General features: G+C 45.2%; 3 protein-coding genes across 3 annotated transcripts; all 3 read right to left on the reverse strand.

The window, feature by feature from the left end:
• Positions 1-4,822: 4,822 nt before the first annotated feature.
• On the reverse strand, positions 4,823-26,105 carry LOC146960747 (uncharacterized). The gene is made up of 14 exons (XM_085772091.1): positions 26,014-26,105; positions 24,866-25,207; positions 24,659-24,766; positions 24,062-24,196; positions 23,286-23,444; positions 23,058-23,186; positions 17,429-17,764; positions 17,219-17,344; positions 16,242-16,559; positions 13,868-14,209; positions 11,841-12,176; positions 7,516-7,827; positions 6,283-6,600; positions 4,823-6,199 (listed from the first exon to the last, which is right to left on the reverse strand). The coding sequence occupies exons 1-14, from the start codon at positions 26,048-26,050 to the stop codon at positions 6,108-6,110; spliced, it is 3,090 nt and encodes a 1,029-aa protein (XP_085628217.1). The 5' UTR covers positions 26,051-26,105; the 3' UTR covers positions 4,823-6,107.
• Positions 26,106-45,025: 18,920 nt separating this feature from the next.
• On the reverse strand, positions 45,026-53,808 carry LOC146960748 (uncharacterized). The gene is made up of 5 exons (XM_085772093.1): positions 53,743-53,808; positions 50,195-50,536; positions 49,989-50,096; positions 46,611-46,972; positions 45,026-45,223 (listed from the first exon to the last, which is right to left on the reverse strand). The coding sequence occupies exons 1-5, from the start codon at positions 53,777-53,779 to the stop codon at positions 45,026-45,028; spliced, it is 1,047 nt and encodes a 348-aa protein (XP_085628219.1). The 5' UTR covers positions 53,780-53,808.
• A 6,094-nt stretch (positions 53,809-59,902) lies between these two features.
• Positions 59,903-66,016, reverse strand: LOC146960749 (butyrophilin-like protein 2). Its single transcript, XM_085772094.1, has 5 exons — positions 65,926-66,016; positions 62,043-62,378; positions 60,967-61,302; positions 59,970-60,287; positions 59,903-59,922 (listed from the first exon to the last, which is right to left on the reverse strand). Exons 1-5 carry the CDS (start codon positions 66,014-66,016, stop codon positions 59,903-59,905), a joined length of 1,101 nt encoding a protein of 366 aa, XP_085628220.1.
• Positions 66,017-72,089: the final 6,073 nt, after the last annotated feature.

Below are 72,089 nucleotides of genomic sequence, written 5' to 3' on the forward strand. Positions count from 1 at the left end.
ATGACACTGAACTGTATATTTTATGTCACAGTGGCTCTTTCGGAGCAGAACAGCAGGTCCGCTCTGACCAATCAGAGGCGATCTGGCGATAGTAAGTCCCGCCTTCCTGTTGCCATGCCACCGCGGAGCGTGTGTGAGCCTCTTCCGGTCCGTGAGGAGAGACATCAGGAGAAAACTTCAACAGAGACGGTAAACAGTTGAAAAGTCACCAAAACCTGACAAGATATGGTCTAAACAATAGTTTGTTGAATTCTGCTCGGAGTTTATCCAGATAGCAGTAAAATGCTGTGCAGAAAAGGTTTGTTAGCAACCGCTATCCTGCTGCTAATAGCTTCAGCTAGTAACTGTTAGCTTCCACGTGGTCTTTGGTGTGTGTGTGTTTCTCTGCTGTGCTGCCAGGGAGAAGTTAATTCATTTATTTAAACACTGTGTTTATGTTTTAGATAATGTTGGGCTATATATTGGGCTCTTCAGGCTATATGTTGAAAAAATCTTTACTTCTCATATGGTGGAAACTGAGTTAATGAGTATTAAGTAGTCATTGTGTGGAAACATTTATTACAATTTATTACAATTTGAACAGGTAGATTTGTGATGCTATTCTTCTGACACAGATATGTTTTTTTGTTCCCTTCTTGTAGTTATTTTCTTGTCCTGGCTTCTGGGATTTGAATGTTCAGTGATGCTGATGGCGAGCCTTCCCATCTGGAGCTAAAAGGAAAGACTGAATCACGAGAAGATGCCGTGGCCATCGAACACATTCCTCTCCCACTGTACTGGTTGGTGTGGTAGGCCAGACAACAAACACTCACATAAACACACACACAATCCCCATTCCCCCAATCCCCATATATAGTACATACTTTTTATATTCAAAATACACATAAATGCCTATGCCTGCTACATACATTACCAAAGTAAGATAAGTAATACAAGTGAAACGAAAATACAAAATACAAGTGAAACGAAATAAACACAAATACGAGGCAAAGTTTCCAGTTCAATTATACTTTATTCAGTGTTTCCCACAGGATTTCAGGAGACCATGGCGCGACCAGGGGGGGGGGTGATGGGTCGTTGGTCCGACGGGGGGGGGTATAGCGCCGCAGCTGAGCAATTAGCGCGATATAGCGCATTTAGCGTGCGCCCGTGTCTGTGTATCTATGTGCAGGCAGAGATCAGAGATGGTGTTTTAAATAACCATGCTAGAGTTTCACCAGCTCTCATCTCTGCCAGTCAGCCTCTCAAACTGCCGCCTCTCTCGCGTGCGGGCGCACCGCACGTAGACACACGTGAGAAAAAAAAATAAAAAATTTGAAAAAAAAAATAATAAAATCTTTTTTTTTTTTTCAATTTTCTTTTTTTTTTCTGTGAGAGACTGTGGCGGGCCCTAACGAGACTGTGGCGGGCCGCCACAGTCTCTTTAATTAATGGGAAACACTGCTTTATTGGTTAGTCAATTTACTATTTTAAAATAAAGATATAAAGTTATGCACCATTTACTAAATGTAGAGAGATGTTCACTTACTAGATAGAGATGTTATTGTAGTAAAGTAAATTAAAATGCTTAAAAGGTGGAAACCCGAACGCAGCAACTGTCTGGTGGTGGTTCTGTGCCATGGGGTAAAAAGAAAAAGAGATGGTATTATTAATATACAAAACAGTTATGACAAGCAGCAGGCTGTAGCTACATGGAGGGCTAGTGTCCACTAATCCTCAGAGACATTCACACAAGCACAGCAAGCTAACACCTCAGCAGCAATATTCTAAAAAAAAAAAAGCATAAGGCACTCTAATGTTACAAAGACAGTTGTTTGTCTTACAAGTACACACTGTTTACATAAGATAAAAAAGGTAAAACATTAATTTATGTGCTTTATTATACACAACACTCAGCACTATATATGCTCTTGGAGGCAACAACAAATTTACTCTAAAAGGCAAAACAGCAGCAAACTATCCTGAAAGAAAAAAATAAACACAGGTTAGAAACAATAACCAACCTCCTGAGGGGGGCTCAAATTGGATTAATGTATATACAATCTCACAGCACATAAACACACGCCACTCAAAATGTCTTAAAATGTGGTACCCACAATGATCACATCCCCCTACCCCGTAAACAACAACGGGCGATTTGCAATGACATGGGCTCCATGTTATTCCCATGATCCAATCGAACTTTAACCTGTATGAAGCACTTAAGTTAAGGTAAGCTGAAGGAAAATGAGGAGGAGCAACTGTCTGGGAGCGCGAAGAAAAGAAAAGAAAAGAAAGAGGCTGAAGAAAAAAGAAAGCAAAGCAGTGGTAAGTGTAGCAGATAATGATGATTAAGTATAACATGAACAGTAAATAACTGCTGTTATTGAACAAATACTGTTAGTCTAACTAATGGGGAGACATTTGAATGGCGGCTAACATTAGTTCAGATTAGTGGTGACCACTGTGTTAGACTAACAAATGATAACGTTAAGTTAATTACTTCACGTTTTTGGTTAGTTACAGTAGCTAGCAAGTCGGACCGACTGACCTGATCTGATCGATTGTCTAACTGACCAACTCGGTGTGTGTGGCTCTGGTAGGGCCACTGGACTCGGTTACGGTTGTTAAGTTACAAAAAAATGCAAGGTTATCTTAACGTTTATTGCTGGCTTCTTTGGCAGCAGGTAGCAACACTATTTACTTGCTAACTAGCAGGGTGAAGTAAATAAGCTGGTTTAGTATGTTGCAGTATTGAAATGAGTATTCAGTATCATAATAATATGAAAGTGTAAGCGTTAACGAGCTATGGGTGCTATGAAATCAATGAATGATTAAAGCTATGCCCAAAGAGAACATTTTAAAAATCACTCTCTTATCTCTCCTCAGGATCATTGTTTAAGTTTCTGACACCAGCAAAACAGAAGGATAAAGTGCCCCCTCCAAATGCTGACGATGAAATAAGTTCAATATTCCGCGTCATCATCAGCACATATTCATTATTGTAGAGGTGGGAAACATCAGTCATCTAGTTTTACAGATGTTGGCTCCACACATCTGCGACCGCCAGTGACCACGATGATCAACAACACACATCACCACTATCACCATGCATGCACCGAAGGTTTCTATGAACTTTTGGGGGCCGCAGTAGCCCATCGTGTCATTTCCCAACAAGCTACAGCTATGATTCATTACTCAGCAAACAACCGTACAGTACAGTGCTGATCATAAACAACATCACAACACGGACTCCTCATAGGCTACTCCTCCTGGAATCATCTAGAAGCTTTTGGAGACGTGAACATGAGGATCTTAATGCGCCAGAAACGCTTCACATCTGTGTCCGGGATGATTCAAACATGGCCTCTTATTATTCCTGCTCTGTCTGTGCGGATTGCAGCGGATTGCGTTTTCCACGCTGCCATGCTGTGTGGATGATGGTGGTGATGATGTAGTAACGTGATCGGATTTGGCCGTAAACAGGTTTCACATTAAATAACAAGGGAGGAAGAGAAGGAGGAGGAGGTGGAGGAGGAATCAGCATCCACTCCATATGTGGCCTATGATTTCTTCCTGTTTTCCTGTAAATAAACACCAGTGTCTGCAGGATGGGGTTGTAGCTACACAACACGCAGTCAACACATACACTGGAGGTATCACGGCGCGCACACACCCTCTTTACGCACAAACACACAGCAGTGACATGGAGGTAAACAATAAAAAAAAAAAAAAAAAGAGGGGGTAAGCGCAGAATCAGTGCACATCACTTACCAACCGGTTCACATCATGAATTCAGTGGATAACAAAGCAACACAATACATCCACTCATCATTAAAAAGTGACTTTCACCTCCTCCTCCTCCTCCTCCTCCTCCCTACAGGACCAGCCCAGCAGACAGCAGGGCCTGCCGGCTGCTCCCTGTAGGACGGAGCCGCTACCCACGGATCATTCACATAAACAGGCCCCGTACCCACTGATGTTTGCCAATGGAGGTCCGGGACCGGCTCGGGTCTGCGTGTAATTCCTCCCCGCTCTCTCTCTTTCTCTTTCTGTCTTTCTTTCTCTGTCTCTGTCTCTCCCCCCGTCGCCCCCCGATGTGGATGTGAGCGTGTCAGTCCCCGTAAGGCCTAGGAAGCGCAAAGACGGAGCTCAGGAGAGTGGAAGAAGAAGATGATGAAGGAGAGGATGATGGAGGAGAGGAAGAGGGAGCGCAGGACATCTGGAGCAGGAGCATCGCCTCTCCTCCGTTCACGTTTCACCGGAGACTGAGACACGTTCATTCCTCCCGACTTTAAGAGCAGACAGCCCGATGTCACGCCTCTCTCTCTCTCTCTCTCTCTCTCTCTCTCTCTCTCTCTCTCTCTCTCTCTCTCTCTCTCTCTCCTCCCAGATTCAAATGTTCACTATGTTTATTGTCTGGAGAACGACAGTGAATCCAGTAGCCTATGATACAATCCGATAAGAATAGAAAAATATAATTCATTAATTCAAATGACAAATTAAAATAGGCCTAGAAAAATAGGGTGACACCACAGGAAGAGTGCCATGTAAAATAAAAGAGAAAAAAAAACCTTTAGTTCTTATGTGCAGCAGGTTATTATGACCCATAGCTGAGCTTTGTTGACAGGCGCCATCTAGTGGTCGTAGTGATTATGACAGGAGAAAAGAGAAAACACAGAAATGACAGTGGTATCTGACTCCCATATGAAACCCACAGGTCCAGCATTAATTAGTCGGGGTTAAGAGGTTTTAAATGAAGTGTTGGCATGTTTTCACTTTGACATTAAAGGCTTTTATTTTGAAAATTTGTTGCAAAGAGCATAATTACATTGACCATGATTTGGTTTCTGGAAACAATACAAGGAGGAAACATCCACCTGTGACTGTGAGGTCAAGGTCCACCCTCTCGTCTCTGCAGCACCGCAACACAAACAAGCTCCACAACTCTCTATGACTGATAAGACACAAATATACACATTGTAACAGTAAGATAAGTAACGTTATCCACCGCTCCATGCATTGATTTCCCACCGGCTTCGTTGAAAACAAATGCATATGGCCAGGAGGAGGGTTAGCAAAACAGTGGAAAAGCGACTGCACTGACATAGTCAGGGGTGCACATAACTTTTTAGTGAGCTACTCAGATGAAAACCAGGAGATAGAGTTTGGTACTCACACCATAAGTCTGTAGCCTGTAAGTTTTAGAATTGATTTTAAGATTTTACTGCTGGTTTTTAAGGCCTAAAGCTCCTGCTTACATCTGTGACATGCTAAAGTCTTATGAGCTTGATGTCCTCCAGCTTTTAGACCTGAAACTCACCTGGTCACTGAAGGGGACGGGGCCTTTGCTGCCCGGGCCCCTCAGCTGTGAAATGCTCTGCCTGGAGATCTCAGACAGGCAAACTAAGTATCCTCTTTTATATCACTTCTTAAAACTCACTTTTATCATCTGGCCTTTAAAAAAAGAAAAAAGAAACTTTTTCTTATTATGTGACTCTTGTTTTTTTATTCATGAATGAATGAATGAAAAAAAAAAAGGTCTGTGACTAGGCTTGTGCTGAATGGCAACCCAATCCTGTTTTAGCGACTGAGAGAATGATATATATATTTTTTACATTATAAAACACACGTGAGCTGCTACAGCTGTGCAGCGCCACTCTGGCGCCACTCTGGATTGACTGATTGGTGCTCAGATTGCAGTTAGATCTTTGCATCTTTAACTCTTTTTATACAAAGTGCAGCCAAACACCAGACTGGACAGACAGAAACAGCAGAGCTCCTCTGACTGCTCGGCTCAGCTGCAGGTGAGACGGCTGGAGAGTGCAGTTTTTATTTTCATGTTTTTAGCGGCATCAGGTGACACACATGTTGATACGCATCATTCCCTCATTTTGTAGCACATGTGTATCTGCGTACCAGTTATGTGCTGCACCCCTGGACATAGTTCCCTTTAACATTATCAAGTCTGATCAATACTCATCAATACTGAGTCAACAGACTGTGAGCAGTAGGACTCAGTAGGGTCCTCTTGTCTTCATCCATCGTCCATCAGCTCCTTCACCTTCATCTTCTCTCTTGTCCAAAGTCAGATCCTTTCAATAATCACAAACTGATCAACAGACCAATCAGACTGATTGATCAGCCATCAGAGGAGTTGGATCAGTGCATCTGCTTCTGTCCTTTAGGTCGACTGTTTCAGCTCTGACCTGAGTTCTCTCTGTAGACGAGACAGAAGACAGTGAGACAGAGACAAACAACCAGAGACAAACAAACAACCGGAGACAAACAAACAACTCTGACCTTTGACCTTGAGTTTCACTGCTGTCCCTCTCATTGAGTCTCCGTCCTTGTTGTAGACTGTGCAGTAATAGTATCTATCATCTCTCCTTGTGAGGTGTTTCAGGGTCAGACTGAGGTCTCCAGTCCTCAGCAGGTCTTCATTCATCTCTGTTCGTCCTCTGTAAACCTGGTCCTGTTCTTTAGGACCGTTCTCATACACATGGACCTTCCTGTCGTCTATGTCGGTCCACTCCACTCTGACGTCTTCAGACAGACCAGCTGTGGTCTTGAAGGGCAGCTGGACAGACTCCGCCCCCTCCTCCACCTCCACCTGTTGGACTGAGAGACAACAAACCACATGATGATGTCATCAGACAGCAGCAGCAGGTAATCTGTAAAGTTATTTCCAAAATGTAATATAATTACTTGCATTTGAAAGTAATCTGTTTCTCATAGATCCATGATATTACTTTATGATTTTAGTGATAAGTTACTGATTCATTTTTTGTTACTTCCACCAAAATAATCACTGAGGACAAGGGATCACAAAATGGACTTGTGCTATAATCTGTCATAGTGAATTAATTCTCAGTCAAACTGTTGAAGACGTTTAGTCTTGACCTTTGAGCACGAGTCCCTCTGAGAAGTCTCTCGACTGCAGGATACACTGGATGGTGTTGCAGTGTTAACCTGGAGTGTTACTTTTATTTTTAACTCTCTGAAAGCGGTGCAGGCTTTCCATCACAGAGGCAGATTTAAGATAATCTATTATCTCTGTTTCCATGGACACGGGTGCATTTATTTTCATTGAGCTGTGCACAAAAATACAAAAGTCATGCTCATTGGAGGCAGCAGCTGGATGAGGATCTGACATCTGGGCTGCAGGCTCCTCTGACCAGGAGCTGCAGGAACTTGATGTCGTCTTCTAGTTTTCTTACTCATCCAGTGAAGCTTCAACTTGGGCAGAGAGACAGCAGCCAGCAATGCATCCTGGGAGTCAAGAGCTGCTGCAAACTGGCTTCTCTAATAATCTCTAGTAATTTAACCTGTTTCTGATTGTAATGCATTACTGGACGGAGTAACTGTAATAATATATATATATATATTTTTTTTAAATTAAGTATCACCTTGTATTACTCCATTACTGCCCAAGTTATATATTACTATAACTACTTAATTTTGTAACGAGTTACCAGCAACACTGGACATGAATTCTCTGCAGAGGAGACAAAACCAGAGACAAACAACTCTGACCTTTGACCTTGAGTTTCACTTTTGTCCCTCTCAGTAAGTCTCCGTCCTTGTTGTAGACTCTGCAGGTGTATCCTCCTCCATCTCTCCATGTGGGGTGTTTCAGGGTCAGACTGAGGTCTCCAGTACTCAGCAGGTCTTCATTCATCTCTGTTCGTCCTCTGTAAACCTGGTCCTGTCCTTTAGGACCGTTCTCATACACATGGACCTTCCTGTTGTATCTGTCCATCCACTCCACTTTGACGTCTTCAGACAGGTCAGCTGTGGTCTTGAAGGGCAGCTGGACAGACTTCACCCCCTCCTTCACCTGTTGGACTGAGAGACAACAAACCACATGATGATGTCATCAGACAGCAGGTTTTAATCTCTTTACTGAAGCATCACAGAGCTGCAGAGGAACATGAAGGACAGAACCAGACCAGAGGGACAGTGGACACATGGAGGAAGTCAAACCAGGAGTTGAATGTGTTGGAAATGATTTGAAAAAATAGATCCATGGGGTGGCAGTAATGAACACTGCCACTGGTTGATTGTTTACTGTAACACCAAAGAAGAAGAGAATGAATGATAGGGGCCAGTAAATATTCAATCAGACTTTAGCAGTGGCAACAAGCAAACACGTTACAGTAGAAATATATAATAATATAATAAATTATTTGTCAAAAAATAAAACTTTATCTGATGTTTCATATTCAGATCTACTCAGTTGTGCCTGTGTTTATGTGCAGTACTGTATAGTAACCTACCCCTGTAGCCACAGCTGAGCTTCCCTGGGGCGCTGCCATTGTGTTGCAAACGGCCCCTCTGACCACCCAACATTCAAAAACATTCATACACATTATGAGAGGACGTATTCACCATGGACCAGTTGTTCTGGCACTATGACCCTGACTGCTACACCTCTGATTTGTGATCGATCCATGATTGTCTGGGCCGTTAATGAATGAGGGAAAATGTGTCTTTCACTCCTCCCAGCCCACCTCCCTCTGCTCTCCAAGTGGCCTCCATGTGATGTATTAAGGGCTGAGGGTGAGTGAACGAGGGAAACTCAACCTGCCGTTGGAATGCAGCAACACTGTTGGACACCATTTTACCCAGAATTCAATTCCACAGGAAACAGGAAGTTAAAATATACAGATGTATAAATAGGCTCGTTCGAGATGAGTCAGGCCTGCAGAGAATTGATCACCAGTGACCAGCGCACAATGCATGCTGGTTAGATTCGTGTCTGACTTGATCCCGACTCGCTCTGACGTCATGCAGGCACCTGCAACGATAACCTCACGAGATGAAGGCGGCCTGGGGTGGCGTTTAGTTCACTTGGTAGAGCAGCTGCCCCATGTTGAGGCTACAGTCCTGCAGGTGGCCTCGGTTCGAATCCCGCATCGGGCAGCCCTTTCCTGCATGTCATTCCCTCGCTCTCTGCCTCACATTTCCTGTCTGTCTAAACTGTGCCATCCATTAAAAAAGGTAAACCGACTGGGAATGGGAAACGCCTGGCTGTTGCCTGATCAAAGAGCTGATTGGCTTTAGTTGGGACTACAAACACTACGTGCTGTCAAAAATCCTAATTTCATTAATTTAATTTCATCATTTAATGCTAGATTAAATGAATGTTGTGTAATGAAGGTTTAATCTGTTAACAAACTTTTGTGTGGTTGATGATAATAATAATAATAAAGGTTACTTATATAACACTTGAGCAATGCACTTGTGTGCTTTACAAGCCACACAAAAAGAACAAAGGGTAGAGAACACACTTTCTTCAGCCACAGCTATCCAACGTGTTCTGCAAACTACAGGTAGCCTACAGATGGATCTAACAGGATGTTCTGTGACTTCCTAGTCTTTGACGGCGGCTGGAAACTGTCCGATTTGACTGCAGCTTTCCGTCACCACCCCCTGCTGCTGCCGCCTGGTGTCGCCCACCTTCCAGGCGAGGCGCAGTTCATCCTGAACGAGCTTTATGTGTTGGCAGCTGTTCTCTGGCTGTGACATCTCAGATAAATACATTAATGGAAAACATGAATACAAAAGCAACAACACAACAACAAAAAACACACAATGGAAACGAATGACAATGGATGTTGACATTAACACGAATGACGATGAAAGTGAAATTTGCGCCAGCTAATGTTAAAGCTGTCGTGCCAGATGAGAAAACACAGCACTGACAAAACAAATCAGCTCCACAAATCTCTTAGGGTGTTTTTCACTATTGCTTTGAATTTTGTGTGGACCTGTGACATTCCTGTAGCCTGATGCATCAGCCGCTTATTTCATTACATTTCATATAGCGTCTGAACACCAGCCATAGGGATTCGTTTGCTTCCGGGAGGCGGTTGCTTACATTTGCTTCAACTAATCGCTGCTGCTTGGTGGTCAAGTGTGCTATACACCGGTTAAGCTCATAGGTTAATCTTGAGCGCTTGAGTTCAACGTCATCGCCTTCACTTACCCGTCTGTTCGCTGATTGGTCCGTCCGAGCAAACCGAAACGCATTGCTAGTGTCCTGACTACATGTTTGAGGCAAATGAAATTAGCCGGAACCAGTAGGCGGCACTAGCCTGGCTAACATTCCTGTGCTGCCCAAAGGAAATGTGGCCTCTGCTTTCATCAAGAGCAGCTGCTGACAGGTGGTAATTATATAGACAATTAACAATATTTCTCATTTGTGGGACGGTGCGTGGCGCAGTGGTTAAAATGGTCGCCCCATGTAGAGGCTACAGTCCTCACCGCAGACGGCCCCGGTTCGAATCCCGCATCGGGCAGTCCTTTCCTGCATGTCATTCCCCCTCTCTCTCTCTGCCTCCCCCTTTCCTGTCTGTCTCTACTGTGTGCTATCAAATAAAGGCCAAAACAATATTTCTCATTTGTGGCAGTCATGTAGTAATCACAGTTAAAGGACAATTCCAGGCGAATTCAACTCAGGGGTGTATTTTCATATCATTTTAGGTCTAAAAGAATGAATCTGAAGATTTTCAGTTTAATCGCTCCTGTTTTGCGGTAGTTGCGTATGTCCGCGCATCGCCACGGCAGCAATGAATGGGAGTGGATGTAAGTTCCGCTGTTTAGGCTGTTTCCAGCCCTCAAAGCCGCATTTTTTTTCCACAGACAGCATCAGATGGCTACTCAAACATGCACCGAGAAGTTTATTTACTTCAAGCAAGCCGACATGTTTGTAAAAGTCGATCTAATTCAAAGTCTCCCGGAGTCTCGCGCGAGACCCAGTTGCCGTGCTCGGTGTGTTCAGGAGCAGGTGGAAAAGCTACCGTTTGTGTCATAAACACAGGAATATCAACTCTTTACTTGCTTCAAGTAAAAAAAACTTCTCGGCGCATCTTTGAGTAGCCATCTGACGCTGTCTGTGGAAAAAATGTACACTTGAAGCAAGTAAAGAGTTGATATTCCTGTGTTTATGACACAAGCGGTAGCTCCTACTGCGCCTGAATACACCAGCACTGCAACTTCGGGCTCGCGCGAGACTCCGGGAGACTTTGAATTAGATCGACTTTTACAAACATGTCGGCTTGCTTGAAGTAAATAAACTTCTCGGTGCATGTTTGAGTAGCCATCTGATGCTGTCTGTAATTTAATTTCCTTCAAACATTTCTGAGTAACGTTGCCTCCAGTGGTTTGTCAACATCCATTTTCATTGATTTCCTTTGGACGTCTCGTTCACCAGACAGTGGTTCCTGGTCTCTCCTCTCAACAAAAAATTGAAGATTTTTACAACAATAAAGTTTTATAGAGTCTGGTGTTCTCTAAGACTGATGGTCAACACACACACACACACACACACACAAAAACATCATACCTTTTTTAGTGATCAGCCTTTCATGAAAGTTAAGGCACCAGGCGACACCAAGAGGAACAACCACTAGAACCAGGAGACCACACAGAACGAGGACTTCAGCATTGGTAGAGAACTTTTCTGTGGATGAGATGAAGCAGATCTGACCTCAGACCAGTATCCACAGCTGACCTTTGACCTCTGACCTGTATCCTGTACAGGGTTTCTGCAGGTTTCACCAACTCAAATTTAAAACTTTTTAAGACCATTATGAATGAAATTTAAGACCTATAGCACGACATTTGTAGTTGTCAATACATCCAATAAAGCACGATGAAGGAGGATCATTTTATTGAGCACTTGAGGTTATTAATTAAGACCTGTTTAAAATGATTTAAGACTTGAACACAATACTTAAATGAATTTACAGTGAGACTTTTTAAGGCCTAAAATTTTGATTCTCAATTTTTAGACTTTTTAAGACCCAGCAGAAACCCTGCCTGTAATTGTAGGTGTTGGTGTGTGTGTTGCTGACCTTTGACCTTCAGCTGTATGTTTCTCACTGTTCGTTTATTTCCAAACGCTGTGATGATGCAGGTGTAGTTTCCGCTGTCAGAGAGGTGGAGGTTCCTCAGAGTGAGACTGAGGTCTCCAGTGGTCAGAGCGTCAGTCTTCATGGACGTTCTGCTGCTGTAAACCTGGTTCTGGTCTCTGAGGTCGTCACCCAGCTGGTTTCTCTGGTGGACGGTTGGAGGACGGAGGTCGTGGCGTCTCCACGTCACTGTGGGGTTGAAGGGTAAAGGAGAGTCCTCACAGGGCAGCAGGACAGACCTCCTATTGTAGACCTCCACAGTGTCTCCATGCCAGGACACTGAGGACAGAGACAGGAACATGGATCAGTGACGTCCTCATGTCCACAGTGAAGAGAGAGACTGACACACACACACTACACACCCTCTGTGTTAATCCCTTTATAAATAATGACACTGGAAAGAACAACAGCAGCAGCAGACAGGAGAACCAGGAGAACCAGGAGAACCAGGAGAACCAGGAGAACGCGGAGAACCTTGACCCGGACTCGACGGCGTCCTGTAGTCGACACAAACAACAACATGAGATTGAAACATTAATAAACAATAAAACATTAAAACAACATTTTTGATCAATTCACTACAGATTCCAATTCTACTCTTACACACACACACACACACACACACACACACACACACACATACCCCCTGTGTCGTCCATTTCAACGATTATTTTGATAAAGACAAAGCACCCATAACCCAGGAGAATCAGGAGAATGGGGATAAACAGCAGACCCATTAGACCAGTGAACCACTCTGGAGGAGGATCTGTAATTGATACAAACAACATGAGATTAGATGTTAGTGTTGTTGTCAGTCAACGGTGAAATGACTTCATCCATCAGCATGAATGATCCAGATGACACACACGAACATACAAAACATACCCATTGGGTCCTTAATCATTTTGATAAGGATGAAACTGCTAACACCAGCAGCAGGACCAGTAGGTAACAAAACCAGGAAAACCAGGAAAAACAGGAGAGCCACGTCTCCCACGCCAAACGGAGAATCATCTGTCGACACAAAAAACGAAATGAGATTCAAAAATGAATAAACGATAAAATGTTAATACAACATTTCTGCATGTAGATTGTACAGAATGACGCTGGAAATGTAAAAGTGGAAAGTGAACTTTCTTCCATTGTATTGAAAAAAGTTCACTTTCACTGTCCAGAGCTCTGCTTATTGGGGGATGAAACTTCTGTCAAATGTCTGTAAATGTGATTTATCTGTAATCCCTGTGGGCACAATAACAGGCAGGCAAATTATTTTAAGACACTGGAAGACACCAAATGTCCCACAAGTGAAAGAATGTGCTGTGGTCGCATCTTATGAAAGTGTGTGTGTGTGTGTCTGGGGCGGGGGAAGGTTCTGAGATCACATAAAGGTGTACAATCTACCCAATTAAGAATTTTCACATGCTGCCTTCACCTCACTGGGATTCTGTGACATCATAATATTATGTGATATCATCATTACTACTCTTATATGTTTACTTTTGTCTCTCTCTCTCACTTAGTTTATGTTTCCTGTGATCTGAATCCATGTAACATACATGTATGTATTCATGTTCTAGATGTATCATGTACCAAGACTGTCGAAAACAATACACATTTGAATAAAACAAAAACATTTCTGATCAATTCACAACAGAGTTCACTTCTAATTGACCTCTGACCTCAGTCTACAGCTCTGACATCACATTAACTGGAATTAATTTCTTGCAAACATTCATGACACACACACAAAACACAACCTACTATTCTTAGTCATGGCTTTATAGCTTTTGTAAATCAGCAGAACAGCAGCAGCCAGTGAGAGCAGGAGACCAACGACACCACTGACAATGTAGATCCAGTTTGCAGGACGTTCTGTAGTCGACAAAAACAACAACATGAGATTAAAATATCACTATAAACAATAATGTGAAACATTAAAACACATTTCTGATGAGTCCATGTCCTCTGACCTTTGACCTGCAGTGTAACTTGACTCTGCCTCTCCTCTCCCCCCCTCCCTCTGAGGATGCAGGTGTAGCTGCCACTGTCTCTGGTGGTGGGTCTCCTCAGAGTGAGGCTGAGGTCTCCGGTCCTCAGAGCGTCAGTCCTCATGGACGTCCGTCCTCTGTAGTCCTGGTTCTGGTCTCTGAGTTCGTCTCCGTACGGCTGACGCTGGTGGACGGTTGAAGGATGGAGGTAGGAGCGGCTCCACACCACTGAAGGCTCGTCCAGGTCAAACGTAGGAAAGTCACAGGGCAGCAGGACAGACTCCACCCCCTCATATGTCTCCACAGCTGAGGCATGCTGGGAAACTGAGGACACAGACAGAGGTGAGCCAGAACCACAGGTTTGTTTCTTATAAACGCAGAAGCTGGAAAAGTGCAAGATTAATATAACGAAACAAAAATATAATGATTTCATAGTTGTAAATGTTTGATTTCAATGTAAACAATTTATAACCTCTTTTTAGAAGCCGTACAAACTTATAACAAAACCATGTAATCTATGTATTTAGATAACAACACTCTAGGTACACTGCAAAAACTCAAACTCTTACCAAGAATATTTGTCTTATTTCTAGTCAAAACAATCTCATTCTACTTAAAATAAGACTCATCACATTAAAAAGTAGCTTATTTTTAGACACTTTTTACTTATTTCAAGCAAATTTTCGCTTGAAATAAGTAGAAAAATCTGATAGTGGAGCAAGTTTTACTTTCTTATTACAAGCACAAAAAAACCTGCTTTCATTGGCAGATTTTTCTACTTATTTCAAGTGAAAATCAGTTTGAAACAAGTGAAAATGATCTAAAAACAAGTTGATTTTTAGGTGATGAGTCTTATTTTAAGTGGAAAGAGATTAGTTTTGACTAGAAATGAGACATTTTGACAAGAAATAAGACAAATATTCTTGGAAAGATTTTGAGTTTTTGCAGTGTAGTTTTTACGCAGTGTAGGAAAATGTCGAGGGACAAAAACTGAACAGTACTTTGTACATGGCTGAGTTTAATGTGAAACAGTTTGGAGAGAAATAAAGTTAAGAGTCCATGTCTAGTTAGTTAGTTAAAATATTTCTCACCGTACAGCAGCGTCACAAACACCACAAACATCTTCGTCTTCTCTAAAACAACCAAACAAAAAACAGTCCCATTAAAGCCGCTTCTCTCTGGACTGAGTAACGGTTATAATTGCACTGAACCAGGAATGTTACTGTAGATTTCAGCAGGAAGTGGAGACAGACCAACACCCATATCGAGTGTCAGATAACAGAGAAGACTGAGGCTGCACAGAAGCTAAGAATGTCCTGCTGGGTCAACAAAATAATATCATCAGGTCCCTGTCATGAAGTCTAATCTCCTCCTAAATAAAAATTGATTCATGTAGCCTACCTGTTGTATGTATTTTTGCATAATGTACAGTTAAAGACCTGGGGCCTCATTTATCAAAGAGGGTGTAAAACTGCTACTTAATTTTTGCGTACAGCAAAAAGACGAAAATGGTGTACACCCAAAATATTTACACCAAATTCACCGCAAGGATCGGCATTTATCAATCTGAGCGTGAGCGTACGGTACGCACAAATCTCACGCCAGCTCTGACCAGGTGTATGCACATTTGGAACCAGCGTAGAACATGCAGGAAGGAGTGCTGCTGTGTCAGAACGATTATTAAACCATAGTCTAATAACGCAGCCATGTGGACCACATGTTGTTGTCTGTGTTAAAGACCTGATTGTCTCTGTTACAGTAATGAAGCAGTTCAGTTCCACGTGAGCTTTAGGCGCCATCTAGTGGTCGTAGTAATTATGACAGGACTAATATAAAGGGAAAATAGTGGTGACATGGTGAAGGAGGCTGAGGTTGAAGCAGGTCAACACCACACAGGAAGGAGAGTAGCATGTGACTCCTTTATGAAAGCAGCAGTCAGAACCTGGAAATCATTTATTTTACATTATATTGGTTATTTTAACACCCACTGGCCCGTCCAGGACCCGAGAGGCCCAGCATTCATTAGTGGAAGTGACATCACTTTGCAGGACTGTTTTCATCTTGACATTAAAGACTTTTATTTTGAAAATTCGTCATAAAAAAAGCAAAATTGTATTGACTATAATTCAATGTATGTAAACAATAAAAGGGAGAATCATCCTCTTCTCTCTCTCTCTCAGCTTCACCTGTGCAGACAGGTGTGATCCATGAGCAGGAGCTGGAGACTGAGAACGGATGAAGAAGTATTTTTTCTACGATATTTCACCATGTCCCTGTAGACGAGACAGAAGACAGTGAGACAGAGACAAACAACCAGGAACAAACAAACAACCAGGGACAAACAAACAACTCTGACCTTTGACCCAGAGAAACACTGCTGTCTCTCTCAGTAAGTCTCCATCCTTGTTGTAGACTCTGCATCTGTATCCTCCTGTGTCTTTCACTTTGGGACGTTCCAGGGTCAGACTGAGGTCTCCAGTCCTCAGCAGGTCTTCATTCATCTCTGTTCGGCCTATGTAATCCCAGCCCTTTGTTTTAAAAACTTTCCCAAACACATGGACATTTGTGTTGTGTCTGTCTGTCCACTCCACTCTGACTCCTTCAGACAGGTCAGCTGTGGTCTTGAAGGGCAGCTGGACAGACTCCGCCCCCTTCTCCACCTCCACCTGTTGGACTGAGAGACAACAAACCACATGATGATGTCATCAGACAGCAGCAGCAGGTTTTAATCTCTTTACTGAAGGATCACAGAGATGTAGAGGAACCTGAAGGACAGAACCAGACCAGAGGGGCAGTGGACACATGGAGGAAGTCAAACCAGGTGTTGAAGGTGTTGGACATGATCAGAGTTTAGTTTTGTCTCCTCTCAGTCTTTTCTCTGTCACGTTGACATGTGGATGAAAACTGTCCACTGAAGAGAAGAAGACTTCTCTTGTGTCCGTTCTCAGAGTCTCACACTCATGTCCAACCTCAGAACAAAACACTGACACACAAACGTCCATCACATCAAAGTGTCTCAGTCTGTGAATCTGTCAACGCTGCTTTGGATCAATAAAGTTGATCCTGTCAAAGTTAAAGTCTGGGACGGTGCTGCTGATGAAATGTTAAAGCATCAGTTGGTGTTTTCACTCTGACTATTGATCAGTATTGATCAGGAGCAGTGGTTGGTTTGATCAGAGGGACAGATGGACACAGAGAACAGAGGACATCGGAACAGAGACAGTTGGACAGGAAGTCCTCACTGAGAACAGGAGACACAGCAGACAGACAATGAACAACATTGCTCATTCCTGTCAGTCAGTCACAGTTAATGTAAATTAAGCAAATTCTTACCTCCTTTTAAGATCAGCCTTTTATGAAATTTAAGGCACCAGGCGACACCAAGAGGAACAACCAGTAGAACCAGCAAAACCAGGAAACCACACAAAACGAAGCCTTCAACATTTGTAGAGTACTTCTCTGTGGATGAGATGAACATAAACAACCTGTATCTACAACTCTGACCTGTATCCTGTAATGTAGATGTTGGGGTGCGTTTCTGACCTTTGACCTTCAGCTGTATGTTTCTCAGTGTCCGTTCATTTCCAGACGCTGAGATGATGCAGGTGTAGTTTCCGCTGTCAGAGAGGTGCAGGTTCCTCAGAGTGAGACTGAGGTCTCCAGTGGTCAGAGCTTCAGTCTTCATGGACGTTCTGCCCCTGTAAGCCTGGTTCTGGTCTCTGAGGTCGTCACCCAGCTCGTGTCTCTGGTGGACGGTTGGAGGACGGAGGTCGTGGTGTCTCCACATCACTGTGGGGTTTATGGGTAAAGGAGAGTCCTCACAGGGGAGCAGGACAGACCACCTATCGTAGACCTCCACAGTGTCTTCATGCCAGGACACTGAGGACAGAGACAGGATAAAATGACGTACGGGCTGTTATGATTAGATGTTATTACATGTTTGACCGCTAGGCGGCAGTACTGGTTAGTAGTCAGCTTACCGTACCATATAACAGGGTAGAGCAAGACTGCATGGAGCCACATGTATGTTGTTAAGAACGTGAGACATTAAACTAAGTTACTTGCTATCAACACGGCCTCATCCTTGGAACACGAACATGACATGGTACCAGGAGTAAACTCGAATGAACGACATGGATTTAAAACCACCGGAAAGTTTGAAACTAACGGGGAACGTCGACGAGAACTGGCGCACCTTCAAACAGCGGTTTCACCTTTATGTTGCTGCTACAGGACTCGAGGCAAAGCCGGAGGCGAGAAAGGTAGCGCTGCTGCTAACAATAGCAGGGCCACAGGCCATAGAAGTATTTAACACGTTCGTGTTTGACAGTCCTGAAGATAATGAAAAGTTGGATGTAGTGCTTAGCAAGTTTGATACTCACTGTTCTCCGAAGAAGAACGAGACGTACGAGCGGTACGTGTTTCGGTCTCGTACACAGCGGCAACATGAGCCTTTTGATAGCTTCCTGACGGACTTGCGGCTAAAGGCGCAGTCCTGCAACTTCGCGGCGCTGTTGGACTCCATGGTCCGGGACCAGATTGTCTACGGCGTGGCGGATAAAAAGGTCAGAGAGAGGCTACTACGGGAGATGGAGCTGACGCTGGCAGGAGCCATTAAGATCTGCCAGGCCAGTGAGCTGTCCCAAAGGCACGTGAGGACGTTCAGCGAGATGTCTGCAGTCGCCTCGGCGCAGAGCGACAGCGCGGCAGCGGTTGGAGCAGTGTCGTATCAGCGGAGACGGCGCACACAGACCCGGCCTGCACAGCAGGAGGACGTGATGATAAACTGCACGCGCTGCGGCTCACAGCACAAGCCTAGACAGTGTCCAGCGTTTGGTAAGCAATGCTCCAGTTGCCAAGGCAAGAATCATTTTGCTAAACAATGCTTCTCCAAATGGAAAGAGGGGAAGAAAGAAAAAACTGTAAACTTAATAGACGAGCCTGATCTAAGTGACACGTTCTTTGTTGGAATGGTGAATTGTGAAAGTGAACAAATAAATAAGCCAGACAATGTAAATGATGTCACTACAGAAGATAAGTGGATAGCTCCTCTAATGATAAATGGGACTGTAGTCACCATGAGATTGGACACTGGTGCGAAAGCAAATCTCATAAGCATGTGTGATGTGAAGGCAATGAAAAATAAGCCACAAATAAAAAGAAAAGAATCTGGACTGAAAGACTACAATGGGCGGCCAATCAAATGTTTGGGCACATGCAGGTTGAGTGTCACAGTTAAAGGAAAAGTGCACCACCTATTCTTCTTTGTTGTGAATGAGGGACGTGAATCACTTCTTGGTGACAGAGCCTGTGAAGAACTGGGGCTTGTGAAAAGAGTGCATCGCATCGTTCCAACCATAAACCCAACAACTGACTGTATGGACACAATTGTTCAGAACTTTTCAGATGTTTTCAAGGGTTTTGGTGTTTTGCCCTTCACATATAAAATACAGTTGAAAGAAGGAGCCCAACCAGTTGTGCATGCAGCACGCAGAGTTCCGGCGCCACTGAAAGACTGCCTAAAGAAAGAACTCGACAGAATGATCATGCTAGGAGTGATCAAAAAGGTTAATGAGCCTACAGACTGGGTCAACTCACTGGTCATCACAAAGAAAAAGAATGGTGAGTTGAGAATATGTATGGACCCTAAAGACCTAAATGAGAGCATAAAGCGTGAACATTATCAAATACCTACACGTGAAGAGATCATCAGTGAAATGTCAGGTGCCAAATACTTCACAAAGCTTGACGCCTCACAAGGCTTCTGGCAGCTGAAACTGGATGAAAGCAGCACCAAGTACTGTACCTTTAATACGCCCTTCGGCAGATACTGCTTTCTCAGACTGCCTTTTGGAATCAAGTCAGCACCTGAAATATTTCACAGAGCGATGGAGCAGATCATCGAGGGCTTGGATGGAGTTCGAGTCTACATTGATGACATCATCATATGGGGGTCCACAGCCCAAGAGCACAACGAGAGGCTGAACAGAGTTATGGAACGCATACAAAAGTATGGACTGAAACTCAACAAGAGTAAATGTGAGTTTGGCGTTCAAGAGATCCTCTTCCTGGGAGACAAGCTGTCTGCACGTGGTGTCGAGCCAGATAAAGACAAAATACATGCAATACAGAACATGCCAAGGCCCACAGACAAGACAGGGGTGCTACGCATCATGGGGATGGTGAATTTCATAGGTAAATTCATTCCCAATCTGACAGCAAAGACATCATGCATACGAGAGCTTCTGCACAGGGACTGTGAGTTTAAATGGACAGTGAAACATGAGCATGAGTGGCAAAAACTCAAGGACACACTGAGCACAGCACCCGTGTTGTCATTTTATGACCACACGAAGAGGATAAAAGTGTCTACAGATGCTTCCAAAGATGGTATTGGTGCCGTTCTACTCCAGGCTGAGGGTGAGCACTGGAAACCGGTAGCCTATGCATCTCGGGCTATGACAAAAACTGAATGCCGATACGCTCAGATCGAAAAAGAATGTTTGGGACTGGCGTATGGTTTGGAGCGGTTTCATAGCTACGTGTACGGCCTGCCGTCTTTCACAGTCGAAACTGATCATCGACCGCTGGTCGCCATCATCAAAAAGAATCTGAATGAAATGTCTCCACGGATTCAGCGGTTAATGATGAAGATGCAAAGGTATGATTTTGAACTGATATATACTCCAGGTAAACACCTAGTCCTTGCTGATGCCCTATCCAGAGCAACTACAGGCGACAGTGTGAGTGCAACAGACGAGGACATACAGTGTCACGTGAACATGGTGTCGGCTACACTGCCTGTGTCGGACACAAAGTCAAGACAAATAGCGGAGGCTACAGCAACGGATGCTGAGCTACAGCATGTCATGAAGAACATGGATGAGGGATGGCCAGCTGGTTCGTGTCCACAATTTTACCATGTCAGAGGTGAGCTTAGTACTGTGGATGGTCTGCTGTTGAAAAAGGGCAGGATTGTTATTCCACGGGCTTTGAGAATGGACATGTTGCACAGGATACATGAAGGCCATCTCGGCATCGAAAAGTGCAAAAGGAGAGCGAGAGACACGGTTTTCTGGCCGGGACTGAACAAAGACATTGAAACACTTGTAAGTAAATGTGAAACATGCCAGAAACACAGGAACAAGCAGAGCAAAGAGCCTATGGTGATAGCTGAGGTGCCAACAGCACCATGGCACAAAGTAGGAATGGACTTGTTTCATCTCAGAGGTAAAGACTATTTAGTGGTAATGGATTACTACTCAAACTTCCCTGAGATGGCACTACTAACAAGCTCAACATCAACTTGTGTCATAACACATGCTAAATCTATCTTCGCCAGGCATGGCATCCCATACATCGTGGTGAGCGACAATGGCCCCTGCTTCAGCAGCAAAGAATGGCAGAAGTTTGCTGAGCAATATGATTTCAAGCATGTGACGTCAAGCCCACACTATGCACAGTCAAACGGGCAAGCTGAAAAAGGAGTTCACATTCTCAAGCAACTCCTAAAGAAAGCAGCTGACAGTGACTCGGATCCCTATCTGGCTTTATTGAGCTACAGAGCATCACCTCTTCAGTGCGGCCTGTCACCAGCTGAACTGCTGATGAAGAGGAAGCTACGAACAACATTGCCGAGTCATCAAAACGACAAATTAAAGCAAAAGAATCACTCAAAGATTGAGCATAAGCTACGACAACAGAAAATGATGCAAAAGTCATTCTATGACAGAACAACCAAGCATCTCCCTCCACTGACTAACAACGACACAGTCAGGATTGAGGATGCTGATGGATGGAGTACAAAAGCAACTGTCCTGCAAGAAGTTGCTCCACGATCGTACACAGTGAAAACTGATGATGGACAAATCCTCAGACGCAATCGTCGCAGTCTATTAAAGACTCCTCAAGGGACTGTTGGTGAGCTCAGTGTAACCTGTGGTGAATCTCAGGTAACTCCCACACCTGCTATGGACTGTAACACTGACTCTCACACACCTACTCCAAGCGAACCTGAGTTAAGAAGGTCCACAAGAGAAATCAGAAAGCCTGATAGACTGAACTTATAAACAAAGAAAATTCAATATGCATGTTAAAGATGTTGAACAAAATGTATATTGATTGATGTTGTGAATGTGTTCTAAATGGTCTAGTGTTGGCTTAGATATGAGTTATGCAATCTGATATAAACTGTTTATACTGCTTATGTGTTGCAGAGTTATGCTGAATGTGAAATGGTTGAAATAACTGACAGCTAATGTGATAATTCATATTAATGCATTTTACCTTAGAAAAGGGGGGATGTTATGATTAGATGTTATTACATGTTTGACCGCTAGGCGGCAGTACTGGTTAGTAGTCAGCTTACCGTACCATATAACAGGGTAGAGCAAGACTGCATGGAGCCACATGTATGTTGTTGAGAACGTGAGACATTAAACTAAGTTACTTGCTATCAACACGGCCTCATCCTTGGAACACGAACATGACACGGGCGTTATTGACCTTCCACCAGTCATTCAGTTTTCAGGTTTTTCAGTTCTCGTCATCTCACGTGACCATTGACTCTGTGTTTCAACAGTGAAGCCAATGCAGAAGTCCCTTAAACCTGTTTTCCCTTAAACTGACTCCTTCAGTTCCATGATGAAGTCAGTTTGTATAAAAGTCTAATATAAAATCACCCTACCAAATGTTTTCCTAATCAGTTTGTGGTCTTACTCACAAGTCTGAAGTTTTCTTCAATACAATATTATGTTATTTTTTTCAGTTTACACTTCCATTTAAAACCAATAGATGATAAAGCAGAATGGGTCAGCATACGTTACTTTATTTAATCAGTCATGTAGCTGGTGTAGGTGGGTGTTCATGGAGCTTGGGTCAGATCTACCCCTCACTCCTCCACAGCTCCACCCCTTCTACCATATATGGTATCTATTGGTTACAAAACCCAAGATGGCAACGGCCAAATCACAAACTCCTGACTCCAAAACAACAGTTCTCAAGCCAGTGGGTGATATCACTCGGTACCGACTGACTCTGACTAAACCGTCTGCACCATTGACTCATAATGAGCGTTACAGTTGTGTGCGGGTGTTGGGGTGGGGTGGGGTGGGAGAGGACACAAAGAGACAATTCACACTGATTAATCAAACCCCCGCCACCACACACACACCCTGTGTGTTCTTAATCCCTTTATGAAGAATGACACAGGAAGGAACAACTGCAACAGCAGCCAGGAGAACCAGGAGAACGAGCAGAACCTGGAGAACCTGTAGAACCTTGACCCAGTCTGGATGACGTCCTGTAGTCAACACAATCAACAACAATATAATATTTAGATATTAATAAACAATAAAACATTAAAATAACACTTTTGCTCAATCCCACTGTGACCTCTTACCTGAGGAAAAACCAAATAAATAAAATATATTTTCTTTAAGTGCTTTATCCGTGACCCAATAACCCAGGACAGTCAGGAGAAGCAAGGGCAGCAGGAGAAACAGTAGAAACAGTAGACTCAGTAGACCCATCAGACCAGTGATCCAGTCTGGAGGAGGTTCTGTAATTGACAGAAACAACATGAGAGTAGATGTTAGTGTTGTTGTTAGTAAACAGTGAAGTGAGTTCCTCCATCAGCATGAATGATCCAGACCAAACAGAGGCTCAAAGCATTGGTCAGAGGTTGAGGCTCATGACCGTGTGTTCCTCCATCACATCTACATCAGCTCTTTAAAGAGGAACTACTATACAAGATTTTTGCCCTAATTAAACACTTTGGGAGTAATTGCGGCGTATCTTTGCTGAAAACTGATCATAACTGGAGCTATGATCTCTACGTTACAAGAAGAAGCCAGCAACAGCTTCGTTTCACACGTGTTTACGATGGTAGAGCCAGAGAAAAAGAAGCGGTGTGGAACTGACGATGTTGCTGTTGCACTTGTACTTCTGATGGCTTTGTTGAAAACAAATGCTGGGCAGTTGTGACATTGTTGTAAAATATGCACTCTGAAACTGAAGGAGGAGCTCCATAGAGAAAAAAAGAGACTGAAACAGTGAAAAAATGACTGGACTGGCATAGTTCTCCTTTAACGTCTCTTCCAACCTTGAAGTCTCTACCAAACAACACCTCAAGGAGGACATGGAGGCAGGGACATGACACACACACACACTACATACCATTTTTGTTCTCAGTTCCTTTATGAAGGAAGAAAATGCATAGTCCAACTCCACAAGCAAACAGTAGAACCAGGAGAACCAGGAGAACTTGGAGGACCTGGACAACTTTGATCCCGACTGGTAGAAATCCTGTAGCTAGTCAACACAAACAACAACAACATGAGATCATAGTATTTATAAACATTACAGTAATACAATATTTCTGATCAATTCACAACACTTCAGCATATTGTGTGATTTACTCCAAGTTTCACATTGATAATTGAAAGACTGTTTTGTCAATGGGAACTGACTTCCTGTTGGAGACGCACTCTAGTGGCCAGTTAGAGGAACTGCAGCTTGTGTCACGTTTGGAGATTTTTGCTGAAAAACATATTTTCCCATTGTCTTTTTTTTTGGAACAATGAATTCTTGGAGGATACATTTGTAAGACTTTCTCATGTGTTCAGTTTCCATGACACCATTATCGTGCAAATTGGAGAAACAGAAATGCACATATGTAGTATGACGTTTCTAGCTAATGCAGTAAGAGAGCTTTTTGACACAACAAGCTAGCTTGTTTTAAACTTGTGCTCTTTAGCAGTCCGAGCAACTTACAGATTTCCTTTGTAATCTGATACAGTATGATGGTGTAAACAGCAGCAGCCAGTGAGAGCAGGAGACAACAGACACTGATGACAATGAAGTTCCAGTCTACAGGACGTTCTGTAGTCAACACAAACAACAACATGAGATGAAAAATATCAATATAAACAATGATGTGAAACATTAAAACACATTTCTGATGAGTCCATGTCCTCTGACCTTTGACCTGCAGTGGTACTTGACTCTGCCTCTCCTCTTGGCCCCTTGCTCTGAGGATGCAGGTGTAGTTGCCACTGTCTCTGGTGGTGGGTCTCCTCAGAGTGAGGCTGAGGTCTCCGGTCCTCAGAGCGTCAGTCCTCATGGACGTCCGTCCTCTGTAGTCCTGGTTCTGGTCTTTGAGTTCGTCTCCGTCCGGCTGACGCTGGTGGACGGTTGAAGGACGGAGGTAGGAGCGGCTCCACACCACTGAAGCCTCGTCCAGGTCAAACGTACTAAAGTCACAGGGCAGAAGGACAGACTCCACTCCCTCATATGTCTCCACAGCTGAGGCATGCTGGGAAACTGAGGACACAGACAGAGGTGAGCCAGAAACCAGAAGATAATCATCCCTCTGAAGAAGATCCACCTGTGGGGAACAGAGCAGGACCGCATACACCTGACAGCTTACCATTCTCACAAGAAGCTTACGATGCTCTCCATTCTGAAATGATGCTCAATAAGGTTGAACACTTGAACAGTTGATCAGCTGACCTGACAAATGGCTTCATGTCACATGATGAGACCTGTTTCCACTTCCTCTGACATCATGAAACTTTATCCAGTTTATAAAACCCAGACTGACACTTCTTTGATGCTACTGGAGCCGAACCTGCTGGACTGTAGTGTTTTTCTCTTTGTCCTCTTTTATAGATCTAACTCAACTCCACTTTCAAGAGCAACATGTGGTTCAGAAGCAAAGACAGAGCTGAGCTTTACACCAACAGTCGATCCCAATTCACTCCAATTTTCCTCTCTTCATTTCTAACCAACCCCCATCTATTTACGCTGTTACAAGAAATCTGGTGCCTAGTGTCTTCTCCCTCTCTCGTTCGCTCCCGATCCGCATATAAATAAATCTTATATGAAGACAATCAATAGTTAGAATAAAATAGTTGTGCTTAAACCAGGTAATGAAGAAAATGTAATAATCCCTGTGACCACATCTGGCCACAGTGGTCTACAACAGCTGTCTATATGAACCGGTCCGAGGAATAAATGCTCAGAAATCGAATTAGTTTCATTTCAATAAGGCCCTGGTGTCAGGCCACCTGTCTTCTCAAACATAGTTCACACAACCAGAGTCTCATTTAGATGGACGTTTTTCTCACCGTACAGCAGCGTCACAAAAACCACAAATTCCTTCATCTTCTCTAAAAGCCACAGTCCTGTTAAAGCCGCTTCTTCCTGGAGTGATGGACTGAACCAGAACTCTGCGCTGATAAGTAAATGTTTGTTGCTGCAAAGGGAAGAAAAGACAGACCAACTCCCACTGAGGTCAGCTGACAGAGAGGACTGAGGCTGCACAAAGACTAATTCATGTCCTGTTGGGTCAACTGGATCCATGTCATCAGATCCCTGTTATTAAGTCTAATTACTCTCCACCTATAGTGTACATTTAGCCTAGTGGTTAAAAATAATCTGAATTAATTTGTTGAAGATGTGGAACAAAATATAAAATCAAAGTTGTTGATGCATGTACTTGTTGTATGTATTTTATGTACAAGCTGTGTTGTTTGTGTGTGTATGTTGTGAGCTGTTACGAACAATAAATGAGTTTTTTTCCTCACCTGGGCCCAGGTGTTGTTTATTTTCTGGCAAACAACAGTGAATCAAGTACAATACAATCCAACAATGACAATAGAAAAAATATAATCCATTGATTAAAATTAAAATAAAGATAGTTCTATATAAACAGACATACCATGATTGATATCATATATCATATAAAAAAAGCCTTTGGTTGTGTGTACAGCAGGTTATTATGACCCATAGCTGAGTTTTGTTGATAGGCGCCATCTAGTGGTTGTAGTAATTATGACAGAACTAAAGACTGTGATGGAGGTAATCATGGAGAAAACCGTGATAATTTATGATACAACACACCCTTTCTACAAGAACACGTACTGAAAGTCAGACAGACAGACAGACAGTCAACCTCAGAGAAAAAGTTATCTGTTGTTTATATTTTAATCTCACTTTATACACGGCTGTTATCACAATAGTTTGTAGTTCACCCATGATCTCGGGTCTCCAGCTGCATGGTCCAAAGTCAGATCCTTTCAGTAATCACACAATTTTTTCAACAGACCAATCAGACTGATTGATCAGCCATCAGAGGAGTTGGATCAGTGGATGTTGTTTCAGCTCTGACTTGAGTTCTCTCTGTAGACGAGACAGAAGACAGTGAGACAGAGACAAACAACCGGAGACAGACAAACAACCAGAGACAAACAAAAAACTCTGACCTTTGACCTTTAGACTCACTACTGTCCCTCTCATGAAGTCTCCGTTCTTGTTGTAGACTAAACAGGTGTATTCTCCTGTGTCTCTCCTTGTGGGGTGTTTCAGGGTCAGACTGAGGTCTCCAGTCCTCAGCAGGTCTTCATTCATCTCTGTTCGGCCTATGTAAACCTGGTCCTGTCCTTTAGGACCGTTCTCATACACATGGACCTTCCTGTGGTCTCTGTCCGTCCACTCCACTCTGACGTCTTCAGACAGACCAGCTGTGGTCTTGAAGGGCAGCTGGACAGACTCCACCCCCTCCACCACCTCCACCTCCACCTGTTGGACTGAGAGACAACAAACCACATGATGATGTCATCATCGTCTATGTTGAAGTATAAAATGACAAAATTGCAGTATGCATTGCCCGCGGCGCAGTTAAAGGTGAGGAGAGGAGCTCATTTGATTGGTGAAGATCTGAATCAGCTGTGTTAATCCCACTCCCGCCTTCTCTCCTCCCTCTTTGCCGTTTGCGCCGGTAGGAGGGACGAGGGGAGTGCCTGCGCCAGTCTATGCCGGACTGCGGCGTGCCCCAAACTTGCAAAATGCGCCTGGACACACACCGTTGGTGCGGCGCAGTTGCGCTTCACCTAGACTGTACCTAGTCTAGGAAACTAGGGCCCACAGAGTTTTCACAGAGTTATGAATTGTTTTTTAGTGAAGATGACTGGATTACCTATCTACTGCACTGTAACTGCAGCCAGAGTCAGAGCAAGTTGCCTGTCCTCAATATGGCCGACTGCAATCGGACTACGGGCAGGTGTAGCTCACATCCACCCCCTTGTTTTTAAAGGATCTACAGGAAACGGGAAGAGAGACAGAGGGAGAAAGGCCCACACGGGACGCAATAGCCGGAGAAGCAGGAGCAGGGAATGACAGGCATCAACGACGGTTGCCACACTAGAGTCACCATTGGACGGAGAGCAGCTGATTGACAGAAGGCTGCATGAAGAAGCCTGAGTAGCAGCCCTGGATGACAAAGAGACTCAATGAACCTGTATTGTGTCTAAAAGTACAGTAACTGCCGTCTTGCCCCCTCCTGTTAGCACGAGGCCAGAGCCTGCTGGAGGAGACCTGCAAAGCCAGATGACCACAGACCGCGTGTAGGACGCGCACTACTGTCCGGATCGACAGAACCATTTACAACCAGTGTTCTTCGTGTGTGTTACAGCTCCTTCCCCCTGCAAGATAAGATCCAGTCTGAACTAGGGGTGTACCCAAACCCGAATACGGTATTTTGTCCGAAGTTTCTCCTCATTATTCGGGAGCTTTTTTCTAAAGAAAAAGAAACGTTTGGATCAGCGACAGCACATAACCAGGTGATTCTGGTTCACACTCCAACACAGTAGGTGGCAGTAATGCACCGTAACATTGGTGCGCCCGCCATAGAAGCACAACACGAGCAGAGTGCCAAACACGAGTAGAGTGCCAAACACGAGCAGGCAACACTGCCGGCTGCGAGAAGGGCTTCGGGTGTAGGCTGCAGCTAGGTATTATTGCCGGCTGCCGTTCATTTGTGCCTAGTTCATGTTAGGATTGTTAAGAAACAGCAACTCCCTACATGCATTGCATTACAAAAAAATGGGAAAAGAAGCGGCTATAACGGTGGATAATTTTATTTGAGTGTCACAACCCCCGCGAAACGACTCGTTTCTCTACCAGAATTTGATCCATTCAGTCTGATTACGTTTGGAAAGTCTAGAAGAGCCGCACCATTAAATTATTTGATTCCCGTTCTAGTTAGCCGAGAGCTAAAGCAGATGTTAGCCGGCTAGCTCGGCGTAGCACTAGCTCGGCTGAAGTGCGCCCACTTCCGGTTTCTTCCCGAATCCGAATCCGAATAGTGCAGTCCAAACCCTACCCTTCAAAATAAAACACCACGATTGATAACTTCAGAATGACGGACCTCTGGAAATTTTTGGAATGGCGGTCTTTCGGATTCGGGGTCGCCACCCCATCCTCCCTGATTGTTTGTTCTAGGTTTTAGCAATTGCTCTCATGCCTGATTTTAACATAATCTCTTTAATATATATATATATGTAACCCTTGAGGTCGGCTCCCTCTGGCCTGGATCAGAGTAGGCCCTCGGTCTACCTAATAAGTCTCTGCGTTGTGTATTTTTATTCCTTGGCTGCGGTGGAAGACGGAGGGAAGAACCAGGCAGGGAGACAGGATCTGGGTTGCTTGGTCTTTATCACAGGGCTTCACCTTAGCACAAAACATCATGTTGTCACATTTACAAAACAAGAACATATCACACAACAATAAAACCTCCAGCATACTCCCTTCCCGTAACCAGTATAAGCAGCAGGTAACAGGTGTGTGCCAGGGTGATTGAAAGAGTATGTGTGGTTGTAACTGAGCGAGTGAGTGAGACTCTGTGTGTGTGTATGCAAAGAACCAACACATTTCTCCAGCATAATAAACTTAACAAACCCCCCAGAAGTCTCTTGCACCCATAACAGAATCCCCACATTAATATGATTCCTAACATTCATATTTGTCAAACCAATCACCTGTATAGTGACAAACTATAACTTATTTTTCCATCTCTAGTGGAGAGATGTAGCTCTAGCTGCTTACCTTAGCACAAAACATCAGGTTGTGACCTAAAATGGCCACAACCAACAAAGAAGAAGGCCACTGACAGTACTAGAGCAAAACAACAAGGGGGCGCCTCCTGGAGGCTCCTTGGATAAGTTCACCTCCTTACACCCACCCCCTCTTTCAGTGATGGCGTCCCAGCCATTTCATACAACCCCCCTCCCAAACACCCCCATGACAACCAGACACAACGTGTTCCTGATATGAGGTGTGAAGTGCAACATATGTGCAATGTGTCATGTTCAGTCTTTACCAGCCCCCATCTTCTTTTCTTTGGCCTCCTGCCACAGTCTGCGTCCTATTTCTATCTTTTGCTGATCCGAGACCGGTTTCACCAGTACTGAATGGTAGGACAACTTCTTGGGAGGGCGTCTAACTCTGGGCGGGTTTCTCCTGCCTTGCACAGGCTCTTTGGGAGCCACCTTCCGGCCTCCGGTCCCCCTTGGCTCAGTTCCAATCCCTGAAGTCTGTCCCAGACACTCGTCCTCCCCCTCGTCCTCCAGTTCGCTTTGATTCCCTCCTGTATACCTCTCCTTCGGCTGGGTTTCACTTGCAGTGTTCCCATGGTCCACCAACCGAACATCTTCCATAGCTTCTGTATCACTGCAATCAGCGCCGGCCTCAGTGTCTGGCTCCCTTATTATACACACCTCCCGCTGTGGCTCCAGGGGGAGGAACATGCACTGGGTGAGCAGATTTTGGTGGACCACTCTCTCCCTGTCTCCCTCTTCAGTCCGGACCACATACACAGGTATGTCAGGCTGTTTCTTTATGACAATGTAGGGCTGGCGTTCCCACGTATCTCCAAGCTTCTGTCTGCCTTCCACATGACAGATCTTAACAAGCACCCTGTCCCCAGGCTTGAAGTCTCGAGTCTTCGCCTTGCGGTCATATTGTTTCTTCTGCTGCTCTTTTGCGTGCCTGGACATCTGGTTGGCCTTTTCATAAGCATTACTCAGGCATTGCTGAAGGGCTTGACCGTATTCACTGTACTCACATGGTTCTACACTCTCTGGCAGCCCTAAGACAAGGTCAATGGGCAGCCTAGGATGTCTACCATACATTAAAAAGTATGGTGTGTATCCCGTTGAGTCATGGCGCGTACAGTTATAGGCATGCGTCATGGCGTCCACATGTTCGTGCCAGCAGGACTTCTCTTGTGGATCCAGTGTACCCAACATATCCATCAGGGTCCTATTAAATCTCTCGGTGGTTCCATTCCCCTGAGGATGATATGGGCTTGTGTGGGACTTTGTGATTCCAGTGATCTTGCACAACTCCTTCACTACAGCGCTCTCAAAGTTGCGACCTTGATCCGCGTGAAGCTTGGCTGGAAACCCAAAACGGCAGAGGAAGTTCCTCCACAACACCTTCGCCACTGTGCGAGCCTTCTGATCCCTGGTCGGGTAAGCTTGTGCAAAACGAGAGAAGTGATCGGTTACAACCAACACATTCTCAATCCCGCCTCTGGACCTCTCCAATGTCAGAAAATCTATACAGACCAGTTCCATTGGTGCGCTTGTGTGGATACTGACCAGGGGGGCTCTAAGACCTGCTGTGGGAGTCTTCCGGAGACAGCACCTCTCACAATGTTCACACCATGCTTTGATATCATGGAACATCCTGGGCCAGTAAAAGCGCTCCCTCATCAGTGTGAATGTGCGGTCTAGGCCTAGATGTCCTGAATCATCATGGAGGGCTGTCTTGGCGAAGCTACGTAGCTTCTCGGGCAGCACCAGCTGTTCAACTGACCCTCTTTGTCCATCTTTAATTTTGCGGTAGAGGATGCCGTCCTTGACCACCAACCTCTTCCATTCCTTCAGGAGAACATGCACCTGTGCCCCGCCCTTCACACCGTCTCCTCTCTTTGGTTTGGTGTTAAGGGACCGATGGTGCAAAACGGGTCCAACCACAGGGTCATCTCTTTGGTCAATCCTAACCTGCTGCTTTGTCATTGCAGGCAGCGAGTCTGTTCCGATGCCATCATATGACTCAGGTTGCGGATTAGGATTGCATGTGTGGCAATGCTACAAGGAGAAATTAAGTTTACTTCCTTACTGAACCCAACAACGCCACCTGGGGGAATTTCGCCCCCAGGAAATTTAGGTAAGATACTAATTTCTATTACCCCAAAGGACACACAGGTTTAAAAGACACAGCGTGCAGACGTGATTCCAGAAAAGATTACAATTTATTGACAATGTTCTTTTAAAAAATATACAATTCGAATTGCTATAAAATCAATCAGGAATATTGCACAAGTTAACCAGGGCCACTTGAAGCATATTACGTGTCAATTAAAGTGCTAGGTGCAGGGCTGAGGGCTCACTGGCATGGAGGACTGCTGATAAGGGGGGAGGAAAGGGGCCCTTATGTTAACACCACACATGAAAAACACACACACACACTGGTCACACCAAAGTGCACTACTGTACAGGGGAGTGAAGGGGACCGCCACCACCGGGATCAGTCAGTCTCCTGCCTCTGTGGCACCAGCAGCTCCTGCCCAAGAGAGAAGAGACAACGGTTAAAGGCTTCAATTACTAGGCCCAAATACATACACCAAAATATTTTCTTTTTATCACACACACCCACTCACACACTCTCGAACCCTCTGAATATATAAGCAAAACAAAAAAAAGAAACAAAATACCCAAACTAACTACGCCCAGGGGCACAGCGCAGTTGCAGCTTTAACAGGGTTCAGGTGCTAGGCAACAGGCCTGCACCTCACACTCATACCCAAAACAAATAACCAAAATAAAAATTATTAAATACTAAACTAATAATATGAGCTTGTAAAGAAAAGAAACAAAAGAAACTCAGACAGAACAGCAGTAGGGACCCTGGCAGTGTAGAGGCCCGCTTCGTTAGGGACGTGGATGCTCCAGGGCTCCGGCACAGGGGGAGGTGCACTACAACACGGCAGCTTCGCTGTAGACAACAGGTCAGAGGCGGCAAAGTCATATTTAAGAACAGCTAGAGAAGGCACATTACATTAAAGCACAAAACAATGAGACAGCCTACCGTAGAAATTGACCACCACGCACGCAAAGCATACGCGCCCGCTTCCAGACCACACTCCCACTTCCGACGTAGTCGGGCCACACTGCTGCAAAGCCAAGGATAGTCAGCCATGTTGCTACATAACACCGATGCGCAGTACAATGAGATCGAGAGACCTACCTGACAACGTAGAGCGGAGGCACAACCAGCAGCAAAAGGAGCAGACACTGTGTGGCCGTGTGAACCGCCACACTCACGCACACACACAAAAGCCCCCAGGACCAAACTCCTTCCTCACGCTCCAGCCAGACGACCAGCCGACTCTGCTACAAGCAGAGAGTGCAATAAACACCATGCCAAGCCACAGATGCAGAGCAATAAACTACTGGTAGGAAAACTTACCGGAGAACATGAAAAGTATTGGATTAGCCTGTTGCACCTCACCGCCACACAAACACTGCCGCCGTCACGCCAGACGAAGCTGCACTGACGACGCTACTGAGACGAGGCAGGAGGACACGCACCTGGACCAGGTGAGCCTCGTCACATATAATTTTCGGTGCGCCGCCCCTTAATCAAGGGGGAGATTGATCCCAGACGGTGACACAGTGGGCAGGAAAAGAAAGTGGAATTCCACCCTAAAGCACTACACCCAAAATGAAAGTGGAATTCCACCCTAAAGCACTACACCCAAAATATAAAAACAAACAATGAGTGGGCCACTCTGCCACATCTACCCCCAGCTTTTTGCATCGCCGTCCCGGCGATGAACCTAAAGCAAACTTGAAGTTAGCACCATGGCCGGTGGGGAACATACTGGACATTAGACACTGCCCTTGGGTCAACTGTTCCTTCATCAACATGACCAACAGCCCGTGGAAGACGATGGACGTTAGAATGCTGGCCCGCAGTGGCTCGACCTGTTCTGCGAAGGACGGGCTGACTAATACTGGCGGGATCAACCAGGGGTGGAGAAGGAACTGGGATTCCAGACTGTCCCTGCGCCAGAGGTGTCTCGGAGGCAGGCAGGTGCCTCCATGGAGGTGCAGCACCAGACTCTATGGACCTCGGGTTTCTGACCGCATCGGCAGCAGATGGTAACGGGGTTTCAGTGACCAACACCCATAGGTCATCCTCAGTCGACAAGTTATCCTCTGGCACCACTGGCAATGACGAAGGAACTGGGGGGGGGACAACCTTATCACGCCCCACTTGGGCCTTTAGCATGTTACGGTGCACCCTTTTCACTCTCTCCCGGTCATCTACGGGTGCAATGGCGTACACCGCACCCTCACCACGGGGCACCTCCAGAACCTGATAGACCACCGGACTCCAAATGTCATGGATTTTATGACGTCCCCTAGCACTGTGGTCTCGCATGTAGACAAGCTGCCCCACACACAAAGGCTCATCACGAACCCGCTGATCGTACCGCTCCTTGCGACGACCAGCCGCTGCCAACAGCCGATCATGTGCCCCCTCAAAAGCTACCCTAAGTCTTACCTGATGTTCAGCCACCCAATCTTGTACCCTTCCCGGTACAGGGTCCTGGACTCGACCCAGCAGGAAATCCACAGGAAGGCCAGGTTCACGTCCGAACATAAGAAAGAACGGAGACTCTCCTGTGACCTGGTGAGGCGTGGTGTTATAACAGAAAAGGACCTGCGGGAGACAGGAGGCCCAGTTCTGTTTTTGTGAGACAGGTAGGGTACGCAGGAGGTTGTGTAGAGTTCGGTTGAACCTCTCACACTGTCCGTTTCCTGCAGGGTGGTATGGGGTGGTGCGGGACTTTTCCACCCCATACAGAGAGCAGAGCTGTTGAATCAAAGTACTCTCAAAACTGCGACCTTGGTCGGAGTGAATGCGGTTAGGTACCCCAAATTTAAAGAACCATTCATTAAGCAAGACCTGGGCCACAGTGGGTGCACGCTGGTCCCGAGTTGGGACAGCCACAGTGTATTTACTAAATACATCTGTCATTATAAGAACATTCTCCAACCCAGTGTGGGAAGGCTCCAGGACTGTAAAGTCAATGGCAACGATTTGGTTTGGCCGGGAGGCCAGCAAATGTCCCATAAAGCTGTGTGCAACTGGCCCGGAGTCTTTTGCGACCTGACAACGCTCACATTCCTGTACCCACTGCTTTATGTCTGAGCACATCCCTGGCCAATAACATCGCTCTCGTACCAGCTCCGTCGTCCGGTCAATACCCTGGTGGCCGTGTGCTTGATGAAGCAGCCTCAGCGTCTCCTGCTTCAATCGAGCTGGCAAGACCAGCTGGAGAGTCTCTTCACCACCATCTGAGCGAAAAACTCTGCGATAAAGGATGCCATCCCTCTCCACCAAACGATCCCATTGTCGCAAGAGTGCCAAAGCTGGTTTAGACAAATTCCGCTTTTCTCTTAAAGTCGGTTGAACCTGCTGCTTCCAAAAGACCAAGACCTCCTGTAGGAGGGGATCGGATTGCTGTAGCAAGTGAATATCCGAAGGAGTATGTGATGGAAGGGCAGATATCACGGACTGAGTTACTGGGGTCACTGCAACTGGTTGGGCAGCTTGCTGAAGTGCAGCTGGAACGGCTGTACCTGGTAGGGCCTGCTCAACAGCGGTGGGACCTGAGATGTACTGCCGGGAAAGTGCGTCAGCATTTCCATTGCTCCGGCCTGATCGATATTTGATCTCGAAATTGAAGGCAGCCAGTTGCGCAGCCCACCGATGCTCAGTGGCTCCCAGTTTAGCAGATTGAAGATGGCTTAACGGGTTATTATCAGTGAAGATGATACATTGGTGCCCCAACAGATATTCACGAAACTTTTCTGTCATCGCCCACTTGAGGGCAAGGAATTCCAGTTTCATAGAACTGTAGTTGGTCATGTTTCGTTCGGTTGGTCGGAGGCCTCGACTGGCATAGGCTATTGGCCTAACCTTCCCCTCAAGCTCTTGGGACAAGACGGCTCCTAGGCCACCATGGCTCGCATCAGTCTCCAGAATGAAGGGGCGGGAAAAATCCGCGTATGCCAGAACTGGGGCTGAGACTAACTTTGTCTTCAAAGCCTCAAAGCTCTCTTCACACTGGGGTGTCCATGACGGACCAAGATCTTGTTTATGGCGTCGTTTGCCCTGTGTCCCAGCTACTTCAGCTACCAGCTTATGGAGAGGGGCTGCAACCTTCGCAAATCCCTCTACAAAGCGCCTATAATAACTTGCAAATCCTAAAAATGAACGCAGCTCTGTAGCATGGCGGGGGCGTTGCCACTTGGCAACCGCCTCAATTTTTGCTGGGTCGGTGGAAACACCTTCCCCTGAAATGATATGCCCAAGATAGCTGACCTCTTTCTGAAAGAAAGCGCATTTTCCCAGTTTGACCTTTAAGCCTTCATGTTGTAGACGATTCAACACAAGTTCCAAGCGTTGCAGATGCTGGGTGATGGAAGAAGAAAACACAACAATGTCGTCGAGATATAAAAGAAGAGACTGACACTGCTGGTCCCCAAACATTCTTTGCATCAGCCGTTGGAACGTGCTTGGGGCATTGCACAGCCCAAATGGCATTCGATTCCACTCGAAGAGGCCAAAGGGTGTGCAAAAAGCTGTCTTGGGCTTGTCCTGCTCCATCACGGGAACTTGATTATACCCGCTGGCCAAATCTAAGGTCGAAAACCAACACGCACCGGAGAGGGCATCCAAACTCTCCTCTATACGAGGGAGGGGAAAAGCATCTTTTCTCGTCTTACTGTTAAGGAGGCGATAGTCCACACACATGCGCAAACTGCCATCTTTTTTTCTAACCAAGACAATTGGGGAGGCGTAGGGGCTACTGCTCTCCCTGATGACTTTGGCCTCCAAAAGCTGATTAATGTGGGCCTTGGCTTCCTCATACTCCGAGGGGGGAATGCGCCTGTATCTCTGTCGCACAGGGACGTTGTCAAGCACTGGTATGTCGTGAGAAATGAGCTTGGTACAACCAAGGTCACCGTCATGTGCCGAAAAGACCGAGCTATACCTGCGCAGAAGAGATCGCACCTCGGATTGGTGCTCAGGCGCTAAAGCGGACAAGTCTACTTCCTCTACTCCACTCTGTACAGGGACCTCAGCCGTACAAGAAGAAACTGTAGCTGTGGTTGACCTCACCTCTGTAACCCCAGTGGGTAAACTCACCACTTGGGCACGGCTGAGGGTACCCAGACGGATGCGTGGGTAGAGGAGGACGTCAGCCGTACCCACGTTGACTACAGGGACGTAAGCAGTACCACGGACAACTTGAATAAGGCAGGGGGAAGCAAGGAGTCCCGCTGGAAGCCCAGATGCCAGGGGTTCAAAAAGTACGACAGAGCTAGAAGGTTGTTCAGGACATGTGCTTGCAATAAACTGCGTAACCCCACCGGGTATACGCACTGGCGTTGGGCCGCGGACCTTGACAGTCCCAAAGAGATCCCTTGACGGGAGAGTGGTTGATTGGTGGCACTGTTGTAAGGCCTCAAGAACTAAATCAGGAGCTTGATTCACGGCAGGCAGACTAAACAACCCTGCACCGTGTGAACCAAAAAGCTCCTGGTAACATCGTTGGATGATATTCATCCCCAAGATCCCAGGGACAGAAGACGATGCACCAGGGGGGTCTCGTACCACCAGTACCCCACATCCATGAAATACCTTGCCACACAGTGACACGTCCAGCTCAAGATAGCCAATGTACGGGATTGCTAAGCCGTTAGCCGCTCGAAGTTGGAGCCAATGACAAGACTGGAGGCGATTGTGACCCCATGGGGCAAAATGCTCCAAAAAGAAGCTCTCTGTTATGGTGGACACCATGGACCCAGTGTCCAGCAAGCATGGGACCGTAACACCACTCATCAAAAGATCCAAATGAGGACACGATGACATTAATTTACCCACGGTCCCTTCCCTTGAGCCCGTCGACTCCCCACCTGAGCTGTGGCTCTGCAACTCAGTGGGTTTCAGTTTTCCGACTGGGAAGCAGAAGGAGCCTGTCTGGTTTCATGGGTGGTTCGGCCGAAGGCAGAACTAGCACGGGCCTGAGGAGGAGCTTGCCGGCCATGACACTCTCTTGCAAAGTGGCCTGGTTGATGGCATCTACGACAGATCAATGGACCAGCATGATTATGGCGAGGTGGCAAGGAAGTGGTGTGCAAAGAGGCCACAGTCTGAGTGAGCTGATTAAGTTGTTCCTGCTGTCGCTTTAAAAGTTCTTTCAACTCACATAGGTCGGAGTTCTGTGGAATGGCCGAAGGTGGACAGGGACTACTTTGGACTCCATACTGCAGACCATACATGGCCGGGAGAGAATGACTGCGCTCTCTAGCGCCCCCTAGGAATCCCTCCCTTTCCCAGCGGAGAGCTTCCGCACGTACCTCTATCAAAGTGGCCTGAGGCTGACGCCGGACCAGCTGTTTCAACTCCCGACGAAGGGCGCCATCGAGAACATGCTCCACAAAGTGGTCTCGAAGCAGAACGGTAGAGTTAAGAAGACCATCAGGCGCCTGCTGCTTTACCCGCTCCATAAGGGCCATCAGAGCCAAGGAAAACTCTTGCAAGGTCTCTCCCTCTTGCTGCGTCCTGGCGAAAAAGGCTTGCTGCAAAGCTATATAGGAGCGGGTGCAACCATACAAGTCCTTCAGGATAGCAATGATCTGGTCTGGGTCTGCTTGCTCTGCTCTGGTGCGGTATTTTATCTCCTCCCTCGCCTCACCCTCAAGATGATCAAACATAAAGAGGGCCTGATCAGCAGCCGTCAGACGACGGGCACGGATACAGGCCTGGACTTCCTCTGCCCAGTCATTCACACTTACACCGGTCTTACCATTAAAGATTGGGCACCTACGGTCACGAGGCACTACCACCAATCGTTCTGTTACTGTAGCACTGACATCAGCTCCTGGAGCAGTACTCACCGGGGCAGGAGGGGCTGGAGCAGCCGCGCTTGAACCAGCCCGCGAGGCCTCCCTTTCCCGGCAGAGCCGCTCATTGTCTGCCTTCAGCTGCATGACCTGTTCTCTGAGCTGTTGCAGTTCCTCCTCCATGGTACCAGAGGTGGAGCTGCAGAAAACCTGCTAGATAAATTTAGAAGATGGTGTTTAGGGCTGGGTTAACCCACTGCTGTTCTGTCTGACTAATTACACACAAAACAAAAACACAAGCTCTTTTTTTCCTTTTTTTTTTAAAGGAAACAAAACCCAAATAATGAAAGTAAGGTGAGAAAAAGAAAACAAAAAGGAATACACGTCTGACTTCAAAGTGTCATCCTGCCAACAACGCCAAGTTGTGGCAATGCTACAAGGAGAAATTAAGTTTACTTCCTTACTGAACCCAACAACGCCACCTGGGGGAATTTCGCCCCCAGGAAATTTAGGTAAGATACTAATTTCTATTACCCCAAAGGACACACAGGTTTAAAAGACACAGCGTGCAGACGTGATTCCAGAAAAGATTACAATTTATTGACAATGTTCTTTTAAAAAATATACAATTCGAATTGCTATAAAATCAATCAGGAATATTGCACAAGTTAACCAGGGCCACTTGAAGCATATTACGTGTCAATTAAAGTGCTAGGTGCAGGGCTGAGGGCTCACTGGCATGGAGGACTGCTGATAAGGGGGGAGGAAAGGGGCCCTTATGTTAACACCACACATGAAAAACACACACACACACTGGTCACACCAAAGTGCACTACTGTACAGGGGAGTGAAGGGGACCGCCACCACCGGGATCAGTCAGTCTCCTGCCTCTGTGGCACCAGCAGCTCCTGCCCAAGAGAGAAGAGACAACGGTTAAAGGCTTCAATTACTAGGCCCAAATACATACACCAAAATATTTTCTTTTTATCACACACACCCACTCACACACTCTCGAACCCTCTGAATATATAAGCAAAACAAAAAAAAGAAACAAAATACCCAAACTAACTACGCCCAGGGGCACAGCGCAGTTGCAGCTTTAACAGGGTTCAGGTGCTAGGCAACAGGCCTGCACCTCACACTCATACCCAAAACAAATAACCAAAATAAAAATTATTAAATACTAAACTAATAATATGAGCTTGTAAAGAAAAGAAACAAAAGAAACTCAGACAGAACAGCAGTAGGGACCCTGGCAGTGTAGAGGCCCGCTTCGTTAGGGACGTGGATGCTCCAGGGCTCCGGCACAGGGGGAGGTGCACTACAACACGGCAGCTTCGCTGTAGACAACAGGTCAGAGGCGGCAAAGTCATATTTAAGAACAGCTAGAGAAGGCACATTACATTAAAGCACAAAACAATGAGACAGCCTACCGTAGAAATTGACCACCACGCACGCAAAGCATACGCGCCCGCTTCCAGACCACACTCCCACTTCCGACGTAGTCGGGCCACACTGCTGCAAAGCCAAGGATAGTCAGCCATGTTGCTACATAACACCGATGCGCAGTACAATGAGATCGAGAGACCTACCTGACAACGTAGAGCGGAGGCACAACCAGCAGCAAAAGGAGCAGACACTGTGTGGCCGTGTGAACCGCCACACTCACGCACACACACAAAAGCCCCCAGGACCAAACTCCTTCCTCACGCTCCAGCCAGACGACCAGCCGACTCTGCTACAAGCAGAGAGTGCAATAAACACCATGCCAAGCCACAGATGCAGAGCAATAAACTACTGGTAGGAAAACTTACCGGAGAACATGAAAAGTATTGGATTAGCCTGTTGCACCTCACCACCACACAAACACTGCCGCCGTCACGCCAGACGAAGCTGCACTGACGACGCTACTGAGACGAGGCAGGAGGACACGCACCTGGACCAGGTGAGCCTCGTCACATATAATTTTCGGTGCGCCGCCCCTTAATCAAGGGGGAGATTGATCCCAGACGGTGACACAGTGGGCAGGAAAAGAAAGTGGAATTCCACCCTAAAGCACTACACCCAAAATGAAAGTGGAATTCCACCCTAAAGCACTACACCCAAAATATAAAAACAAACAATGAGTGGGCCACTCTGCCACACATGGTTGTGGAGGACAATCTGTCTCAACCCCTGCAGCGTTTTCCTCTGCCTCATCCAACCTTGGAGACCTCCTCCTGGGCTTTACTCGCTGTGGGCAAGTCTGAAGGGCTTGTGCGACTTCCTGACTGGATAGTCTGGACAGAGCGTCGGCGTTGGCATTGCATTTCCCTTGACGGTATTGGATGTCAAAGTCAAGCATTGACAGGTGGGACACCCAGCGCTGACCCGTTGCATCCAGTTTTGCCGTTGTCATCACATATTTCAGTGGATTGTTATCCGTAATGACAGAGAATTTGTGCCCATACAGGTGATCATAAAACTTCTCCGTTGCCGCCCACTTGAGAGCTAAAAACTCCATCTTGTGCGCAGGGTAACGTGTTTCAGATGGATGCAACCCTCTGCTGGCATACGCGATAACACGCTCCTTCCCATCTTGGATTTGAGCAAGAACTGCCCCAAGTCCTTCACCGGATGCATCGGTCTGCAACAAGAAGGGTAGATTGTAGTCTGGATAGGCCAGGACTGGGGCTGTGGTAAGTTTCTGCTTCAAACCTTGGAATGCAGCCTCGCATTCTTCCGTCCAAAGAAAGTGGGGTGGTGGGACCCAGGGTGCCTTGACCCCCCGTTTCTTCTTTCTCGGGTCACCTGAGGTGAGACGATATAGAGGCGCAACAAGCTTGGCATAGCCCCCCACAAACCGCCGGTAGTATCCTGTGAAGCCCAGGAACTGCTGTACTTCTTTGCGGTTAGTGGGGTGTTTCCAGTCCATCACAGTGCTTATCTTCTCCGGGTCAGTCCTGATACCCTCAGCTGACACCAGGTGCCCGAGGTACTGAACCTCTTCCTTCATCAAATGGCACTTGGAGGGCTTCAGCTTCAGCCCGTGTTCACGTAGCCGATTGAACACCACTTGAAGCCTCTCCAGGTGTTCCTCAAAGGTCTTCGAGAAGACGATGATGTCGTCAAGGTAGATGAGGAGGTTGATGTAGTTTAAGTCACCAAAACAGCAGGTCATCAATCTCTGAAAGGTTGATGGGGCGTTTTGCAGCCCAAACGGCATCCTGTTAGCCTCATATAGCCCCATGGGCGTGCTGAAAGCTGTTTTGGGCTTATCCTGCTCTGCTACTTCTACCTGCCAGTACCCAGAGGTGAGGTCGAGGGTAGAAAAGTACTTGGACTGCCCCAATGCTTCCAGTGCATCCTCTATCCTTGGCAACGGAAAGGCATCCCTCGTGCTGCACGCATTCAGCTTCCTATAGTCCACGCATATTCTCAGAGACCCATCCTTCTTCCTTACCACCACCATCTGGGAAGCATAAGGGCTCTTGCTTGGGCGAATTACACCCGCCTCTTCCATCTCTGTGAGAGTCTTCTTGACCCCCTCCCACTGGGCGGGTGGTATTTTGCGGTAGGGGAGTCGGAATGGCTTTGGATCTACCAGGGGTATTTCATGCTGGACGGTAGTTGTGTGTCCGTAGTCCAAGGAGTGCTTGGAGAAGACATCACTGTTCTTCTCCACCAGCTCTTTGAGCCTAGAACGCTGCCCTTCATCATCCATGGCTGCTCCACTCAAATCCACACAACATGCTATGGGGACTTTGCTACCACCCACCCCTTGTTCATGCATTTGACACACACCAGGCACCTCCATCTCACTGTTGTGACTCCTTTCCTGGTCTCCCTTCCCAGTTTGCAGTACCTCCTGAACCAAAAAAGCATCTGCCAGGTGAGTGTTGGATCTAATAACAACAGTTTGTTCAGACAAGTTCATCACTCGGACAGGAACATACTGCTTTGTTACATTAGCCAGGACCCTGCCAACCACTAGGCCCACTGGAAGCTTCAGAGAGGGCTTGGCTTCAACCAGGGCAGTATATGCCTTTTTCTTAGGTCCCTTCATTACCTTGCACATCACTACAGTCTCTCTGCCCGCAGGGACCAATCTTTTCTCTCCATAATACAGAACAGGGCTTACTCTGCCTTCTGGACCACCAGGTGCCGTCTTGTCCATCTCAAGTAGTGCAGCATGCCATTCTGGATGACTATCTTTGATGAGTTGGAGGAACTGGAGACCGTAAGTGTCCTGAAGGTGTTGTCTGGAGGCTCGTATTACATTTGTCCCCACCAGTAAAGGCACCATGGACCTGTACTCTGTTTCCGGAACAACAAAGGCTGGTACACTGGCGTATTCCTTGCCCAGAACCTTCAGTCTGACGAGTAGCACACCCTGGTGAGGGACATCCTGACCGCCCGCCCCTTCGACTGGAATATTGGAAGGCTGAAGCTTCTGCTGGCACAATTCAGGGTGCTTATGCCAAAACTCATAGGTAATGCTGGTTATTTGTGAGCCAGAGTCAATTAAAGCCCTACACATTTTCCCATTGACCTCAACATCCCCTTCATTCCTGGGGCCCACGAGGGGTGTTCCTTCTGCTCCTTGCTCTTCCGCTTGGGGACCTAATTTCCTGCCCATGGTTGCCCCCTCTACCATAGGCCTCAAGCATTTAAAGAATGTCCGGTCTGTGCTGCACTCGCCTCCTGAGAAACAGCACGGGGTTGCTGGGGGTTGGTGTACGCTTGGTTGGGCAGTACAGTTCTGCATACTCTGGCCACATGTCCGGCCCGCCCACATCGATAGCACACGACCGTGGCAGGTTCACTGTCACTCCTTGCTACAGACGGCAGCTGGATTGATGCAGAGGTATGTAGGGAAGCTAATGTTGATTCCATCTGTGCGAGCCTTTTGACCTGTTCCTCTTGATTCAGAGCTAGCTTCTGTACCAGTGTGGTCAATACAGACAGCTCAGAGGAGGGCTTCGCTGCATCAGTCGTCTCCCTTGCTGTCCCTTGCTGTTCCCTGTTAGCTACATGAACCTGGGTGAATGGTTTCTTTAATCTCTGTTGGGGCTGAAACCTCTTCACTTCCCTTGCTAGGTTTCGTAGTTCCTCTTGAAGTTCACGAAAACTCATGAGCCTAGGTTTCAAGGGAGCAATCCTAAGGTACACTCCTTCGTCATTTAACCCCCTCAGGAACTGACGCGTAAGTTTGGCATCACGGTCTGGGAATGGTTGGCCTCCAAGCTGGGACTCCTCCACCGAACGGAGGGTGGCCTCTAGCGCGATAGCGTAGGAACAAGCTGTTTCATCGGGCCGCTGGCTCCTCTCATAAAAGTCAGCCAGGGGATCCAGTGACCTTTGCAAGTCTCCATATTCAGCTCTCAGTTCATCAAATGCTCTCTCCGCTTGCTGTTCCTGGAGAGGGAGATTTAGAACCAGCCTCCTGGCCTCACCACTCAGATGGCGCACGATCGTTGCAAAGCAGAGATGTGCAGGCAGCCCTCCAGCATCCAGAAGATACTGCATATCACGTATCCAGTCTTCAATGAGGATTCTACAATCAGGGCCTCCACTGAAGATTTGCACATTCCTCACTTGATGCGTCTGTGTGAACCCGACAGGTGCAGGCTGACTAGGGCTGTATCTTGCATGTCCTATGGTGGGAAACACAGCGGGGGGCACATTCTGATAAGTGGGCGTAGATGTCGACATTGCTGGAATTGGGCCTGGCAACAGGGGATTTTGTGACTTAAACATGGCTGCTTGGGAGGCGTACCAGTCAGTGGGCAAGACAGTATTATCCATCACCATCGTAGGCATCTGCGTGGTGGATTGAAATTGTGGCTCTGACGTCTGCAAATTTCCGTGGGGGTGTGTCAGAACGGGTGGGTAGGGACTGTTTGCTTGAAGTGCATACATATTGTGAGCTTGAGCGACATACACACTGTCAGGGGGTAGGTGTGGTTGGGATAGTGGGGCATGCCTGACATCCCGTCCCAGGGGACGACTACTTGGGACTGGCAAGCTGGCAGCAGCACCATGCACTATGGCTGTGGGGTCTGGCATTATGATTGAGGCAGTGTCATAAATGCCGGTTACAGGGGTATATGTGGAGACTGGTGGGGTTGGCACAGAGGTAGGAGGTTCCTGCTGAATCACTTGGGCGGGCCCTGTTTGTGTGAGGAACTCTGAAGCATGCATTACATCAGGGGGGTGATGAGTCAGGCGTGGTGGAACGTACCTGGCGGTCTGTGCTAGTGGTATGGGTGTTGGGGCATGAATAATGGCCGTACGATCTGGTGTTACAGTAGTGGGGGCTTGGATATGAGGTGGGTGATGTTGCTCCATCGCCGTTGGAGCCTTAATCAAACCTGTGACATCATATGTGCTATATATTGGGCTGAGTATGGGGGGTCCCGGGGTTGGGGGAGACTGAACACTGGATGCGGGGGCGCGTCCAGCAGGGGGAAACACTGTAGGGCCAAAACTGGGGGTGGTAGATGCAGGTTGCATGGTGGCTTGGCTTGGTGGTTCGTAGGGCGGTGCAGTATTTATCTGGTGGGGCTGCCCCTGTGTCGTCTTGGGCCTGACAACCCGTTGGGGGTCCATGTGATGTTTGATATCAACTACACAATGAGGTGACCACCCACCTGAGGCTTGGACATTACGAGCTTGGTCCACGGTGCCAGCACTTTGATTTAAAGTCTGTCTCACAGCGGAGTTAATTTCAGTTGGTGCTCGACGAGGGGTATCTTCCTGAGGACTTTGCATTGTCAGAATTCAAAAGTGCTGTGTCCAGATAGCTTAGGTGCAGGTAACTGGGGGAATAATGTGTGCATGTATGATGGTGAAGTTGGGGGGTGAATGTTTGATGGTGATAAATGCAGCAAATATGGACAGTGATGTACAGCGATATAGATTTTTTTTTTTTTTTCACTTATAAATAATAATTAGCTGAGTCCCCATATGTTAGTAAACAACATCAAAGCAATTTCAACGAAACAAAACTCAAAGGATATGTTTACAGACACAGTAATGTTTTCTTTCTTTCCTTTGTGGCATCCGCAGATCCGGGTCACGGCACCAGTTGTAACCCTTGAGGTCGGCTCCCTCTGGCCTGGATCAGAGTAGGCCCTCGGTCTACCTAATAAGTCTCTGCGTTGTGTATTTTTATTCCTTGGCTGCGGTGGAAGACGGAGGGAAGAACCAGGCAGGGAGACAGGATCTGGGTTGCTTGGTCTTTATCACAGGGCTTCACCTTAGCACAAAACATCAGGTTGTCGCATTTACAAAACAAGAACATATCACACAACAATAAAACCTCCAGCATACTCCCTTCCCGTAACCAGTATAAGCAGCAGGTAACAGGTGTGTGCCAGGGTGATTGAAAGAGTATGTGTGGTTGTAACTGAGCGAGTGAGTGAGACTCTGTGTGTGTGTATGCAAAGAACCAACACATTTCTCCAGCATAATAAACTTAACAAACCCCCCAGAAGTCTCTTGCACCCATAACAGAATCCCCACATTAATATGACTCCTAACATTCATATTTGTCAAACCAATCACCTGTATAGTGACAAACTATAACTTATTTTTCCATCTCTAGTGGAGAGATGTAGCTCTAGCTGCTTACCTTAGCACAAAACATCAGGTTGTGACCTAAAATGGCCACAACCAACAAAGAAGAAGGCCACTGACAGTACTAGAGCAAAACAACAAGGGGGCGCCTCCTGGAGGCTCCTTGGATAAGTTCACCTCCTTACATATATATATATATATATATATATACACACATTACACTACAGTATATTTTACCTTTATCAATGAATGACACAACACCAACAGAAGCACTCAGTAGAACCAGGAGGACCAGGATAACACAGACAACAGAGCCTTCAACATTGTCAGAGTAGTTTTCTGTGAATGAGATGAACATCATGACCATTAAATGACCTCAGACCTGTCTCCTGTACCATTGATGTTGGGGTGTGTTTCTGACCTTTGACCTTCAGCTGTATGTTTTTCAGTGTCCGTTCATTGCCAGACGCTGAGATGATGCAGGTGTAGTTTCCGCTGTCAGAGAGGTGGAGGTTTGTCAGATTGAGACTGAGGTCACCATTGATCAGAGCGTCAGTCTTCATGGACGTTCTGCTGTGGTAAACCTGGTTCTGGTCTCTGAGGTCGTCACCCAGCTGGTTTCTCTGGTGGACGGTTGGAGGACGGAGGTCGTGGCGTCTCCATGTGACTGTGGGGTTTCTGGGTAAAGGATAGTTCTTACAGGGGAGCAGGACATAATACCTACTGTAGACCTCCACGGTGTCTCCATGCCAGGACACTGAGGACAGAGACAGGAACACAGATCAGTGACATCTTCATGTCCACAAAGTGAAGTAGAGACAGACAGATTAATCAACATTGTAGGATTTATTATTATTATAAACTGTGGTTATTGGCAGGAGTGTAAGAAAGTGGAGGAGAATAATCCAACCATGGAAACATGGAGCTGCTTGTGTCGCTAATTCTGTTGCGTGAAGAACGTGCACTAAGGCTGCTTTAGATGCAGCATTACAGTATGTGTGTGTGTGCCAGCGCTGTAGACAGACACACATGCACACACGGGCTGCAGTGTCGGAGCAGTGAAGTGAAACAACAACCTGCAGATCACCTGAGCTGACATGAGCTGTAAGTCAGAGCAAAAAAGCTTTAAGAGTAAAAAAGCTAAATATTCATCAAGAACCAATGAAGGAGATCCTATTATAACATGATGACAGATGAAGAAAGCTGCCTAATCCCTCTCACTGCAGGTTAATTGTTGTCATGCTGAGGGTTTAAATGTGGCAAGGTGAAGAGGGCCCGGCGGGCTTCAAACCCCAGACTCCTGGGTAACAGTCATGCGAGCTAACCACTTGGCCAAAGGGACATCCCCTTGGCCAAGTGTGCATGATCAATTGGAGGCATAGTGACAGGACCGTCAACTGTCACATAAAGGTGTTGAGATGACTTCTCTGCTGTCAGTTTTTTTATTATGTTCCTGGTGTTACCCCCCTTCTGGTAATTAAAAAAAACTGTTGATTCTTTTAACATCTTGTAACGTCTTTATTTCTTACACTAAATTACTTGCGATAAGAGTACCGATAAGTATCTGATAAGGAGTATCGGCATTACTATCGATAAAATCCTAACAATATACATAGTTGTGACCAGAGTCATCTCTGGTTGTGACTGTCTGAAGTGGGCGATTTGATGTGTCTATTTCTGTATTAAAAACTGTAATTTTTGCCGCGAAAAACCGTCCGGGGCTAGGTTTAAAACATCTGGGGCTAACGACGCCACCGGTCTCCACCACAGGAGCCGGACCAGACACTGAAGAAGCAAAACAACGTTCCTGCACATGTAACGGATGTGCACTCACTCCACCCATAAAGGACATGCTAACCAACCTGCCAAGTGGTTGTTAGCCTCTTGGCGAAGAGGTTAGCATCGTTGCCTCCGGTGCGGGAGGTCGCGGGATCGAACCCCACCTAGGTAGGGCAGGCCGTGAGAAACACAACGCAGAGGACCAGATAAGACATCGGTTACACACAGAACTGAAGTTGCCTCCACATCAATGAAGCTCCACGTCTGAGTGAGTCACAGACGAGAGACAATCTACACTGAATAATCTACACATAGAGCAAACTACATACCTGTTGTGTTTGTTATTCCTTTATGAAGGATGACAGCACAAAGAACAACAGCAGTAACAAACAGGAGAACCAGGAGAACCACGATAACCTTTGCCCAGCCTCGATGATATCCTGTAGTCAAGACAATCGACAACAATATGAGATAAAAATATTAATAAACATTTTTTTTTAACTGTGCTGTGTCATGTCTTTACGTTAACTTAATGTTTGTCACTGGTATTGCACAATAAAAAAAACTAAGAAAAACATTTTTTTTGATCAATTCACTACAGAGTTTATAATTTGACTTGTGACACACACATGCACGCACACACACGTATACAAACCCCATCTGTTCTTCATTTCTTTATATCTTATGCAACCAACAAAAACAACATAAATAATCAGGAGCATCAGTGAACTCAGCAGAATCAGACCCGCTACACCGCTGTTCCGGCCTGGATGAGGTTCTGTAATTGACACAAACAACATAAGATTAGATGTTAGTGTTGTTTCCAGTTCAGAAGAGCAGCTACAGCAGCAGAACATGAACCAGTCACTGTGAAGCTCTCATCACTCTGCACACACACCACAGCTTCACTACATTGTCTCCGACAGCTCCTCTGGACTGACTGGACTCAAGCCATCCTCAGCTTCCTGCTCTGTCGTCATAGTAACCAGACAGAGACCTGATGAGTGGTCCTCTACAGAGCACCTCCCGGGTCAGAGTCATGTGCGCTTGCCAGTCACCCAAAGGGACATCCCCTTGGCCAAGTAGCCAGGGCACATGATCAATTGGAGGCATAGTGACAGGAACCTCAACTGTCACATCTCTCCCCCTCTTTTCACAAGCACGTCCTCGTGCTTCCGCGCAGGCTGCCACACATTAGGAATCCATGGCCCCACCCCTAGTGCTACAGGGATCCTGCCAACAACGCCAGAATGTGGCAAGGTGAAGAGGGCCCGGGCGGGGATTGAACCCACACCTCCCGGGTAAGAGTCATGCACACTTGCTATGCCTCCAATTGATCATGTGCCCTGGCTACTTGGCCAGGGGGATGTCCCTTTGGGTGACTGGCAAGCGTGCATGACTCTGTGGGTTCAATCCCCGCCCGGGCCCTCTTCACTTTGCCACAGTGACAACTGCTGCTGTCTGCAGCAGGAGGCTGTACAGTTGAGCCCGAGAGGAGGGGCCAAGTTTGAATGTTTTGTTTACAAACTGCAATGAACAAAACTCCAGAGACTCTACCTTTAAAGTCTCCTCCAACCCTGAAAGTGTCTCACCACAACACCACACATACGCACGCACGCACACGCGCACGTACGCACACACACACACACACACACACACACACACACACACACACACACTACATACCCTCTGTGTTCTTAATCCCTTTGTGAAAAAAGAAAGTGCTAAAAGCAGCAAAAAGACCAGAAAAACCAGCCAGGAGAACCATAATGACAAGGGCGTAGTTCAGGACTCAATGATGTTCTGTAGTCACAAACAACATGAGATTCACATATTAATAAACAGTAAAACAACATTTCTGTTCAATTCATACCAGAGTTCAACTACTAACGTACACACACACACACACACACACACACACACACACACACACACACACACACACACACACACACACACACACACACACACACACACACACACACACAACCTACCTATAATCTTCATCCTGTAATACAGTATGACAGTGCCAGCAGCAACAGCCAGTGAGAGCAGGAGACAAAAGACACCAGAGAAAACCAGGCCCCAGCTCACAGGACGTTCTGCAGTCGACACAAACAACAACATGAGATTAAAACATCACTATAAACATTAATGTGAAACATTAAAACACATTTCTGATGAGTCCATGTCCTCTGACCTTTGACCTTCAGTGTAACTTGACTCTGCCTCTCCTCTCCCCCCCTCCCTCTGAGGATGCAGCTGTAGCTGCCACTGTCTCTGGTGGTGGGTCTCCTCAGAGTGAGGCTGAGGTCTCCGGTCCTCAGAGCGTCAGTCCTCATGGACGTCCGTCCTCTGTAGTCCTGGTTCTGGTCTCTGAGTTCGTCTCCGTCCGGCTGACGCTGGTGGACGGTTGAAGGACGGAGGTCGGAGCGGTTCCACACCACTGAAGGCTCTTTCATGTCAAACGAAGGAAAGTCACAGGGCAGCAGGACAGACTCCTCCCCCTCATATGTCTCCACAGCTGAGGCATGCTGGGAAACTGAGGACACAGACAGAGGTGAGCCAGAAACCAGAAGATAATCAGACTCTGATGAAGATCCATGTGTTTGACCTGGAGCTGCAGTGAACCACCAACAGCCTCATCAACACAAACTCATCCAATCCTGTCCCCCTGTGGGGACGGAGCAGGGCTACATACACCTGACAGCTTGTGAGTAAGAATAAGAGAGTTAGCACAACTAATACTGTCACCCAGTTTCAGGCTAACAAGCAACATAAAGATGCTAATTACACTTTTTACTGACAAAATGTTTATTATGATAACAATTTTGAAAAAGAAAAGTTTATATATTCTAGCATATGTTCTGAAAATATGCTAACTATGCTAACCATTCAGGTTGTAATGTGATCCACAATAACACAACACTGGAACAGCTGATCAACTGATCTGATAAGTGGCATCATGTCACATGATGAGACCCGTTTTCACTTCCTCTGGCATCATGAATCTTTATCCAGTTTAAATAACTCAGACTGACACGGTGTCATAACAATAATTACTGATGGCAGCTTCTTTGATGCTACTGAATTGGCTGGACTTTAGTGTTTTTGTATTTGTCTTATTGTATACACCCAATTACCCTGGATGCTTCAGTGATGAAAAGGTTTGTTTCTAACTCGGGCAGGCTAACTCAGTTTCTTTCACATTAAAAAGCAACATGCGGTTCAGAAGCAGGACAGAGACACAGCTGAGCTTTACACCTACATATCAGGTAAACTATTCTAAGACATGAGTCAAACAGCCAGAGTCTTTGTGTAGTTTATTTAAATGGAGTTAGATGGAAGTTTTTCTCACCGTACAGCAGCGTCACAAAAACCCCAATCATCTTCAACTTCTCTAAAAACTACAGTCCCGTCAAAGCTGCTTCTTCTTGGTGTGAAGGAACTGGACTGAACCCAGACACTGCCGTAACACGTTTTGTTTTACTTCCAAAGTGAAGTGAAGATGAACTGACTCTCACAGACTGGCAGCTAACAGGAAAGACTGAGGTTTACCACTATTTCCTGTTGAGTCAACAAAAGTCTACATATATCTGCTCATAAATAGGCCTACAATATCAGTGATAAACAATTTGAACAAATTTGTTAAAGATGTGGAACCAGATCCACATGGAACTCTAACGAAAAAAACTCACAAAGCTGTCGATACATGCTGCTGTGTGTATTTTTATATAATGCACAGTGTTGTTTGTGTATGCTGTGAACTGTTGGAATGATAAATGGGCTCCGTTCCTCACAACAGATACCAAGATAACTGAAATGTTGAAATAACATCAACATGAAAGAACATGTTGCTGTATTTCTACTTTCCTCTGCTGAAGGAGATCAGACAGGAGGCAGCTCCGCCCCTCCTCAGGTCAACACGGACCAGCTCTGATGCTGAAACTCAGAAGGTAATCACACTTCTCCACCACAGACCTGGGACCAGTTTCACAGAGATACTGTGACTGAGTCCTGATAATCAAGTTTAGGTTTTGACTATCTCAGGTTGGACTGGTACAACGAATTCTGGTATGATTTTTATTTTATTTTTTAGATTATTTGTTATCGTGAAATGATACATGTAAATGGCATCATTTATACCTTGAAAGCATATGTCCCAAATCACTGGTGTCTATATCCAACCTCAGTACCACCAGACTTTGGAGCAGTTTCTCTCCTCAGGCTGTAAGACGGCTATCCATCTTCCACACTTTATCATTAATAATTCTGTCATTTTATCACCTTTGTTTTGTAAACACATCTGTTGTTTCCATACACAATATTGTGTTGCATAATGGGTTTATGAACTTGTGAATATATCTGGTTTTCATTGTTTTTTCATGGGACCATGAAGCCTGTACTTAAATTAATGGTGCTTTGCACAGTATTTTGTTGTGTTGTGTGAACACACTTGGTGGATTGCCCATAACGAAGCCTGAGTTTTAGCTGCAGTGACAGGTTCAAGACTTTTCTTATAGGTTAATTTTCCAGTACAATAGTGTTTCTATCACAATTTCATCCCAGAGGGCTTATTTTACTTTATTTTATTTTTCTACCATTAATAAACCCTGGGAAGCCTATATGAATTGTGTCTCTATAACCAGTGTCTCTGGTTATAGAGATATATTTTGTTGTATAGCGAATTTTCTATCCATACAGATGAGGCATACTTAAGTGTATAGGCATATTTTTTTTTGTAAACTTTAAGTTAATTTCAGTAAGAGCTGAGTGAGATTTATTAAACCATCATAATTACTCCTTAGCTGTTTGATTAAAGGTGTACAGAAATGGCCGTTTGTCCTGTTTGTCGTGCCGAGTTGTCACGAGCTGCAACACGAGTTTACCCGAGTAAGGAAAACAAATTTGATTGGTCGTTATCGAGCGGGCGGGATATTCAAAGCTTGGGGCGAGACCGAGCTCCGTGTGTGTGTGCGTGCGTGTCTCAGACGTTTGAATGACGGATCCAATATCAGTGGCTGGTGAATCGTGTGCAGGCTGACGTATAATCCATGCGTCTGCATTATCCAATGCGGAAAAAAAAAACACACTTTCATCCCGGATTTACTCAAAAATAGAATTTTGCACAAAGTTTAGCCTACATCGTCTGATAGATGAGTTATTACACTAATTTTATGACCCAGAGTGGGCTTAAATTCAATTTTCTTTTCTGTACAGCTTTAAGGTAAAACATTTATCATAGGCTAAAAATTCTGCTTCAACCAAAAGTCCGCTGTAGGGCTGTTAAAACATCACTTTATTTTTTTTCAATGTTTTTTCATGCGAGAAAGTCACAGTTTAGAGTCCTATCTGTGGTCAGTTTATCCAACTGATGTCTGTTTGGAAGTTTGCTCTGACGTTTTGGGAGAAGTGCAGAGCTACCTGGGAGCAGCCACCGGGAGCTGAGATGATGCAGGTGTAGTTTCCGCTGTCGAGAGGTGGAGGTTCCTCAGAGTGAGACTGAGGTCTCCAGTGGTCAGAGCGTCAGTCTTCATGGACGTTCTCCTGCTGTAAACCAGTTCCACTGGTCACAGTGGTCAACAGTGATCAATATGAAGCAGTCCAAGGAGTAAATGCTCAGAAATCAAGATTGTTTCATTTAAATAAGGCCCTGGTGTCAGGTCATCTGTCCTCTCTAACATGGTTCACACAGCCAGAGTCTGTGTGTAGTTTATTTAAATGGAGTTGGATGGAAGTTTTTCTCACCGTACAGCAGCGTCACAAACACCACAAACATCTTCATCTTCTCTAAAATCCACAGTCCAGTTAAGCTGCTTCTTCCTGGAGTGACTGATGGTCAGAACCAAACTGAACTCAAACTCTGTGCTGATAAATAAATGTTTGTTGGCTGCAAATTAAAGATAAGACAGACCAACTCCCACAGAGTTCAGCTGACAGAGAAGACTGGCACTATACACACAAGCCCACTGAGCAAAGAGACGTCCAAACGACGTCTTTTCTAAGTCATTTTTGCACGTCTAATATTGGTCCCCTGAAGGTGCAGACTGTTACTCCAGACGACGTCTTTTTCTGACGTCTACTGAACGTCCAGTATTGACGTCCACAGGACCGCCGTATAAGGGCTATTTGTTGTCCAAATGTGGTCATTATAGACGTCTTTTCTGCGTCAAAATTTAAACCGACATCCACTGAACGTCCACAGGACCGCCGCATGAGGGCTATTTGACGTCCAAATGTGGTCGTTTCGACGTCTTTTTTGCATCAAATTTAAACTAATTTTAGACATTGTTTTTATACTGCTTCTAGGCTCTGTGCATAACTGTGGTCCCATTTCAGAAGGTGTCAGACTGTTCCAGTTCACTTTCCTATAGCTTCATTTGATTTTCTCAGCAGCAGATTACCTGGAAACTCATGCAAAGGTGTAATGCATTTCCAGTTCAAACCTGCTGCTGAGCCAGATGAAGCTACAGGAAAGTTAACAGGAAACAGATCCTCCACCTCCTGTAAACATATGGGACTACAGTTATACACAGGTTTACCAATAAATCACAATTCAATCCCCATTCATTTATTTCCATCTTTATTTTCTTAATCACTGGCACAAACATGTCATTCTAATAAAGTTATTGGTATCTGTTGAAATTAATACTGCTGGTAAAATACTAATAAATACATAAAGTTACACAGCCCACCTTGCTTCGGTCTGTGGCACAACAACAAATATAACACAATAAAAATGAAAGTGATAAACTCAATGTGTTTTGAGAAGAATTACAAATCAGAACCAACTACTGCATACTTAACACAGAAAATACATGTACAAAAGTGATACAAAACTGTGACAAGATTCTCCACAATGGATAATCAGTCCTGGGTGACTGCTGTGCATCCCTCTCCTCCAGCATGTGTCTTTATGAAGTCCTCTCTGGCTGTGTCATCAAAATGTATGGCTCCATCTGCACAAGAAGAAGAAGACAAATAATTAGAAATATGCAAAGACAACCTGCAGCCTGTGTCTCCACTACCAATAGGCCTACTGGATTCATACAAAACCATCTCAGCAAATGTTAAGATATGACATATGGGCTTACCTTGTATTGCTCTATAAACCTTTGTCTTCTCCCTTGATATTAGATGTCACCATCAGGGCATTAGTGAAGAGCCTATAGGGGAAAAAACATTTATAAATAAATGTGAATGATACAGTGCTTTGCAAAAGTATTCATACACCTTGAACTTTTACTTTACACATTTTGTCATGTAACAACAGCTTTAATTTATTTTATTGGGATTTTATGTGATAGACCAACACAAAGTAGTGCATAATTGGATGAAAAATACGTGTGGTGTTACAGATTTTTTTTTTTAAATACATGCAAAACTCTGGTGGAAACTGCACAACACACCATCCTCACTGTGAAACAGCACCCAGGAAGAGTAGCTAGTGGAAGCTTGTGTGTATGACAGAGCCCAGGAGGAGCTCCGTACAGCAGAGTATAGGAGGGCTGTTAGCACTGTTAGCTGTCCTGGATGCTAGTGAGTGCAAGCAGTGGATGCTATCCGCTAGCCCGATGCTAATTTCCGCTAGCACGATGCTAACTTCCGCTAGCCCGATGCTAACTAGCGGTGGCGGCTAGCATCCGTGACTACCACTCACATCCCAGTTTACCACAACAGTCCTCATAGCTACTCATTACAGCAAATAGAGCAGACACTGGGGCCGTGAAGGTGCACGCCGCACCGCGTCTTGTGTGAATGACACATCGGTTAAAATGGGCGCCGGAAAGAAACTGACACTATAAATGCATACAGTAAACATAAAATCAACTAAACCAAGCAAACTTACCTTCCACTTAGTGGAAAACGATGTTGTTGTAACCAAGGCGTTATGTTGACCACAGTCTGCAGGAGAAGAAACGCGCCAGTTGCTTGGTGTATTTCCTCAGCCAACCAGAGTGGCGTTTGCTGGTGCCTCAGCCAATCAGAGTATGATCACATGCTGCCTCAGCCAATCAGAGTGCCTTTGACTAGTTTAAATAATAAAGCCTCTTATCAAAGACTGTTCAAAATTATATTTACTTCTCCCTACTCTTATGAACCATGATCGGGTGAAATTATTTTCTGAAGCCATAATCTCCCACAAATTTCATTTCAAAATATATAAATTAAAATATTAATTAATTAATTAATTAATTGAAATACAATGAAATGAAATTGAAAAAAAAAAACAGTAGGAAAAACAAAGATGTAAAATAACAAAATATCACATGTACTCAAGAACAACAATGTCCTAAATGAGTTTAAATTGAACATAGAAGAGATGTCTACAATGCCCACATTTGGACGTCATCTGGAGTAACAGTCTGCACCTTCAGGGGACCAAAATTAGACATATAAAAATGACGTAGACAAGACGTTGTTTGGACGTCTCTTATAATGTTTAATCACAAACAATATATATTCGTATTTATTAATCATGTTGATAACAATATTGTTATTTGTCCACTACTACTATTACTAAAACTACTACAATCATTAATCATGTCAATTTCCTGCACCTGTCTTAGACGTCCAAAAAAAGTGACCAAGCCTGACGTCCAAATGTTTAACTGCATATTGACGTCCAAGTGGGGTCATGATTAGACGTCCAAATAGTGGACCTAGTTTGGACGTCGTTTAGGCGTCCAGAATTGGTCTTGGACCGACGGACGCAATATAGACATGATCTGCACGTCCATCAGACGTCCAATGTTTGGTGGGAGACTAATTCAGGTCCTGTTTAGTCAATGAAACACTATCATCAGATCCCTTTCACAAAGTCTAAATACTCTCTACCTATAAACACAAATTTAGTGATTAAAAAAATAATCTGAATTGATTTGTTGAAGACGTGGAACAAAATATAAAATCAACATTGAACTGGAACAACAAAAAGACTCACAAAGTTGTTGACACATGTAACCTGTTTCAGTTTCACAGTCAAATGTCTGCTATGTTTATTGTCTGATGAATAACAGTGAATCAGGTTAGACACAATCCAACAATGACAATAGAAAAAATTCTATATTAAGTGATATACCATGATTAATATGCCATGTAAAATAATAATAATAAAAAAAATCCTTTGGTTGTATGTGCAGCAGGTTATTATGACCCATCGCTGAGTTTTGTTGATAGGCACCATCTCGTGGTCGTAGTAATTATGACAGGACTAAAGGGAAGAGTGGTGACTTTGGTGTAGGAGGCTGAGGGGGAAGCAGGAGGAACACAACACAGGAAGGAGAGTAGTATGTGAATATAAATGTAGCCGTCAGAACCTGAAAACAGAGAAATCCTGGAGCAACAGAACAGTGATAGCACCATAAAACCTGACAGAGAAGAAAGGAGTGAAATTTCAGATATCCAACCTGGTTGACATCCCCTCATTGTGCTGTGGTTCATGTCAAAGGTAAAAGATCATCTGCTTCTCCAGGACACATACGAGCCAAATTCAATGAACTGACTCATATTTAAAACCTTTGCTCCACGAGAGCTGAGGCTCAACCTATAGCTTTTAGCTGCAGGCTAAACAAGCTAGCTAGCACGTCAACATCACTGTGGTCCATGAACTACCCATCACCATGATGCAACTTTGTCCCTTAGCTAAAGAATGAAGAAGTATTTTTTCAGTGATATTTCACATTTTCTCCTGTTTTTCTATGTGTGATACTGAGCAATATTTCAATCAGGACTGACTAATATAGTCTACTTGCCAGCCCATAGGGCCCCATTGTGAACCCGGAAATGTTGAGTACCCCAAAGTTTTATGTTAGAAATATATAGTATGGGTCTCCAGTATTCAGAAACTGCCGGATGCTAATTTATATATATTGGGCAATTAGCACAATTGACATAATTAGCATAAATTAGCATAGTTTCCTATATGGGCAATATTTCAGCAAAATTGACTTGGCTGATCTGGGCAATATTGGAGTGGTTTTAGGGGTTATTGATGATGCTGAATCCATTTCTGACATTTTCAAAATTCAAAATGGCTGTCTAAACCGGTAGTGACCAGATTTAAACCGCCAGTGGGCCGATTTTGATGGATTTCAATCTGGTCCCTTCCGGTTTAGACAGCCATTTTGAATTTTGAAAATGTCAGAAATGGATTCAGCATCATCAATAACCCCTAAAACCACTCCAATATTGCCCAGATCAGCCAAGTCAATTTTGTTGAAATATTGCCCATATAGGAAACTATGCTAATTTATGCTAATTATGTCAATTGTGCTAATTGCCCAATATATATAAGTTAGCATCCGGCAGTTTCTGAATACTGGGGACCCATACTATATATTTCTAACATAAAACTTTGGGGTACTCAACATTTCCGGGTACTCATTTTTGGCAAGTAGACTAATAAGGAAGGAGATAGTCAGACTGAAAAGTGAAATGACATTTATTGTGCACAAAATACATTTTTTGACGCTGGGAAGTAGATCACCATGGTGAACTGGTCTAGGGGTGCTGGATGACAGCGGGATGACTGCAGAGAAGGAGAACGTTTTTAAATTTGACGCTAATGGCTGTTTGGGCAGGAGAGAGGAGATGGCAGGCTGTGATTGGATGAATTAAGTGAAGACGGGCGGAGAAAGAGGATAGCGGGAGAACTAGGGAGAGGCTTGGAGGTGTATAGTCTTCCTGCCTGAACTTTCGCTTAGCTCCATTTATCAATGAGTCAACAGACTGTGTTTCAGTAGCTTCAGTAGCGTCCTCCTGTCCCCATCGTCCATCAGCTCCATCTTCTCTCTGGTCCAAATTCAGAGGCTTTCAGTAATCACAATTTTTTCAACAGACCAATCAGACCAATTGGACTGATTGATCAGCCATCAATAGATCAATGGAGCTGCTTCTGTTCCTCATGTTGACTGTTTCAGCTTTGACCTGAGTTCTCTCTGTAGACGAGACAGAAGACAGTGAGACAGAGAAAAAACAACCAGAGACAAACAAACAACCAGAGACAAACAACTCTGACCTTTGACCTTGAGAGTCACCACTGTCCATCTCAGTAAGTCTCCGTCCTTGTTGTAGACTCTGCAGGTGTATTCTCCTTCATCTCTCCTTGTGGGATGTTTCAGGGTCAGACTGAGGTCTCCAGTCCTCAGCAGGTCTTCATTCATCTCTGTTCGTCCTCTGTAAACTTGGACCTGTTCTTTAGGACCGTTCTCATACACATGGACCTTCCTGTAGAATTCATCTGTCCACTCCACTCTGACTCCTTCAGACAGGTCAGCTGTGATCTTGAAGGGCAGCTGGACAGACTCCACCCCCTCCTCCACCTCCACCTGTTGGACTGAGAGACAACAAACCACATGATGATGTCATCAGACAGCAGCAGCATCAGGTTTTAATCTCTGACCTGAATCTACTGCTCTGATTTCAACTATTTCGTCTTTGACATGAATTCTCTGCAGAGGAGACAAAACCAGAGACAAACAAACAACTCTGACCTTTGACCTTTAGATTCACGAATGTCCATCTCAGTAAGTCTCCATTGTTGTTGTTGATTTTGCAGATGAAGAATCCTGTGTCACTCACTCTGGGATGTTTCAGGGTCAGACTGAGGTCTCCAGTCCTCAGCAGGTCTTCATTCATCTCTGTTCGTCCTCTGTAAACCTGGTCCTGTTCTTTAGGACCGTTCTCATACACATGGACCTTCCTGTTGAATTCGTACCACCACTCCACTCTGACGTCTTCAGACAGACCAGCTGTGGTCTTGAAGGGCAGCTGGACAGACTCCGCCCCCTCCTGCACCTCCACCTGTTGGTCTGAGAGACAACAAACCACATGATGATGTCATCAGACAGCAGCAGCAGCAGGTTTTAATCTCTGACCTGAATCTACAGCCCTTATTTCAACTTTTTCATCTTTGACATGAATTCTCTGCAGAGGAGACAAAACCAGACACAGAGATAACAAACAACTCTGACCTTTGACCTTTAGAGTCACAAATGTCCATGTTATTAAATCTCCGTCCTTGTTGTAGACTCTGCAGGTGTATTCTCCTTCATCTCTCCTTGTGGGGTGTCTCAGGGTCAGACTGAGGTCTCCAGTCCTCAGCAGGTCTTCATTCATCTCTGTTCGTCCTCTGTAAACCTGGTCCTGTTCTTTAGGACCGTTCTCATACACATGGACCTTCATGTTGTCTCCATCCATCCACTCCACTCTGACGTCTTCAGACAGACCAGCTGTGGTCTTGAAGGGCAGCTGGACAGACTCCGCCCCCTCCTCCACCTCCACCTGTTGGACTGAGAGACAACAAACCACATGATAATACAGCGATTAAAGAAATAAGAATATATTTTGACAGATTTTTTTTTTCAATCTGCAGTGTGTAAAACATGTTACAGGTTACATTACTTGAGGCATGCTAAACAGATAACACAATATGTGAATGTATGGGGTTCTCAACTGCAGCCCTTAAGTTTAAATACTGTAGACCAGGGTGGGCAATATATTTTTACATACTGACTTTGACTTTTGACTTTGGAAGATTGGGATTTTATTCTGAAACACACATGCATGTGCAATTAAGCCTCTGAAGCCAAGAAGCCTGCATTGCGCTCATTTAGTCTATACAGTGGACGAGGCAACTCATCTGTATTGACTGGCGGTATTTAAAAATCAACGGGAAAGTTAGAACAAGATCTGCGTCCGATCTGTGTCTACCTGTGTCTCGATCTCCCTGCCGTTTTCACGTTTTTTTTCTTTTCTTTTTTAATCCCTGCTTGCGTGCGTTGGCAATGCATTCTCACTCCCAACTTGTCATAGTGACAAACAGGCAGCAGCTGCAACAACAACCTCACACACTATATAATGTGCACATTATTATATGTGATTTCCACAATTTTCCAGCATAAAATTTGGGAAGGTTTAGCCTCCCCTAGCCTCCATTACGCGCCACTCAAGGACACAGATGATTCTGACCTTTGACCTTGAGAGTTACCACTGCCTCTCTCACTAAGTGTCCGTCCTTGTTGTAGACTCTGCAGGTGTACAGTCCTCTGTCTCTCACTCTGGGATGTTTCAGGGTCAGACTGAGGTCTCCAGTCCTCAGCAGGTCTTCATTCATCTCTGTTCGTCCTCTGTAAACCTGGTCCTGTCCTTTAGAACCGTTCTCATACACATGGACCTTCCTGTCGTCTCCATCTGTCCACTCCACTCTGACAGGTGAGCTTTGACAGGTGAGCTTTAACAGGTGAACTCTGGTCTTGAAGGGCAGCTGGACAGACTCCGCCCCCACCTCCACCTCCACCTGTTGGACTGAGAGACAACAAACCACATGATGATGTCAGCAGACAGCGGCATCAGGTTTTAATCTCATCCATTCAGCTAATTCCTGTCTCTGTCAACGCTGCTTTGGATCAATAAAGTTGATCCTGTCAGAAGTAAAAGTCTGGGACGGTGCTGCTGATATGATCAGTTAAAGATCAGGTGGTGTTTTCACACCAGCTATTGATCAGTATTGACAGTGTTGATCAGGAGCAGTGGTTAGTTTGATCAGAGTGACAGATGGACACAGAGACAACATGCGGCATGATGTCACAGCAGAGACAGTAGGACAAGAAGTCCTCACTGTAAACAGGAGAGGCAACAGACTGACACTGTTGGACACCATTTAACCCAGAATTCAACTCTACAGAAAACAGGAAGTTAAAAACAAACAAAAAATAAACTAGATGGATGAACATGTGTGCAGCTGCTCCTCTCCTCTCCACAGTGAATGGTAGACATACACACACAGTATATTTTACCTTTGTCAGAGGATTGAATGTACCAGACAACACCAACAGAAACACCCAGTAGAACCAGGATAACACAGAATATGGAGGCTTCAGCATCAATAGAGTACCGTTCTGTGGATGGGATGAACATAAACAACAACATGACCTTTACGTGACCTTGGTGACCCTGGTCCAAAGTCCAATCAGATCTGACATCAGACCTGTATCTACAACTCTGACCTGTCTCCTGTACTGTAGGTGTTAGGGTGTGTTTCTGACCTTTGACCTTCAGCTGTATGTTTCTCAGTGTTCGTTTATTTCCAAACGCTGAGATGCTGCAGGTGTAGTTTCCGCTGTCAGAGAGGCTGAGGTTCTTCAGAGTGAGACTGAGGTCTCCATTGATCAGAGCGTCAGTCTTCATGGATGTTCTGCAACTGTAAGCCTCATTCTGGTCTCTGAGGTCGTCACCCAGCTGGTATCTCTGGTGGACGGTTGGAGGACGGAGGTCGTGGCGGCTCCACGTCACTGTGGGGTTTAAGGGTAAAGGAGAGTCCTCACAGGGCAGAAGGACAGGCCACCAACTGTGGACCTCCACGGTGTCTCCATGCCAGGACACTGAGGACAGAGACAGGAACACGGATCAGTGACATCATCTTGTCCACAGAGTGAAGTACAGACAGACAGATTAATTGACATGTTAGGATTAACTATAAACTTTGGTTATTGGCAGGAGCATCAGCTCATTCTGTGGGTGTTCCAGTGTTCAAGCACCCACTGAACAGGATGGCGGGGACAGCAGCCACATAAATAAAGGGTAAAAATGGCCAATATGCATTTTTTCCACTTATTACTGCAAGAGAGCGCAATCACTGAATCAACCAAGCAACTCCGGATCCAGAGTGATGCACATTTTTTGTGGGCGCTAAATAGTTATATCTTCCGACAGCAATCACTTACATAGAGTGTTTGGTCTGAAACACGGGTCTGTCAGTCCCTCTGCTCTGCTCTGAGCCGAGGAGAAAACATTTATCGTATCCTACAGTTTTTATCCAATGAGGAGAGAGAACGGCATGCAGGGCTGTGTGTGCAGCCAAGGGACGCCGTGAATGTGGTGATGTAGGGACGAGGACTGTTATGGTGCGTTCAAGGAAACTCCGACCTGTGAAGTCATACCAGTTCAATCTAGTACGAGTTCACGGGTCGGAAGTTACGAGTGGCCGTTATAGTGACTTTCACAGGTAAAACAGGTCGGAAAAACACGAGTGGGTTGCCTGAAACGCTACAAAATCGTAAGTTGTGACTTGAAGCTGTAATTTACGGTTTCAAAAGCCTGCCTGGAACGCAGCATTAGCGAAAACGACCGGATCGCTTACTTCTGCTTTAATACACTTCCTGTCTCCTAAATGGTCATGGTAACCCCCCCCCCATTTTGAATGAGTGTGTGGATTTATAAAAGTTGTAGGTAGACAAAAGTTATATGATTATATTTTCTTATGATAACATTAAATATTTACACAGCCAATAGTCATATTCAGCATGACGAAAAATATTACAATAATTAGCACGGGTGGTCGCAAATGTTTGGTTGATGTTTATGGAGTTAAGACACTGCAATGACTCAAAACTGAAAGAAAACAACTTAGAAAGTTTGAAAGCATACAAAAGATTTGAAACTTTGGATGTTTTGAAGGTGTATATTGTGTTTTTTAAATGTCTGAAAACATGATTTTGTATTTGAACTTGAATTTAAAATCTGCTACTTTTCTTTGTTTTTTCTTCTTCTTCACAACTACAGGATTGTTTTTACAGTGTTTCAAAAACACATTTTCAGAGTTTCAAATTTGGCACTGTTCTCCCACAGTATAATGTTATTCAGTTTTGAAACCTTATAAATGGTCATCTGAAAAAAAACAACTCTGAAAAAAAGATTTGAAATTTTGAAAGCAGTTTTGAAACCGAAAAAAAAGATCTGAAACTCTCACAAAAAAGATCTGCAACTCTGAAAAACAGACCTGAAACTATGAATCTAAGTTTTGAAACTCATTAAAAATTTTTTTGAAACTCTGAAAAGAGGAGGTGGGAATTGGCGTGAACCTTCACAGTCTATTGGTTGCTGAAGTCAGCAATGACATGTCATGTTTATGGATATTCTCATTCATCCAGGTCATTGTTCTTTCTGGGCAAATTGAATCGGAGGCAACTGGATTTGAATTTGACTGGGAAGACGTTTCGCCTCTTATTTCTTATATTTTGGGAGTAACAGTGGATGAAACTTTGTCTTGGTCAAATCATATCAATAATATAGTGTCTAAAATGAGTTACAATATCTCTAATATTAGAAGAATCACCTACCTGCTGAATGAATCAACTGTCAAACTATTAATTAATTCCTTAGTTCTGTCGCATCTGAATTACTGCCCAACAGGTTGGTCCAGTGCCTCAAAGAAAGACCTTTTTAAATCGCAGCTAACTCAAAACAGGGCAGCACGCCTTGCTCTGCGGTGCTCTATCAGAGAAAGTGTCATGAGTATGCACAAAAGTCTCACATGGATGCTGGTGGAAGAGAGACTGGCTTATAGTCTTATAATGTTTTTGAGAAAGACTTATACTTCACATAAACCTGTTTCTTTGTATATATATTACTCCTCTTGATCATGTCATGTCTATAATCATGTAACTATTTGATAATCATGTAATCATCCTCTTGATCGTGTTAACTTATTCACATTGTACTACTTAATATGCATTTTTATAATCTTGTTTAGGATAAATGATTTCATGTAATTTTTTTTCCCTTTCTTTTGTACAAACACTGTATTGTTGTGTTTGATTTAATGTGGACCCCAGGAAGAATAGTCTGCATCATTATGTAGACTAATGGGGATCCAAATAATACAATAAACAATAAACAATACAATCCAAGGGGCTTCATCAGTTCGTACGCAACAGTCTCACTCGTCCGCACTAGTAAGACTGTTGCGTACAAACTGATGGAGACCCTCGGATAAAATGTGAAACGTCAGAAAAAAGAGGCTAAAAGTCAAATGAAATATTATTTAGAAAAACAAAAACAAAAAATTAAATTAAAAATTAATTACCCCAAAAAACAGAACAAATTACCCTGAAAAACAGAGCTTTGTTTTTCATCTTTCACGTGAATGCAATATGCTTCTGTAGAAAGTCATTCAAATGTTTTCCCAGTAGGTTCATGTTCTTAAAGCAGAATTAAGCGGAATATTTGTGTTAATATAAGTCTTAAATAGTTATATCTTCCGACAGCAATCACTTACATAGAGTGTTTGGACTGAAAGGTTACACCCCACCTTTCCGAAGCCCCGCCTTTCGGACAATAGACTTCCATTCATCGTAATAGCGGGGTTTTCTATTTTTTCTAAAGACCCCGCTATTCTGAAAAGGCTATTGGGGGAAACCCCCAGTGCGCAGTGATCCTTTTTTCCTTTTTGGGGTTGAAACGGATCACGTGCACAATTAACTGCAAAACAAGCAAATACTTCATATTAATGACATATAGTGTTCATTATGCTTCTAGCCTGTCTAGCCTCTACCTGTACTGGTAACCAACTCCTTTCTTCATTACCTAAGCCTAACCAAAGCATCTCCCTCAGTCAGCTGTCAGCGCGAGCGGCGGCTGCAGCAGCCTCGCGCCCCTGTGAGCTCAAACCGGGTTCAGCCGCGCTCGAGCGCGCGCGGGGGGGGGGGGGGGGTGTATTTGTATTAGTTATATTTTTCTTGTGTTCAGACAATGAAATCAAGAGAGATGTTATCTGCTTGACAGTTTCGACTGTCTTCCTCAGAAGCATCATCGGACGTGTTACTGACGTGTCATTTATCAGCTGGTCCCCTCCGCCTTGGGTGGTCTCTGGAGCACGGAATCGAGTAGAGTGTTTGGGCTGAAAGGTTACACCCCGCCTTTCCGAAGCCCGCCTTTCCGATAATAGACTTCCATTCAGTGGCGTAAGTATCGACGGTGCAACAGGTGCAGCCGCACCGGGGCCCAGGAAGAGAGAGAGAAAAAAGAAAAAACAGCTGTCCAGAATTGCCACAGGCCCGTTTTGTGAATGGAATAGCTCGGGGCAAATATGCACGTGAGTCTGAGCAGCGTGTGGTCTCCATGCAGCTGCAGTCGAGTTCGCGGCCGGACCTCGAGCCTCCAACTGCTCAGTGTGCGCCACAAGTTTGAGCTCATGTAAACATGACGACGTGCCGTGGGTCTTTCTCCCCTTGGTTGTCATGATGGAAACATGACCATCTGATAGTGGTGCTGCGTGTGTACCATAATAAATCCATGGTATGGACCAGAGAAAATACAAACGTATGTAATTAGGCGAATACTATGACCTGAAAAATGAAACAATGTGTCATTGTGTGTGTGTGTGTGTGTGTGTGTGTGTGCGTGCTTTTGTTTAGGGCGGCGAGTAGGGGCACAAAAAAAATATTTGCACCGGGCCTATCACCATGATGTTACGCCTGTGCTTCCATTCATCGTAATAGTGGGGTTTTCTATTTTTTCTAAAGACCCCGCTATTCCGAAAAGGCTATTGGGGGAAACCCCCAGTGCGCAGTGCGCATTGATCCTTTTTTCCTTTTTGGGGTCAAATGGATCATGTGCATAATTAACTGCAAAACAAGCAAATACTTAATATTAATGACATATAATGTTCATTATGCTTCTAGCCTGTCTAGCCTCTACCTGGTCTTTTTACTAAACTTAACCAACTCCTTTCTTCATTGCCTAAACCCAACCAAAGCATCTCCCTCAGTCAGCTGTCAGCACGAGCGGCGGCTGCAGCAGTCTCGCGCCCCTGTGAGCTCAAGCCGGGTTCAGCCGCGCTCGAGCGGAGCAGGGGGGGGGGGGGAGTATATTTCTATTACTGTGTGGGAGATCTCCAACAACGGAGTCGGGGAGAAAGCAAGTGGGACAGATCTGCCCAGTCTCTGAGCAGCGCACGTTTCACAGATAAGCCACAAAGCAGAATGTAAACAACGTCACGCGGTTCAGCACCTTGGACTGCGGGGGGGGGGGGGGTGTCGGAACAGCGGGGTGTCGAAGTGGAGGTGTGTCGGAATGGAGAGCTGCCCTCGGGCTGAAACACGGGTCTGTGAGTCACTCTGCTCTGCTGAAAGCCGAGGAGAAAACTTTCCTTGTATCCTACAACCTTTATCCAATGAGGAGAGAGAACGGCATAGAGCAGAGTGGGTCTGGGGGTGTGGCTGCCACTTCATTGATACTGTGAAACTTCACTATCACAATGATGTTTACACAATTAAAAATCCACTATCAGTTGACTTCTACTGTGAAGGTCAGGTCACATGACTTCCTGCTCTGAAGATGTCTGAGGATTACTGGCTTGTAAATGAAGAAGGTCTGAACGTCAGACTCCTCAGTGGAAACAACATGTTTCAGGGGGTCGAGCAGCCAGATGCCGTGGACCAAGACCATGAGGACGTCGGTCCAGGACGAAGCCACTGAGGAGGAGGAGGAGGAGGAAGTGAGGAGCTGCAGCCAATCAGAGTGAAAGAGCAGCTGGAGGTGGAAACCAGAGGAGAAGATGAAGCAGGAGGAGCTTCCTCTCTCTGAAGAAGGTCAGTGTGCTGATGAGCAGAGTCTCTGCTGACACCTGGTGGGTTCACACAGGAGTCTGGTCCTCCACCTGCAGCTTTACTACTGCTCCATCACTGTGGTCTCCACCACAGGAGCCAGACCAGACACTGGAGAAGCACAACAACGATCCTGCACAGAACTGAAGTCGCCTCCACATCAGTGAAGCTCCATGTCCCAGTGAGTCACAGACAAGAGACAATCTAAATCTACACTGAAAAATCTACACACAGACATACACTACATACCCTCTGTGTTCTTAATTCCTTTATGAATAATGACACCACAAAGAACAGCAGCAGCAACAGACAGGAAAACCATGGAAACCAGGAGAACCTTGAACCCGACTGGAAGACGTCCTGTAATCGACACAATCAACAACAATATGAGATTGGAAAATCTTTAAAAAAAAACAAACTTTAGAGTTAAAGTCGTTCAGAAATGAAACATGAATTAGATCCCACTATGGATCTTAAAATTAGTGTAATCACTCATCCATTAGAAGATGTAGCCCAAACTTTGTGCAAAATTCTACTTTTAGGTATGAATGAATAATGGTTTCTGTAAAGCACTTTGGGTGCCTTGAAGGGTGCTATATAAATCCAAACCATTATTATTATTATTTAAATTGAAAGTGGGGTATTTTATTTGCATGTTAGAAAAAACAGGCGCACGAAATATGCATCGCGTTGTACACGATTCATCAGCCAATGATATCAGGACCTGAGCTGGACAATATCCAATCAAATTCCGCCCCAGGACAAACGGCATTTTCTGAATGACTTTAATACTACTGTCACACACCCCTTCTGTTCTTCATTTCATATATGAGACCAACAACACCATAGGTCAGCAGAAGCAGGAAATATAGCAGACCCATGACACCAGTGGCCCTGCCTGGGTGAAGTTCTGTAATTGAGACAAACAACATGAGATTAGATGTTAGTGTTGTTGTCAGTTGACAGTTAAGTGAGTTCTTTTATCAGCATGAATGATCAGACCAAACGGAGATTTAAAGTCTTGGTCATGTGTCAGAGGTTGAGGCTCATCACTCAGTGACAGTTGAAGAGCAGCTACAGCAGCAGCAGCACATGAACCGGTCACTGTGAAGCTCTCATCACTCTGCACACACACCACAGCTTCACAGTGTGACAGCTCCTCTGGACTGACTGGACTCTACAGAGCTGTGAGGCTCTGCTCCTCCATCACATCTACATCACATCTCAGCTCTTTAAAGTCTACTCCATTAATTCAATCAAAGGAAAAGGCCAACTACGTGAGTGAGGGCGTTCATGTACGCAGAGTGGTATACACGATGCAGATCAACTTCCGCGCGTGTGAACGTTCGATTAACAACATTTGTCAAATAATGACAGATGGGCGTGCACATGCTGTACGACAGTACGCAGCTTCTTGTTACGCCTGAAATACAATCTGCACGTAAAAACGCACATGCACACACGCATAACAAAATGTATTAAGTTGATCATGCATGTACACACACGTTGCTGCATGTGTCATTGCTTATATTGATATTGATGGGACCCTATAAAACACACACACTACGTACCCTCTGTGTTCTTAATCCCCTGGTGAATCAATACACTGCCAATAACAAGAACAGAAGCAAACATGGCCGTAGAAACGACCAGGGCAACATTGTACCAGACAGAATGAAGTCCTGTAGTCGACACAAACAACAACATGAGATTCACATATTAATAAACAGTAAAACAACATTTCTGATCAAGTTGAGTTCATTTCAACTCGTGCGCACACACACACACACACACACCCTACCTATAAGCTTCAGGCTGATAGTGCAAACACCAATCAGTGACAACTGGAGACAAAGGACACCAGCGATAACGATGTTCCAGTTCACAGGACGTTCTGTAGTCGAAACAAAACAACAACATGAGATTAAAACATCACTATAAACAATAATGTGAAACATTAAAACTAGGGCTGTCTATTGATTTAAAAAAATTAACTAATTAATCGCACAATTTTCTGTAATTAATCGTGATTAATTTGGCAACGAATAAACTGCATTTGTCCTCTTACATCTTGCGCTTGTAACGAATATTTATTCATGTATAATCATCAATTTAGTGTGGAATAAACACAAACAAAGTATATTTAAATTCAAAGACTATTTTAATGGCTTTCTTTAAACTTAGTTTCTCTCCTGTGAAGAACAAATCTGGCATGAAAAAGGCCACCTGCTTATATTCTCCAACAGAAATAATAACAAAACAACCCCTACATGTGTTGAAGTGCAGGTTGAATATCAAAACCATCAAGACCACTCCAGACCACTTCTGGGCATGCGCCAACATATTTTCTTTTCACTTTTTTCCTACCAAGCTGTGCTGCGGACGTGCACAAAAAAACGACCACATCACTGAATGTCCCTCTGTAAATTAAATTGAATAGCTATAGACCGATCGGTTCATGGTTTTATGTATTAATCTGTAGGTGGTGATTTGTGTACATCTCCAAGGCAGCGCTGCTCTTCTGTCCAATTCACACATGAAGCTTCACTTTTCATTCAAACAAACTCATTAACAACTACACAAACATTCAATAACTAATCTAAAAAGAATTAAACCAGCCGGCGGTAAACCTCTAAAGACCTGTGGTTAAAGCAGAACTATGCAAGTCGGCCGGAAATAGCTCGCTCCTTTGTTGGTTTCTCTTTTTTTCCCTCTCCAGGGCTCCCCCACAGTTCTGGGAGGCACATGTCACTGTCGTAAAAAAAAAAAAAACTCGCCGCCACCACCTCCTCCACCCCCTCCCTGCACGTGCTTGTGTTTACTGCTGAAGGTAGAGAGCGGTGTTTGCTAAGCCCTGCTAGCACGGAGCTAATGCTAACACGGAGCTAACGCTAACACGGAGCTAACGCTAATACGGAGCTAACGCTAACACGGCCACACACAGACAAAGACACAAAGACACAGACATACACACACACATGAATAAAGGTTCCAAAACGCGAAGGCGTGTGTGTGTCATGATGTATTACATTATCTTATAAAAGATCCATGGTGTGTGTGTGTCCGTGTTAGCATTAGCTCCGTGTTAGCCACAAGCCGAACTTCTAAACATTTCATGTTTCCATGGTTTCCTCCGACTTTCCGAACTCAAACCAATCACGATTCATGACATGCATGAAGTCATCTGCATTCTTATCTCGTACTGCCGTAAGGCAGTTTCTCGCGATAGTTCTATCCATTGATGAGATTTGGGACACCGAGACGGAGGACTGATCTTGCAAGTGCGGTTTTCAGCCAGTGGGGGGGGGTGAGCGCATTGGCCTAGACCCCATTCACCTCATAACAGGTCACTCAACCATCACAGTGTCTCTGAGCCACAATAATTACAGCCGAAATCCTGCATAGTTCTGCTTTAAATTAATCAACCCTCTGTCTTCCCCTAGGACGACGCAGTGTAACCAGCTCCACAGACCGGGCTGTTGCTTCTGTGAAGTGAAGAATAACAGCGCTACAGCAGGTACATGCTTTACCTGCACATGTCACCTAAGGTTACGGGTCAGCCACCACCGGAAGTGAACAAAACGGCATTAATTGCGTTAACTTTGACAGCACTAATTAAAACACATTTCTGATGAGTCTATGTCCTCTGACCTTTGACCTGCAGTGTTACTTGACTCTGCCTCTCCTCTTGCCCCCTCGCTCTGAGGATGCAGGTGTAGCTGCCACTGTCTCTGGTGGTGGGTCTCCTCAGAGTGAGGCTGAGGTCTCCGGTCCTCAGAGCGTCAGTCCTCATGGACGTCCGTCCTCTGTAGTCCTGGTTCTGGTCTCTGAGTTCGTCTCCGTCCGGCTGAAGCTGGTGGACGGTTGAAGGACTGAGATCGGAGCGGCTCCACACCACTGAAGGCTCGTCCAGTTCCAATGTAGGAAAGTAACAGGGCAGCAGGACAGACTCCTCCCCCTCATATATCTTTACAGCTGAGGCATGCTGGGAAACTGAGGACACAGACAGAGGTGAGCCAGAAACCAGAAGATAATCAGACTCTGATGAAGATCCAGTGTTTGGCCTGGAGCTGCAGTGAAACACTGACTGTCATCAACACGGACTTGAGGAACCAATCCTGTCCACCTGTGGGACGGGGACGGGGCCACATACACCTGACAGCTTGTTAGAAAGAGTTAGAGAGTTAGCATTAGCACAACGACCAACACTGTCACCCATGTTTCAAGCTAACAAGCAACAAGATGCCAATTGTATGTTTTCTAACAAAAAGCTTATTATGCTGACCATTTTGAAAAAGAAAACTTTATACACTGAAAATATGCTAACCATGCTAACAATTCTGAAATGATGTCACTTAACACACAGGCGACTGTGAAAAAAGCACAACAGCGTCTCCATTTCCTAAGACAACTGAAGAAAAATTATCTGTGTCAAAAGCTGCTGGTGTCCTTCTACAGGTCAACAATAAAGCATCCTGACATACTGCATCTCTGTGTGGTTTGCAGGGTTCTCTGCTGCAGACAGGGAGGCTCTGGAGAGAATCATCAAGACAGCAGAGAAAACCATTGGTTGCCCCCTCCCCTCTCTGTCAGACATTGCACACTCCCGCATTCTCTCCAGAGCAGAAACCATCAATAAGGACAATTCACACCCAGGCGCTAAAGGTCCACCAAATCCAGAACCACCAGATTTACAAACAGTTTCTT

This window comes from Trachurus japonicus, unplaced genomic scaffold (genome assembly GCF_045865225.1).
Source record: "Trachurus japonicus isolate A0001 unplaced genomic scaffold, Traja_1.0 AP030037.1".
NCBI classification, from domain to species: domain Eukaryota; kingdom Metazoa; phylum Chordata; class Actinopteri; order Carangiformes; family Carangidae; genus Trachurus; species Trachurus japonicus.

Excerpts from the sequence above, each read along its gene's own strand:
- LOC146960747 (XM_085772091.1), bottom strand. The coding sequence starts at position 26,050 with ATGAAGGAATTTGTGGTTTTTGTGACGCTGCTGTACG. Across the intron at positions 25,208-26,013 it reads TTTTGTGACGCTGCTGTACG|TTTCCCAGCATGCCTCAGCT; the intron begins GTGAGAAAAACG and ends CTGTGTCCTCAG. Across the intron at positions 24,197-24,658 it reads TCAGATTACAAAGGAAATCT|CTACAGGATTTCTACCAGTC; the intron begins GTAAGTTGCTCG and ends TGTGTTGACTAG.
- LOC146960748 (XM_085772093.1), bottom strand. The coding sequence starts at position 53,779 with ATGAAGATGTTTGTGGTGTTTGTGACGCTGCTGTACG. Across the intron at positions 50,537-53,742 it reads GTTTGTGACGCTGCTGTACG|TTTCCCAGCATGCCTCAGCT; the intron begins GTGAGAAAAACT and ends CTGTGTCCTCAG. Across the intron at positions 45,224-46,610 it reads AACACACCCCAACATCAATG|GCCCAAGACGACACAGGGGC; the intron begins GTACAGGAGACA and ends ACGGGTTGTCAG.
- LOC146960749 (XM_085772094.1), bottom strand. The coding sequence starts at position 66,016 with ATGACAACCAAGGGGAGAAAGACCCACGGCACGTCGTCATGTTTACAT. Across the intron at positions 60,288-60,966 it reads GGTAACTCTCAAGGTCAAAG|TCCAACAGGTGGAGGTGGAG; the intron begins GTCAGAATCATC and ends GTTGTCTCTCAG. Across the intron at positions 59,923-59,969 it reads TGTGACTCTAAAGGTCAAAG|AGAATTCATGTCAAAGATGA; the intron begins GTCAGAGTTGTT and ends TCTCCTCTGCAG.